Source organism: Lacerta agilis, chromosome 13 (assembly GCF_009819535.1).
Source record: "Lacerta agilis isolate rLacAgi1 chromosome 13, rLacAgi1.pri, whole genome shotgun sequence".
Lineage (NCBI taxonomy): Eukaryota > Metazoa > Chordata > Lepidosauria > Squamata > Lacertidae > Lacerta > Lacerta agilis.
Genome location: NC_046324.1, coordinates 30755095 through 30826618, shown reverse-complemented (window position 1 = coordinate 30826618; position 71524 = coordinate 30755095). Strand labels below are relative to the sequence as shown.

The 71524-nt window shown below is 44.1% G+C and overlaps 2 protein-coding genes across 6 annotated transcripts; one reads left to right on the top strand and one right to left on the bottom strand.

Moving 5' to 3' along the window:
* Positions 1–42966: 42966 nt before the first annotated feature.
* Positions 42967–52827, bottom strand: TMEM114 (transmembrane protein 114). Its single transcript, XM_033167305.1, has 4 exons — positions 52210–52827; positions 50892–50972; positions 44738–44875; positions 42967–43252 (listed from the first exon to the last, which is right to left on the bottom strand). The coding sequence occupies exons 1-4, from the start codon at positions 52391–52393 to the stop codon at positions 43020–43022; spliced, it is 636 nt and encodes a 211-aa protein (XP_033023196.1). The 5' UTR covers positions 52394–52827; the 3' UTR covers positions 42967–43019.
* Positions 52828–56785: 3958 nt separating this feature from the next.
* METTL22 (methyltransferase like 22) lies at positions 56786–70670 on the top strand. 5 transcript variants are annotated; one of them, XR_004427768.1, is made up of 12 exons: positions 56786–56865; positions 60264–60418; positions 61434–61799; positions 62874–62914; positions 62999–63143; positions 63360–63431; positions 64608–64661; positions 65560–65640; positions 66669–66771; positions 67723–67891; positions 69145–69310; positions 70460–70670. XR_004427768.1 is itself a non-coding variant. In XM_033167509.1 (11 exons), the coding sequence occupies exons 1-11, from the start codon at positions 56825–56827 to the stop codon at positions 69244–69246; spliced, it is 1329 nt and encodes a 442-aa protein (XP_033023400.1). In that variant the 5' UTR covers positions 56786–56824; the 3' UTR covers positions 69247–69566. The 5 variants fall into 5 exon arrangements, 3 of the variants coding, with proteins under 3 accessions (XP_033023400.1, XP_033023403.1, XP_033023402.1); XR_004427769.1 differs by lacking the exon at positions 70460–70670 and adding an exon at positions 70296–70432; XM_033167509.1 differs by lacking the exon at positions 70460–70670 and having other exon boundaries at positions 69145–69566.
* The last annotated feature ends 854 nt before the right edge of the window (positions 70671–71524 follow it).

Sequence of the window (71524 nt, the reverse complement as noted above, 5' to 3'; positions counted from 1 at the left end):
ATGCTCGGCTTTGAGAAATTAAAATAAATAACATTGTAAAATAAAATACACAACTTTGCACGTTAAAAAGGTGGTGCCAATAAAATGCAGCTAATCACCCTGGGAAAGGTTAATAAAATCACAGCTAATGATCATAATGATCACTTGCAATGACTATGGATCTTTTAGCATCATTCCTTCTTGCTAGCCATTACCCATTTCACACCACTCTTTCTTTCTTTCTTTCTTTCTTTCTTTGGCTAGCTGCAAAAGAGAGTCATAACACCTCTGTGGCAGCATAAAATGCTGGCAAGACTGGCATTCAATTCTGCTCCATTTTAGTTTCGTCTTACCATCTCATGAAACCCAAGAAGCTGCCTTGTACTGAGTCAGACCACTGGTCCATCTAGCTCAGTATTGTCTACACTGACTGACAGTGACTCTCTAAGGTTTCAGGCAAAATTCTCTCTCAGTGCTACCTGGAGATGCTGGCGATTGAACTTGGGGCCTTCTGCATGCAAAGCAGATGCTCTACCACTGAGCTATGGTCCTTAGCCCACTGGTGTGTGATGTACAAACTTTCAAGCTGTCTCTCTGTGTGTGTTATTTTCCCCCCAAAGGCAAAATACTGCTGTAACAGTGCCAGTGGTTCTGGGAAATGTAAGTGGCAGGATCCTGGGGCCAAGTAGCTGGACCCCAAGGAAACTGTCTAACAAAAGAACATAAGAAGAGCCCTACTGGATCAGGCCAGTGGCCCATCTAGTCCAGCATCCTGGTCTCACAGTGGCCAACCATATGCCTTTGGAAAACTTCAAACAGGACCAGAGCATCTCGCCTCCTGTGGTTTCCAGCAACTGATAATCAGAAGCATCACTGCCTCTAATCATGGAGGCAGAGCACAGCCATCGTGGCTAAGAGCCATCAGCTCTCTCCGCCATGAATTTGTTTAATCTTTTAAATCTATTCGAGCTGGGGGCCACCACCACCTCCCACATGAGAGAGTTCCACAGTTCAGCTATGTGCTATGTGAAGAAGTAATATGCTAAACCAGGTACAAGGAAGTCAACTACACAGATGTTACAAAAGCAGCTTCCAAGCAACATCTGGGCAGTGGGGGTAATTTTCCAATGACTGTCCTTGGGGTCTCACCACGGCATGCAGACCATGCCCAGCTACACACACACACACACACACACGCACACACACCTCTTATTGGTGCCAGGGGTTGGCTCCTCTTCTTCTAAGGATGTCCAGACATAATCCTAACAGGTCCTGAGAGAAAGGCACAAAGGAATGTTATGTTTTACCAGGGATGGTTATTAGGAGTCAGGCTTCACCTCTGCTGAATAAGACCAGAAGTTCCAACACCCATTTTTGAAGTTTAAGCTCCACATAGCGTGTGTGTGTGTGTGTGTGTGTGTGTGTGTGTGACTTCTGGAGTTTTCCAGGGTATGTGTTTTGTTTTGTTTTGTTTTGTTTTGTTTTGTTTCTTGTTCCTTCTTCTCTGACAGATTATGGTCTGCACAGTACGTGATGAAGCAAGAAATTCCTTTGCTTTCATTGTGTAGCTCATTGATTTTTAAGAGCCGGGGAGTTTGGAGTCTCCGGAAGCAGCTTGATGAGGAAGGCGAAAGCCTGTGAATCTTGCCAATTGCTGGAGAAAAGGTGAGAGAGGTGAAGCCGAAGTGGGGGGGAGAGACATTTCACGCTGTAGACTTTGGCTTGTTTCATGACACTGAGAAAACAACTTTTGCCAGCCGAAAGGAAGACTTGACCGGCCTTGAGCAGGAAAGGGATAGGGAGGTCAGGCATACAAGGCTGCCTGCATTCGCAGTGGGGCTGATCCAGGGGGCAAGGGGTGAAGCTTCTGCATGCATTGTCTCGTCCACTTTGAAAAGCAGCGCTCCAGCACAGACAGAAGTACGAAGTGCCAAGGAAGTAATCAGGGGCCTCCAGAGCCAAATGAGGAGGGAGAGGTGAAGGAGAGGAGGCCCATCACTTCAGTCGGAGGTAAATGGATGTCAACCCTTTGACATCAATAGGCCGACATCGATTTTTACACCTGCTGATGCTTTGGCACACCTTGTGAAGCTTTACAAGGGGAAAGAGCAAAGAGCCACACTTGAAAAGCCTGAAACAGTTAGATGTCCTTCATAGAGCATTTTCTGTTCAAAATATGCAAATCTTCGTTTGGTTACTTGTTTACAACCCTTATATAAGGGTCTCATAAAGCAACCCAGGGGAGGACACTCTAATAATAATATACGCATACACAGAATAATTTACAAGATAAAAACAAACATGCTTTTAAAAATATAAAATAGACATCCAAAAGGTAATGCAGGCTCAGTAATACATAAAAAGGCAAATTCTAAAAAGATACTGGGATGCTATCCAATGTTCATCATACTCAGAGCAGACACCCATTGAAATCACTGGAAAAGTTGCTTAATTCCAATGGGCTATATCCAATGCTAGTCCTACTCAGGGTAATAATGGCCACGATGATAGCTTAGCTGATTTACTTCTGTATGACTTAGTTCAGTTATAGGGAACCTTTGGCCCTCCAGATTTTGCTGAACTACAAATACCCATGACAGTCAATGTACAGGGATAATGGGAGTTGTAGTCCAAGAAGATCTGGTTCCTCACACCTGACTTAGCTGAATGTCACCCACTTTCTAGCAGAGGCAATGGGGACGGCAGATGGGTAGGCATGAAGGTAAGATCTCTCACCCTTTGTTTACTTCAGCATCTGATATTCAGAGGTGTTAGCAAAAGTAGCAGAATAAAGCAGCCTGAATCCAGGTAGTGAAGAGCTTGGCAAGCTTTTTTTTAATTTATTGAATCATTTTTTTGATACAAACATCAACCGCAAAGATACATACAACAAAAACCATAATAACAATAATAAGACAATTTGACAATTCAGATTAGAATACACTGATATACAGTACCTATGACCACACCTTTTTAAACAATATTTTCCCACCTCTCTCTCCTCCCCCCACTTCCCCCCACTATCCACCGTATCGCTTAAATATTCGTTCCAGATTTCTTCATATTTATCCATTCTTATTTTGTGTCCACATGCAATTCGTTCGTATGTAGCTAATCTGTCCATATTATCAATCCACGTGCTCAATGGAATCTTTTTGCAGCTCTTCCAATTCATAAAAACAAGCTTGGCAAACTTTACTGAGTTACAAACAGGTGGGCTGAACAAAACTGCAGCAGTGATACTTCTGTAAATAACAGCTTACAGACAATGTTCTCTTGGCCAAGTAGCTGGGGAGCAGAGCAAACCAGGCCAGGCCTTTAACAGACTGGAATTACAGATACACATACTGAACATTCCAGCAGCCTCTTTATATAGAAGAAACCTGCATTGAAGGAAACTTCTTTGGCGCCACCTAGATGCTAAACAATCCCCCCTATGGTTATAGCCAAATGGTTTTGACACAACATTGCCTGGGGTTGGACTAGATGGGTCGCTTCCAACTCTACAATTCTATGCTTCTATGAACACTTTGTGTGTGAGAGAGAGAGAGGGTGATGGAATGGGGTGTGCGGGTGAGAGTGAGAGTGAGAGTTATGGGGTGTGGTTTCTCTGAGACAGAGGTGTGGTGGTAGTGAGGAAGGAAGGAAGGAAGGAAGGAAGGAAGGAAGGAAGGAAGGAAGGAAGGAAGGAGTGGCACTGGCCCACCTCTAGCACATGGCTCCCATAATATCTCTGAGCGAATGCAGTCCTTGACCAAGCAAAGGTTACCCACTCCCAGTAAAAATGACAATAACAATTGGTTTCAACAAAATAGAAAATTCTTTCCAGTAGCACCTTAGAGACCAAGTGAGTTTGTTCTTGGTATGAGCTTTCGTGTGCATGCACACGAAAGCTCATACCAAGAACAAACTCACTTGGTCTCTAAGGTGCTACTGGAAAGAATTTTCTATTTTGTTTCGACTATGGCAGACCAACACGGCTACCCACCTGTAATTGGTTTCAAGTTGCTTCTGGAAACTTCACAAACCACGTCCGAAGGTCCTGACATCCATAGCTGTCAACTTTTCCCTTTTCTTGCAAGGAATCCTATTCGGAATAAGGGAATTTCCCTTTAAAAAAAGGAAAAAGTTGACAGCTATGCCTGACATTCCAAAGGAAGCTTTGCCCTCCTTCCTGGCTGCAGGCACCATGTGAATGTTCAACATGTGAGTTGGGAAATGCATAGTCAGGAGGAGCAACGCTTTCTTTGTCAGGCTCCAGCATATTCAAAGCAAAGGACACCGTTGGAAATCACGTACCGAACAGTGTGAGCCGTACCAAATTTAGCTCAGCCTTTTGGAAAGCCCCCAAACTGGAGGCCTTGCAGCAGGCTCCGTCTTCCCTTCTGCCCCATCAATCAAGCCAAGTTTGAAGTTTTATAGCTGCAGCTGTCTTTGGATTATGCAAATATAACTATCCAGCCACAACATATGGAGAACGTATATCTCTCCCCCTGCCCTCTCCCCCTCCTTTGCCACACACATAATTCAAAAGTGGCTAAATAAATTTGACCAGAATGTTCCAAAAATAACAAAAGAAAACCCACCAGCAGTTTTGGGCTTGGGCTGAGAATCGACAATGCAAAAATTTTGCCTGTTCAGAATTTGGGACACTTGGCACTCAGAGACATGGATGCGTAGAGTTCACCAGCTAGCAGCCTGTGGCTATGAAGCCCCTGTGATCATCTGTTGGGGTTCAGGGCAGATAAAAGAAAAGTACTTCTTCATGCAGCACATAGTTAAACTATAGTACTATTAAATAGTGGGTGGACATAGCAGACGACACAGTGATTCTCCAAGCAGCTCTGTTTATTCTCAGGCTGGAACAGAACTGAACTGAAGGGCTCAGCAGCCTGCTTATATAGAACTCAGCTACAAGCAACAGTAACAACTTTCTGTAGTTACCCAATCCCTGAACGTCACTTTCAATCCTTCATTTTCACGTGCGGACCTGAGTGAGAACTGCAGCAGAATGAACTATATACACACACCCTAGTGGTCTAGGGTGAGAACTTCAATACATAACAGGTACGCTCTCCCACAAGAAGCTGTAATGGCCAACAACTTGGATGGCTTTAAAAGGGGATGCGATGAATTCGAGGAGGAGGAGGAGGAGGAGGCTATCAATGGTTACTTGCCATGATGGCTCTGCTCTGCTTCCACAGTCAAAGGCAGCAATGCTCCTGAATACCAGTTGCTGGAATCCACAGGAGAGGAGAGAGTGTTCTTGTGCTCAGGTCCGTGGCTATGAGAGGGCATGGCTGTGACTATCATGAAAGGACCCTGCACTTCTGAATTTGCCACAACACTACTGCCTAGAACCTGGCATCCAAAAGTAGCCCCAAAGCTGATGACATTTATGCCTCAATCCAAAAAGTCAGAGAGTCCCCTCATCTGCAAGCAGCTCCCTTATGAAGGCTCCTAGGGATGATGCAAGATAGGTAGAAAAAGCCACCCAGTGATGGCAAACACAGAATCTCTTGCCCTACTGGACAAGGAGATTCTTGACTTTGGGAAGATTGTACCAATCCTCTTGCAAATTCTTTGCCAGGTATCAACTCAATTCACCTCCTGCTTAGCTTTCCCAGTTGAGTTTCCTGAAATATGACACACCCCGTTCCTAATTATCCCCCATTCCCCATTTCTACATCAGAGAATCACAGGTAGCCCAAAAGAGCAATGTCAGTCTTTCATTATATTGCAGGTGAATTCAACAGCTCCCTTCTGAGTATTTTTAGTGAAAGATTTATCCCGTTGTACCATTAAATGCCTGCTTGTGACTGAAAGAGCACCTCCAGTTGAATCCGTAGGGCTCTCAGCAAATTTTGCTGGGCCCTAATATCGTATCTCATGTTTTGTAGACATCCGTGGAGGACAGGGGAAGAGAAGGGATGGTGATGTCATTTTTTATGTCATCCTTGCCTTGATTTCTTGCTCCATTGCAAAGGAAGGAAGTTTGAAAGCTACTGTTCAAAAATTATCACCTTCATCGCTAAAGAGGGATGTCAGAGGATCCCAACAGAAATGGAAATGGGAACGGAAATTGCTGGTGTTCGCTTATTTGTCCCAAATCCGGATCAGAAATCAATACCTTGAATAAAACCAGTATTCACTGTTGTTGGTTTCCGTTTCAGCAAGCAATATGTAATTGATTATGCTTTTCCCCCATTTGCCTTGAATCTCCTTTGAACTGGAGTGCAAGGGAAGAGTAATGCAATGACAACATAATTTAGGTAATTTGCATGATCCATTATGTAAATTACATAAATTGCATAATTTTGCTACAGTGGACAGCAAGACAAATAACATTGTTTTTTTGGCAGAAGACAAACTGCAGCAGAACAGAAACAGCGCCTTCTTACATCCCTACCAACAAAGCAACCACTTGGAGCCCAGAAGAGGAAATCTTGCCCCACGTGCCTTTTTTTGGAGTTGGGAGAAAGGGGTTAGAGAGAGAATCATGTTGCCAATGAGCTGCTCCTGTTTAATGAACTGATTCAGTTTCTGTACAGTGGCAGATAAGAGCAAATTAAGTGTAGATAACAGATTAATGGTTGCAGCAAGAGCTGTAGCAGCTTATTATGATAAATATATATAAATACTCGCAGCAATGTTATTGGAGGCAGCTAAGCAGACGAAGAGCCTCTGTGTGGCAAATTATTCAAAGGAAAAGCTTCTGCTCTTTGTCAGCCTCATTAATTATCTCCCCGAACAAGTATCATCTGAAGTGTTGGCTGCATGAATTTATGGTATCATTTGCCAAAGGTTGCTTTGGGATGGTCTGTCAACCTGTGGCCTTTGAAACTACAAAACCACACCTGCGGTTCTATGGAGGAACTTGGGTGTTGATCATTACAACATCAGAAAGCAAATAACTATTGTGTTATTTGTTACTTTAAATGGCAAGGTTCTAGGCCTCATGGCAGCTGAGATGGTTCTGAGTGCTCTCATTTGCTTTGGTTTACTTTGGTTTACTTTTATTATTACTAAATGACAAGGTTATTATGACCCTAATGGGTGCTGAGTTGGTTCTTTCTGAGTTCTCTCATTATACTAATAAAAGCAAAAACTGGTACGTGGCAGGGTTCTAGTCCTCATGGCTTCTGAGATGGTCTGAGATGGTTCAGAAAGTATTGCTTTCTTTCTGAAGTGTTTAATTTCTTCCAGTGCTCTACTTGCTCCATTCCAAGTGGGTAACAAGTTATCGAAAAGGATGAATGCCGTGTCAAAACATTCTCCCACTTACTTTCCTTTATTTTTTACCATTTTTCTTCAATGAACTAGAAAAAGAAATTTTAACATTCTTTAAAAGAAGAGAAAAATTTGACAAAAATTTCATGGGTGGGCGTGGGCAGGGGTTTGTCACTTTTGAGGTAGACTTTATGGGTGTCCTTTCTTTTCTACAATTCATCTTTCCGGTGGTTTGCAGACTGCACCTCCCTGGGTGCTAACATTTTAGCTGAAGCCCAGGGGAAGACCTAATAAGGCACCTCCTCCCCAGGGGGGCTTTTGCAGATCAGGACCAGGAGGCTGCCCTGTGCTGAAGAAATGCTTACTGGGAAGAAAAGCATGCAAACAGATCACCCTTGGCCACTTTGCAATGGTAAGTTACTGGAAGTGCAACAGGCACACAGTGTTTTCTCTCTGCTGTCAGAGGCAATACACTTCTTAATACCACTTGTTGGGAGTTGAAAGTGAGGAGAGTGTTGTTGCATTCTAGTACTGCTTGCAGGCTTCCCACAAGCATCTGGTTGGACACTGTGAGATCAGAATGCTGGACTAGATGGACCACTGGCCTGATCCAGCAAGCCTCTTCTGATGTTGCTGTTGTTATTATTTGATTTATGAATTGCTTCCCATGAGGCGTGTGGGTGACATTATCTATTGGTTTCTACCAGATAAATATACTTGTTTCACCGAATGCTGCTGTCCTTCAACATCAGCTAAAATTGCCTTATTTAATGACAAAAATAAGGAAAGAAGGATAGAAAGCCCATGCCTGTTGAGGCATTTCTCCTAACTTCCCTCCAGTAATTTTGCCATTCGCTGATAAGATTTTCTCCCTCACACACCACTCAAAAAGGATTTCTTCCTGTTTTTTTATGGTGCGGTTGATGACTTGTCCACCAAGCCTTTCAGATCTAAACTACCCCATTAGGAAAACCGAGCGCTCCATATCCCAAACGGGCTGCTCAAATCCTTTTAGCTAATACCGTTTGGGTGACTTACTGCTAAATTATATTTTAGAAAAGATACGGTCTGCCCTTTACTTTTCACGAGGCCTACCTTTCAGTCAGTTCCAAAGCCATAATTTCCTCCCTCCTTCCCCTCCTTTACCCTGGGGTTGCCATGGAAACAGGCTACTGCATCACCGTTTGCCTCATGAACTTGGGAAGAGCAGTCATAGATCATGTTGGTGCTCCTTGGTCAAGACACAACATAACCATTTGGGGAGGCCCCTCCCACCTTCTGTACAACAGCATATGTGTCTCTAGAACTTTCTTGATCGAGTTAAGCCGTTTGACCTACATTTCCGTCTTTTTAAAAGGAGTAAATAACACCACCATTAATTTCCTGTCACCCTCACTCTTTGCACGGATATTGAAGGTGAATCCTCAGGCAAATGTACCCAAACAAAAAGAGGACAGCCGGAAAAAAAATGTTTCTGGAATGTAGCACCAGATTCAGACTATAGGGGGCATCATTACTGCTGCAGTGCAGAACTCAAACAATGTTTGTTTGTTTGTTTTTCATCAATTCCTTCATTCATTAAAAAAAACCACCCACTTACATAAAATATCAAGGCAGTCCACAACATAAAATATTGTAAAATGTTGATGGGAATTATTTTCCTCCCTCTTCTGTGGAGACCAGGCTGTGATATATGCAGGGGTGTGAGGCAGAGGTTGAGAAAAATATGTGAAGTTTGAGAAAAGATATAGAGAGAATTTTATCTCCCTCTCTTATAATACCAGAACCCACTGGGGCTGTCCAATGAAGCTGAATGTTTGAAGATTCAGGACAGACACAAATGATAGCAGTGATTACCTGCCAGCGTGGTGTAGTGGCTAAGAGCGGTAGACTCGTAATCTGGTGAACCAGGTTCGCATCTCCGCTCCTCCACATGCAGCTGCTGGGTGACCTTGGGCTAGTCACACTTCTCTGAAGTTTCTCAGCCTCACTCACCTCAAAGAGTGTTTGTTGTGGGGGAGGAAAGGAAAAGAGAATATTAGTTGCTTTGAGACTCCTTCGGGTAGTGATAAAGCGGGATATCAAATCCAAACTCTTCTTTTTCTTCAGGGGGTTAGACTGGATTACCCTTTGGGTGCCTTCCAACTCTATAATTCTACGAAGAGCTTTTCAACACAGTGCATAGTTAGACTATGGAACTCACTTCCACGGGAGATGGTGATGGCCAAATCTGGATGGCTTAGCCAAACATGGGAAAGGAGGAGGGGGCTCTCTATGGCTAGTTTTCTTACAATCTATAGCATGGCAAAAGCAAGGCAGAAAAATATACCTGGAATGTTGTATAAAGAGTGGCAGGATTTCAAAAGGATGCTAGGAGACAACTGTTGTTTGGAAATGAAGCAGTACACACACTGCTAATCTTTTGCGGGGGTGAATGGTATTTTAAGAAAGAAAGAAAGGAAGGAAGGAAGGAAGGAAGGAAACAGAATATATAATGTAGAACTTCTCCAGTGCTATTGTGAACACTAGTGATCGTAAAAACACAACAAAAAGAACATTGGAGGGGTGGCAGTTCACTATACACTTGTTTCATAAACTTTTCCCATCTGGGTTTTAAAACTGACCTAAAAACTGAGCTTTAAACTGAAGTGAGATCCACCTCAGGACTTAAAACCCACACGGAGCTCAGCTTGGAGGTTTAAGCTCGTCTTTTTGTTTATAAGCAGACTTTCTGTAAATTGCCCTTTAAAAACTCTTCAGCCAAAATCGGCCTGACTGGCCCTTTGCTTGCCTCACTTCCAATTACCTCTCCAGTTTTAAGTGATTAATTTGTAGCCACTGGCTAACATCCACAGTTGGCAGCCCATCATTCCGTCGCCATGACAAAAGCTATAAAAAGATCATTATTTTCATTAGCATAAATAACTGCATGTTGATAGAACTCTCCTTTTGCAAAACAGCTTACGGTCTGAACTGTCTTTATCCATTACCCAGATATAATTGAAAGTAGAATTATTGTATCAGAGAACAATATGCTCTGAGTGCCCAATATACATTGCAATAGACTTGAAATATGGTCATGATTGGTCTCTAATTATGAGCGCAACTATGGAGATGTGCATAAGTGGGTGAACTCATGGGCTCGCTGCTCACCAACAAATATTTGGGCCGGTCCACATTTTTGTGGCTTCTGTTTATGGATGGATTTCCTGCCCTTCAAGAAGAATTAATCAGAGCATCTGGCACAACTGCAATTAAAGTAGCATAATCAAATGCAGAAACTACAATAATAGAAACCACATACAGTGGTGGTGCCTCCACTGTTGCAGGCAGTATACCTGTGACTATCGATAGCTGAGAATTGCAGGCAAGGAGGATGCTGTTGCACTCAGGTCCTGCTTTCAGGTTTCCCTTTGAGGTATCTGGTTGGCTGCTGTGAGAACAGGATGCTAGGCTAGATCCTTTGGCTTGATCCAGCAGGAGAGCACTTCTTATGTTCTGAAAGTTCTGGCCTATGGAAGAGCCACATTGGCCAGTGGTGAAGGCAAGTGTGTGGCACACCTTAAACCCTGGCGATGGGTGTGTTCAGGGACCAGACAGAGGCCCCATGGTATTGAGCTGTGCAGAGAAAAGAGAATTAAAAATTCTTTCCAGTAGCACCTTAGAGACCAACTGAGTTTGTTCCTGGTATGAGCTTTCGTGTGCATGCACACTTCTTCAGATATCTTCAGAAAGAATTTTTGATTTTGTTTAGAGAAAAGAGAGTTTTGGAGTGGCAAAGCATCAGGACCCTGGACAGATCACTCAGGAGAGCTGAGTGCAAGGATCAGATCATAGCAAACTGGCTTGTTTGGAGTGTTGCTCCAGCACTGGTTGGAAATCCACCAAAAAAAATACTAATTCAGGGAGGTGTGTGGCCTTGATCCATACATTTAGCTTAAGAACATCTCACAATCAAAGGGTCTACTGCTGAGATATACATTGCAGTGGTGTTGGTAACTCTCCTGACATACTACCATCTCTGGGACTGGTATGGCAAGAAGGAGAGGTAAGTCAATAGCTGAGAGAGTTTCTAAAGAGGATGTTGACTGAGAGGCCTTTCAAGGGGTTGGCAGAAGAAGCACAGCCCCAGCACAGACAAGGATCTTCTGTCCCTCCTCCCTGGAAGTTCCCCATCAGCTGCATTCAGAGATGGTCATAATGATGCTTCTTTTAGCACCAAACACTCCACTGCACAACTTAAAGAGTACCGTTCTGCAGTCTGTGAAGTGTCTCCCAGCATCCACTTTTAATGTTCCTTTCACACTTCAGTTGCGTTACGGAACTGGCTTTTTAAAGGTTTTTTTGACATTTCATTTTACAATGCAAATAAAGCAGAAAGAACAATTATAACAACATGTGAAAATTAAAAGATGAAAAACGTAACCATAAAATAGGCATGTGGAATGATTAAAATTCTCCATGGATTAAAATAACAAAATCCAAGTAAAGACTATCACCACTATCAGGGTATCGGAACTGTGGGGTGTTTCGGTTGTTTGTTTGTTTGTTTTGTTTTGTTTTTTGACAGATATACAAGCATGGCATTGTCAGGGACTGGCTGGATGATAAGGGGTGGTGGGAAACTCTAGTTGGAGAGCAGCCATAGAGAGAAAGACTCAGAGCTCAGGGAATGGTGGTGGGACACTGAGGACAGGTCAGAGGATTAAAGGGAGGGTAGAATGGTTGGATGCAGAAGAGGCGAGAGAGAGAGGGGCCAGGTGCAGAAAGCAATCCTGGCTCAGAACATGAAGCATAGGAGGAAGGGACAGAGGCTGCAGAAGTTTCATGGGAGCTTTCCTGCCCTTCTGTATTAAGCTCTCCTCCTCCCTTATCTCCAAGGACACAGGGGGCTACGTGTGGCAGAACAAAGGGCCCCGCTGCCTGCCCCCACCCCCATGTAGTTTAAGGCTGCTTGGCAAACATCCAGCAGAGGGGTAGGAGACTTAGAATGGAGTAGGAAGCAAGGTTATCAGTCCTGGCAACTGCGTTACAGGGGCTGATCCTGCCTGGAGCTTGTATGCTGTTTTACTGAATAAAGAGTTGGCTTTTCTGCTTGTCTCTGCGTCTTCACTGCTGACCTGCATATGAACCAGCCCTGACAGTCCTGCTCAGATTTCATTCACACCAGTGGGCGTGCTGTGACACAACAACAAACAGCGTTGAGTGATGCAGCCACCTCCTGTAGGGGAAACCTATTGCAGGAGATAGGTCAATTGATTTGCACGACTATCTTCCTCCTTGCTTATTGGCATGTCCCCAAGGGTTACCCTTTGGGAGTCTCAAGGATTTGGGGTTTGCTTGCTCTTCATAAGGAAGAACAAAATATAAAATCAAAAAAATCCTTCCAGTAGCACCTTAGAGACCAACTAAGTTTGTTCTTGGGATCAGCTTTTGTGTGCATGCACACTTCTTCAGATACACACTGAAGAAGTATCTGAAGAAGTGTGCATGCTCACGAAAGCTTATACCAAGAACAAACTTAGTTGGTCTCTAAGGTGCTACTGGAGGGAATTTTTTGATTTTATATTTTGTTTTGACTATGGCAGACCAACACGGCTACCTATTCATAAGGAAGCTGTGCCTGGAGGAAGAACTGTGAGGGGAGAGACTCCATCAGGCAAGGCCTCTTTCCACCTGCCTTGTCCCAGCCTCCAGTCTCTGCTTCTCATTTTGTATTGTATTATGTTGTGCACAGTGGCTTGCTGTTGTTTTATTGATTGGAGTTTAGAAATTACTTATTGTAACTGTTAAGAGTGGGTTTCTGTTGACTCTTGAAATGCTGGTATTTAATATTATTCTATATTATTTTAATGAATGTTGAATGTTATTTTATTTGCATATTGTATATTGTATTATGCATATTGTCTTATTTATATGATGTTAGCCACTCTGAGCCCGGCTTTGGCTGGGGAGGGCGGGCTACAAATAAAATTATTATTATTATTATTATTATTATTATTATTATTATTATTATTATTATTTATTGTTTGTGCTCAAGGGATAAGTTTCAGCAGGGTGTGAGAAGATCCACTTGTGAGCCAGGTGAAGGCTGAGTGCCTTCCAGCTGCAGTGTAGCTGCAGGATTAATTAACTAATGATGATGATGATGATGATGATGATGATGATACCTTTATTTTTTTAATTTTTATTTACCTTTATATGCTGGCCGCTGTATATTGGCGGTAGAAATTTAGGTATTGGGCCAGCTCACATGCAGTCACTAAGGGACTAGAGTATATAATTTTATCAGATGAGGGTCTGACCTTTGAGCTTTGATGTTGGCCCTGGCTGGTCAGCTGCTGCATACTGGCCAGCTGGTGTCTCTCTGTTATCATTCCCTGGAGCTCCTGATAACAGAATAGAGAAGTATTTTACCTTGCTTATGCTTGTTCTTCTGCTTAAAGACTGTCCCACTAGTGTTGTTATTGCCACTGAATCCAAAAGAACTCTTGCATTTGGCAAAACACTCCCCCCCACACACCATTTCTGCACATGTCCTCCCGTGATTCCTCCATGAAAACTGCAGAAAAGAACTGTCTGCTGGTATACTGCCCCAGATTTCCTCACTTCACTTCCAGGATTTTTCAAGTTAAGAGGATTTGGTGAATGGTTTTTTTTTACTGGGGGTGGGGCGGGGCGTGGAGAATCAAATAACACAAAAATGAGCACTAAATATATGCTGGATTCCATTCGTTTTCTGGAAGAGGTTTTTACCACATGTGAAAGCTCAGATAAAATGCTGAAATTAGCAGGGAAACATTGGGGAAACTGAATAAAATACTGTGTGAATGCAGCCTAAGTCATATGTAAAATGGATCTACCATAATAATAATTATTTTACTTATTCATTCATTCCCCACCCATCTGGCTGGGTTTCCTCAGCTACTCTGGGCGGCTCCCAACAGAATATTAAAAACACGAAAAAACATCAAACATTAAATACTTCCCTAAACAGGGCTGCCTTCAGAAGTCTTCTAAAAGTCAGGTAGTTGTTTGTTTCCTTGACATCTAACAGGAGGGCGTTCCACAGGGCAGTCACCACAACCTAGAAAGCCCTCTGCCTGGTTCCCTGCAACCTCACTTCTTGCAGTGAGGGAACCACCAGAAGGCCCTCAGAGCTGGACCTAAATGTCCAGGCTGAACAATGGGGGTGGAGTGCAATTCAGCCACTTCTCTTTCCAGTCTATTTCTGAAATTTCTTGCAATTAATCACCAAACTTAAAACCATGGAGAAACCTGGTCTAAACAAAGACATTGGATTCTTATCTCATTATACATAACAAAGCTATCTTTAGCCATCTCACCCCTTGCCTTTCCCTGCAAGACTAATTGCAGCCGTTAAGAGTCGTCAACAGGTTTTCCACACCTATCAGCTGATCACCCATTCCCACCAACCTTCTGAGTAATACCCCTCCCCACTCCTTCACTATATTTAAGGATCTGGTGACTTCTGTTTCAGTGTATCTGAAGAAGTGTGCATGCACACGAAAGCTCATACCAAGAACAAACTCAGTTGGTCTCTAAGGTGCTACTGGAAAGAATTTTCTATTTTGTTTTGACTATGGCAGACCAACACGGCTACCCACCTGTAACTGTACCACATGGACACCCTGAACTGCATATGATGTGTGCTCTCTCTCCCTCTCCCTCTCCCTCTCCCTCTCTCTCTCCACACCAGAACCTCACCAGGACTCTGGAGACACACACACACACACACCTTATATGCCATATCTTAATTAGGGGACAATACCACCATAAAGCAATCTTAAGAATCGTCTCTCAGATTCTGGCCCATGTGGTCCTGGTATGTTGCTTTGAGCACATTGCACCCCCAAGTTGGCTTCCCAGATTACCTCCAAGCTACTGGCTGTAGCACAGCCTTTCTCAAATTGGTGCTCTCCATATCTTTTAGACTACAACTCCCATCAACCCCAGCCAGCATAACCAGGCTCAATGGGGCCTGGGACCAATGGGGATTATAGCCCAAAGCATCTGATGAGCATCATGTTGGATATGGCTGATGCATATCAAGTTTTCACATAACATTGGTCACATCCATGCCATACAGCTAAAGTGCATGGGTTCTGCATATGCAGGTAGAGGAATTCTGCTCTAACAGCTTATATACAGAAGAGGGAACATCCTTATAGGTTGTTTTCTGGAAGTGCACACATGCGCACACACTCGGATACCATCAGTCACCACTTTATATGTGATGAGAGAATAGTCCCATTTACAGAAATGAGCCTCATGCCTTCACATCACAGCTGGCTGTTAACTTAAGCTTAAGCTGCAAGATCCAGACATAGAAAAGACCTGCTGTTCTAAAGCAGAGAGGGCAGTATCGGTAACAAGAAGCTAAGGAACAAAGCCACAGAATGTGCAGGCTCATTGGCTGTGTGCATTTCCTCCTGCGAGTTCCTAAGCCAGCCAACCCCATAATCGATAAATATGTTATCAATAGTGCAACGAGGACAGACACTGAGAATTGTTACTAGACAACTCGGCTTGTACATTCAGCACCTTTGCACTACATATCGACAACTGGAATTCTTTGGGGAAGGAATCGTGTCTTGCATGCACGCTTGGAAAAGTTTGCAACTGCCGACACTGGGAAATATAATTTCCTAAAAGAAAGTTCGAGGTGCTTTTTGTGTGTGAGCACGACATCTGAACGGGTCTTTCTCTCTTCCCTTTGAAACCCTTCAGCAGTTCTGCTCGATGTAAATTTGCAACCAGTGAAATAGAGGGAAGTCTCCGTTCCGGCAACCTTTCTAAATTGTACATGCCGGCACACACAGGATGTGCTAATTTTGCCACTGCAATTGATGTGTGGTCCAATGCTCATAACCACTTGGAAAGACGATGACCGTTGCTGACAGCAGTGTGGGAGTCTCTGCCCTCAGGGGTCCAATGTTCAGAAGAGGAGTCGTAATGGTGCTCAGTGGTCCCGTCTGAGCCTATTAAAATCCCAGCTAGGGAACGAGGGAGAAAATCAATCTACTCACATTTTAATATGAAACTGCCTAATTCTTACATCATGAAACAATTCACAAATCCTCTGATGGGACACTTCTGGTGGTTTCCCACATCGCCCCTGAGGTTTGGTGGGCCTTCACTAGGGACTTTAGTTCAATAGGCTCTGCCCTCTGGAACTCCCTGCCACTGGAGGTTTGACAGGAACCGTCTCTGCCTTCTTTCAGACATCTTCTGAAAGCTGCATTGTTTAGACAGGCCATCACAGTATGACTTCTTGTTTAAAACAACCAAGATCTACTGATGTTTTAGTGATGCTTTTTAATTCTGTTTTATATATATTTCCAGACTGATTTTAGCACATTTTATATGTTGTAAGCTACCTTGTTATAAAACAGCAGGCTATAAAGTTTCAAATAAAATAAGTAAAAGGAAACACAGCTATACTTCAGAATTTGCACATCTCAAAATCTCTAACAAATTTTTTTTTCAGATATGTGTCTATTAGGGGGAAGTGTGTGCAAAAAAATACATATATGAATGGCAATTTAAAATGTATTTTATTAGAGGGAAATGCTTGCAAAAAAATGTGCCTATTGTGCAAAACTTGGGTAGCAAGTTTTAAAAGATATAAGATTGCATACTGGTGCAGAAAATAGATTGACTGAATTTAAGATTGGAAAAATGAAGAACAGGGACCAAGTGAATTTGACAGATTCATCGATCCTAATCCCAGCTCATGAATCCTAACTGAAGTTCAGGTCCAGATCTTAAGGGGATCGCCAAGAGAGGGAGATCCTGAGCACAGAAAGAAGAGGGGGATGTATTTCGAAGTGAAGCCAAGGCGTCAATCGATGCAAGAGATTAATATGTAAAACACAAGCGAAAATTAGGGCATCCCATTTGCCCTAATGGACAAGTATCCACTTGTCCCCAGGCCTACCTGAAGATGCTGGGGCTCGAACCTGGGACCTTCTGCATTCAAAGCAGCTGCTCAAGCACTGAGCCATGGGCCCCGTGTTTTATCCTGGCTCACTAGTATCCCAAATTCAAGCCAGCAGTCAATCGGACAACATTAACTCCTTTTCGGGGGGGGGGGGGAATGGATACTATTATATTAATCCACACCATTTATCTTCCTGCAGTGTATGCAGTGGAGTGAATTAAATGCATATTATATAGATATATGTACTGCACACAACTGCTACATATATACTGTTTGGATGCTGCTATATATAGAGCATGCAATGGATGTGTGTTCAGATTTGTCTCTCTAATATTCTGCCTTCCATTCTGCAATGATCTATTGCTGCAATACATCACCGGCATGATGACGTCCTGATAATGAATTACTATCATTTATTATTAGAATATCATCACTAGCATATTATTGCCATGCATCACCAGGGAGGCAGCCAGCAGGAACGGGGCTGGGAGAGATGGACGGGCTCTCACTTGGATTCATTTCCAGGTGGTAGTGTTGGTGGCTGGAAAAAAGAATTTGCATCCTTTGCAGAAATCTTTCCCAACCTGGTGCCCTCCAGATGTCTTGGGCTGCAGCTTCCATCATGCCCAGCCAACACAGCCACATTATGAACTACAGCTGCCATCCGTCTGTTCCTGGTGATGAAGATGAATTCCTAGGCTCAGAAATATGCTCAGAGGTATTCTTTCATTCTCAACAGTATGTCTTTTTGCACCTGACTCTGGGTGGTCGATCTTGGAATTCTAGTAAATAAAAAACATTTCTTTTATTTGTGTTTACTTATTACATTTATATTAATATTATGTTTGCATGAAGTCTACCCAGACCAGAAGTTTCCACCCTTTGCCTGTGGTACAGTAGGCCCAAATTTGTCCCCTTTCACTGCGTGGTGAGCTTTTTCTTTGAAGCAAATCATTGCAGAATGCCATCTTAACATTCCTGAAATTAATTTCCACTTTTGGACTCGTTCCAACTCCTCCTCTTGCAAGTCAAAAATGCAGGTGTCGGCAAGTGGAAAGGGGAAATATGAGGCTCGCCATCTCCACAATGTTTGTTAGCTCCCTCTTAATCCTTTGGAAGGTTATTTCCTGCTTCTCTAAACTCCTTTGCATTCACCTTGTGGGAGTTTTCCCCAGGATGGGGTGCGGGGGGAGGCATTGTGCATTATTTCTGGCAATCTGTGTAGCTAGATTAACTGGAGAGTTAAAGTTGACCTGCACAGACACTTTCATAAGCTTCAAGGGCAAGCCTTTCTTACTAACTCGAGGACTTGACGCTTTTCCCAAACTTTTGATAGCTGATATATATACTTCTTCTTTTTTAAAAAAAATACAAAAAAAAACCCTGAATCAAAATTGGAGTCATGGGGTTATAGCCAACTAAGTTCTACTCAAAATCAGGGCCGGTGCATCCATTTAGGCGAACTAGGCAATTGCCTAGGGCGCCAAAATGGAGGGGGCACTGGCCAGGCTTGGGCGGGGGTGCGGGACAGGCTAGCAGCAGCTTCTCCGCTGTAGCAGAGAGGTGCTGCTTGCCTCCTACACCACCACCACCCCGGCTCCTGCTAAAGCAGGCTTTGGCGGGGGGGCGAGCAGCGGCTTCTCTGCTACAGCGGAGAAACCGCTGCTTGCCTCTCCACACACCCCCACCTCCCGCTAAAGCAGGCCTTGGCAGGGGGGCGCCAGAAGATTGGACTCATCTAGGGCGCCAGAAGCCCTAGCACCGGTCCTGCTCAAAATACACCCACTGAAATGAATGTACCAAAGTTAGTTCTCTCCATCCATTTAAAAGGGTCTACCCTGAGTAGGACTGACATTCCTCCAGTTCTTTACTCCCTTGAAATTAAAAAAACTGCCTTCACATCAAGGCAGATCTTCGGTCCATCTAATTCAGCATTGTTTCCTTTGCATGCCAAGACACCCGAGCCACAAAGTTCCCAGGAGAACAATAAAACACACTGACACAGAGTATTTTGGTTTATGGGTTCAAATAGGCCACAACTTTATTGGTTACAGATGTGAGTGGCTTGGCTTAGACATTGGGGTGAAGCCAGGCTATATCTTGACTCCTGCGCATCTGCAGGGAGTCCACGGAAGGGTAAACCACCGATATAAATGGCCCGCGGCCCCACCCACCCTGGTAGCAGATTGACTGGGGCTGTCCCCAGCACAGATGACGTGGCCAGCCATGGTGGTGGGGGGAGGCAGCGTACCTCCCCCTGCGCCGGAAAACTGTTGAGGCTTGGCTGACCGGCTGCAACGCCGTACACCAGATAAAAGTTGAACGGACTTCTTCAGCCTGAGGGCCACATATTACATGGTCAATTTAGCATCACATATTGAGAGTCACATGTCGACCACATGGGGACAACATGCCAGCGGTAAGTGGGGCCAAAGGTAAATGCTATCAGAACCACAGGTGTCACATTTATCTCTGTGTAGGAAGCTTCATCCCAGCCACGCAGACGGCAGAGGTTTTCTATATGCCCATTTTTCCCTCTTGTATACAGGGGGGAGGGGTCATAGAATAAAGAACTTGTTTTTTGTTTTACTTTTTAAAAGTAACACCTATGTCATTTAAAAAATCAAAGATGAATGAATAAGGCTGCAATCCCATATGCACATATCGAGAAATAAGTTCCATTGAACTCAGTAGGGCTTGCTTCAGAGGAGATGCGTGTTAGACTGAGCTGCAAAATCCCCCCCAAAAACGCTTGGTTGCTCTTTTCTTTCACAAAGTAAAAGAACTGCAAAGCACGTCTCAAGGAGATCCGCGATCCTCCTGGGATCACTGTAACATTCCTCCCGCACCCCGGTAGCTTTTTAAATATACTCTCGAAAGGATAGAGAGGGATTTTTAAAAATGCAAATAAATAAATATCCCCATTTCAGATGGTTGGCAAAAAAGAAATTAAGAATGTAAGGAAACAGTAACTGAAGTCAACCCCCTCAACCAGGCTCTCACTGTCCTCAGCTTCGTGCCCAAGAGCCCTGGAAAGGGAGCCATTTCCAAACTCAAACCCCCAAGTAATATGCTTGAGGGATTAACCGTCCATCTCTCTCTCACACACACACACGAAAAAATAAAAATAAAATAAGACTCCAATTTAGTATTATTTTTCCACATCCAGAAACATAAATCCTAATTTGTTATTCATGAGCATTTTTGAAACAACAGCTACCTACGGAGCACAACTCTGGATTGCATGCAAAGAAAGGCACAGAGGCGTTTGCAGGGCATTTTACTTCTGAGGGCCAGATGAAAAAATGACAAGGAAAAGTAACAGAAAAGAGACCTCCACTATTCCATCAACACCTTGCTTCACAATGGACTTGTGCTTGATTCAGACCCAGCTCTGTATTGTCTAAACTGATGGGCAGCGGCTCTCCCAAATTTCAGATAGTCTTTCCCAGCCCTACCTGGAGAAGGTTCCAGGGATTGAACTGGGGACCTTCTGCATGCAAAGCAGATGCTCTGCCCCTGAGCCAGGCCCCTTCCCCCAGTTGATCCAACAAAGTTCTGCTTATGGTTGGAAGAGCTGGAGGCGAAGCTGCTAGAGTAAGTTTATACGTTTCCCATACAGGGAAGGGCCGTAGAGCATCTGCCTTGAATACGCAAGGTCCCAAATTCAATCCCTGGCATCTCTCGGCAGGGCTGGGAATATTCTCTGCCTGGAACCCTGGCAGCCAGTCAAACAAAGTGGTCTCTCTTGTATAAGATTCTCAATATTGTGTTTTAATAGTAATAATTGTCTGCTAGCAGGATAACTGGTGAAAGTTACAGTTACAGGTGGGTAGCCGTGTTGGTCTGCCATAGTCGAAACAAAATAGAAAATTCTTTCCAGTAGCACCTTAGAGACCAACTGAGTTTGTTCTTGGTATGAGCTTTCATGTGCATGCACACTTCTTCAGAAAGTTACTTTAAGTAATGTTGCGACGTCGTAACTCAACTGTGTAACTGGATGTAAAAAGGTAGCTAAAGGTAAAGGACCCCTAGATGGTTAAGTCCAGTCAAAGGTTACTATGGGGTTGCGGCATTCATCTCGCTTTCAGGCCAAGGGAGCTGGCATTTGTCCACAGACAGCTTTCCTGGTCATGTGGCCAGCATGACTAAACCCCTTCTGGTGCAACGGGACACCGTGACGGAAACCAGGGTGCACGTAAATGCCATTTACCTTCCCGCCACAGCAGTACCTATTTAGCTACTTGCATTGGCGTGCTTTTGAGCTGCAAGGTTGGCAGGAGCTGGGACAGAGCAACGGGAGCTCACTCGGTCATGGGGATTTGAACTGCCAACCTTCCAATCGGCAAGCCCAAGAGGCTCAGTGGTTTAGACCACAGCACCATCCACGTCCCTTGTAACTAGATGATACATGCTTAAAAAACAAAGTACGTTGTTAGTGATCACTGGACTTGGGACTAGTGCATGGCCTGGATCTGGATTTTGGTCTAGATCTAGAATGCGATCTTGACTGAGATTTGGATCTAACTGGTTCTTCTCCCCCCCCCCTTTTTTTCACATACCAAGCTACATGAACCAGTGGTCTGACTCAGTATAAGGCACCTTCCTATCTACTGCTAAAGGAGCAGATGAACTCTCCACTGATATGCCTGTCAGATCCCTATTGATGATAAGAAGTTCACGCAGGCCATATCCCCAATTGCTTTGGAATTTGTAGCAGACTCCACTGAGGTTTGGTTTATTTACCGTATTCCCACCCACCCACCCCCCTTCCCCCTTAGAGACTGCCGATTTCAGTTTCATCTCTCTCTCTCTCTCCTTTTGAAAAGTGACACGTGTTTTCAAAAGCTTCTTGAGCAGTGACAGGGAACTTCTAACAGATCCGAGTAATTGGCCGACGTTTGAGGCAGCGAGCAGTTGGAAATGACAGTATAAGCAAAGAGAAATTGGTGTGGGGTAGTGGGGAATATATGTGGAGGGACTTGGAGACTGAATGCAATTAACTTAAGGAGGACCATCGGGTGCCTTTCCCTTCCCAGTGACCCAAACAGATTTTAATCTGATCTGCTTTAAAAGAGTCAGAGACAGACAGAGCCAAGTTGCCAACCAATTCTAGTGCTACTCTCTGCCTTCCTCCTCCCTGCTGAGTTCTACAAAGAGGCTAAAGAGGAGGAAGCTGAAGGCAAGGTCAACCCCTGGACTGGCTGTAAGAAGCCAGGCAGGCAGGTGGGGACTAGTCAAGAGCAGACTAAGGCTGGTGGGCATGTTCTCAAATGGACCACCAGCCTTCACTGTACAGTGAAGGATGAGTAACACCCACCTGCAAACCTGACTCATTGTGGTCTCAAGAGGTGACGTGATAGAAGTTCATAAAATTATGCCGGGCATGGGGAAAGTGGATAGAGAAAAGTTTTTTTTTTCTCCCTGTCTTACAACACTAGAACTTGCGAGCATCCTATGAAGCCAAACGTTGGAAGATTCAGCACAGAATGAATGAAAAGAAATTCATTGGGACTTGTTCCCCCAGGTGTGGTGGCCACCAATTCACATGGTTTTAAAAGATGATTGAATGAGGACAAGGGTATCAATGGCTACGAGGCAGCCTGGCTATGCTCTGCCTCCCTAGTAATGTTTCTGAATACAGTGGTACCTTGGTTTTAGAACAGCTTGGTTTATGAACAACTTGGAAATAGAATGCTACAAACCTGGAAGTAGGTGTTCCGGTTTGTGGACTCTGCCTTGGAAGCGGAACATGTTCCGCTACCTGTTGGGTGTGTTCCGTTTGTAAATTGAGTCCCCCACTGCTAATCAGAGATTTCCTGTTGAGTCTGTCGGCTGTTGAGTCCCGAGCACCTACACAACAAAGAGGTGATATTTGGAGCTTTTATTTTTGCTATTAAAAAAAATGTGTTTTTGTTTGTGTGGCTTTTTCAGGGTTTTTTTTTTACTGTGACTTGTTCTTCATTTTATGGGAATGACTTGTGACTGTGGCTTGTGACTTTGCTTTTGTGACTTGTTTTTGTGACTGTATGAAACCCAGTTCAGCTACTGATTGATTGATTGATTGATTGATTGATTGTGTGGCTGCAGAAATGGATGAAAGCCCCCCCATCCAAACAATGACTATCATCAGTTCACATAAGAAAAAAAAAATTAATTTCTATCATCTACAATACTGTCTTATTTATTTTATAGAACAGTACATTGATTATTGCTTTCATTTTATGGATCAGTGGTCTCGTTAGATAGTAAAATTAATGTTAAATTGCTGTTTTAGGGGTTGTTTTTAAAAGTCTGGAACGGATTAATGCATTTTGCATGTACTCTGCTTGCAGGTTTCCCACAGGCATCTGGGTGGCCAATTTGAAAACAGAATGCAGGAGTGGATGGACCACTGGCCTGATCCAGCAGGCTCGTCTTCCTTTCTTATGTTCTCAAGCAGTGGTAGCCTCAGGGCAGGACTTGTAGAACTGCAGTGTCTTTTTGTAGTTTGGATGGAGTATTTTGTAGATTGGAAGAAGATGGTAGTTTGGTGGCTGAGAAGGAGATACTGGCATAATTGGGTTAGTGGTGTGTTTGTGCATATTGGTGGATTTGTGTGCGGTGTGGAAGTAGAATGAGATGAGTGATATTGGAGAAGTAGCAGAAGGTATTGAATGATCTGTGTACATGAATGTCAGGTTTAGCACTTCTCCCACACAAGACACGACACGCTGGCAGTTCGACTAGTTGAGGTTTATTTATCAACAACAGGCTTTCAGCAATCAAAGCTTCCCACAACTCATACCTCACTGTCGGGGTCAGTTGACTCGACTGGCTTCCAGCCCCTTCCAAGGCCAGATATACGCCAAGCCCACCCCCACTTCCTGCTGGTCTTCCTTTGTTTTAATCGCTTGCTCCACCTCCTACTTCTTGGAGACTCAGGTGCAGCCAATTCTTCCTCCTCTGGAGTTGAATCCAACCTCCTACTACCACCTGCATCCTGCTCCTTCATTTCTGTGCTGCTGTGAAAACTTACACGCAGCAATCCAGAGCAAGAAGGGTTTATCTCACTTTCGTGGCATGAATGAACCAAGTGCCTGTTTTCCTCTGCCTTTTCCTCCCCCTCTGCAGAGTCCTCTCTGCCGGCTGTGTCTCTGACAATGAAACACTGAATTTGGGTGTGATATAGATGGGTTAATGTTGTATATTGTGAGTCAGAATGTGTTTTGGCAAGAAGGAGAGTGAAGAGGGGAGGGATCCCTGAATCTTAAAATGTTTTCAAAATGTGATGCTATGTTTTTGCTTTTGGGGTGGCAGATTTTATTGTTTGATGTTTACACTAGCAGACTTGTGCCTGGCTTTGCTCAGGAATTCTAAGAAACAAACAACAACATAATCAGTGCAGTTTTGAAGTCAGTGGTTAAAATCAGTGCAGTCCAGTCTGCCATTTGATTCAAAATGCCATCCAACTGAATCTAAACATAGACAAAAACCTGCTCCTTGATCTCAGGAACCACCATGCAAAAATTTCGTTACAATATCTTAGGAGATGTCTAATTAGCAACCAAACACCTTTCCAATATAGAATAGATTGCATTGTCGTTTAATGCGATATACTGCTGTATTATATAAAGTTGGTTATTTTGCATATTACTTAGAGCAGGGGTAGGCAACCTAAGTCCCATTGGCCGGATGTGGCCCAATCACCTTCTCAATCCGGCCCACGGAGGGTCTGGGAATCAGCATGTTTTTACATGAGTAGAATGTGTGCTTTTATTTAAAATGCATCTCTGGGTTATTTGTGGGGCATAGGAATTTGTTCATTTTCCCCCCAAAATATAGTCCGGCCCACCACAAGGTCTGAGGGACGGTGGACCGGCCCACGGCTGAAAAAGGTTGCTGACCCCTGACTTAGAGACAGTGTTAAGCACTGTATAAAAATAAATAAATAACTTTTATTGAATAATGCGCCACATGCCCCCACACTTTTCCCTTTTATTCGTTGCTTTTTATTTCAGTTTTTAAAAGCACATAAATAACAATACAAACTTGGGAAAGTTTGCCAACATCTGATGATGATTTCAGTGAGGTTCAGATGGGCAGCACTTGCTGTTACTGTACTGATTTATCCATATTTGACATTGGACTTTTCCAGCACCTTGTTGCAAATGCATCAGCGATGCAGACGCTGGCATGGGAGGCTTCAACAGGCTGTCTGGCTTTCAGGAAAGGCCTCTCCTCCTTTGCTTTTCATCTCTTTTCAAGACGGAGACCTCACAAGATCCAACACGATAACAGCCACAGGGAAGGAGGCAGCCGAGAGTCCGCGCTGACTGTGCGAAGGCTGCCGAAGAGTGACACATCAAAACAGCAACCCAGCCAGTTCAGAAGCTACAAGCGTTCTTTGTTTGTTGTGGGACCCAGTCTGGGCACAACTTTATTTCATGTTACTAGACCTCAGGCGCTGGCTGCTGATAGGAAGAAGGAAGCTGCTGCAGAAGCTGACGCAGGCAGAACAAAAAAGTTCCATTGCACCTTTCTTCATTTGAAAACATCAGCCTGACACTCTCCTTCAGCAAACAAGCCACTCAGCACCCGTCTCTGGGATTTAAATAAAGCTTCAGACACAGCCAGATTCTGAGCCCCCATGTTGTATTTGGAGAGGGGGTTCTGGGGGCAATCTCACTTTGCCAATAACCTCCCACCCCACCCCACCCCAAAAAAACACCAAGTGTGGTCTTTAGGGATGGGCAATAAATTACATTCAGCTTGCATTTAAAGGGAAACTTATCTCACTCACACTTTTCATCACAATATGCAAACTGAAACAATAGCCACCCTTCGGAATTTGTGCTTCTCTGAATTTTGCAATGCACTTCTGCAGCCAAGTAATATGTATGAAAATGCACATACTAGGGTAAAGTTTGTATATATTTGTAAAGGCTCAGATAAAGACATGCATTATATTAGGGGAAATTGCTTTTCAATCATGTTTGTGTTGTAAGATCCCCTCTTATGCAGGGGTTTGGTTCCAAGGGTTCTGTGTATACATGAAAATTGCATATACCTGAACACCTTAGAGCCAACCCCATGGATAACAGGTGAAGAGGAGGGATAGAGAGAATCCTCTGTACTCCCAGAGCCTGTGACCAAGTGAGCCTTGCGAGGGGAGAGCTTCAACGCTCTTTTTGCACTGGGTAACCCAAGAAGATCAGGCACAAAAAGAGCTTTTATGCACTCTGCCTTGCTTGCTGGGCATGGCCTGGCCTGCTTGGTGCATGGGCTCTGAGAGGCTAGGGGTGCTCATGCAAGATGGCCCCACAATATATTCCAAGGGCATCCCAGAGCTGGTACACTGAGCAGGCCTTGGCCCAAGCAAAGCGAAGAGTTTAAAAGTCTCCCCAAGCAGATCTGGTGCAAAAAAAAGGGTATTAGGCGCTCCAGCTTGCTTGGATTTAACCTGTGCCATTTTGACCAGCGTGCCTTAGACCACACATCGATGAAATGGCACAAGTTAAATGCATGTAGGATGTGATTGTACTATATTGGGCATAATTGCATACAAACATGTGCCTATTAGGAGAAATTTGAGCTACGTGACTTTTAAAGATAACACAAATTGCAAACCGGTGTGGAAATATGGAGACCTGAACTGGGGGGAAATGATAAATGGTGAGAAACCAAAACTGACAGATTCATCCACCCTTTGTGGTCGCTGAAAAGTAAAACGTGTCATGAGGAGGAGATCACACCCAGGATGAACAGCAAAAGCAACTGCAATCCAACTTTTTGTCTCCTTTCAAGTAAGGCCTCCTTATCAGTAGATGCCCACCTGCCATTACGGATGGACCTGTGCTGCTCTGTCATTTCACAACATTCAACTTGCCACTTGCTGACATGACCTGGCTGCAAAGCTATTGAGTCATGATCATGTACAGGAAGAGTCTGGCTCATCTAGCCTAGCTTCCTGTTCACGCAGTGGCCAACCAGATGTCTGTGGGAAACATGCAAGCGGGACCTCAGCCCAAGAGAACTTTCCACTCCTGTGGTTTCCAGCAACTGGCATTCAGAAGCATGACAGCAAAGGCAGAACAGAGCCGTTGTGGCTAGTAGCAGAGGCAGTAGTGCGACCCGGTGTCATTGCATTGGGTGCTGCACTGCAGGGAGCACCAAAACAATGCTGTAGGACGGAGCGCGAGAGGCAGAAGGCTCCTGAATTTTAGTGCTGCACACAGGGCACCGCTGAAATGTGAGAGTCCAAAGCCACCCACTGCTAGTAGCCATTGACAGCCTTATCCATGATAGGTATTAATAGCAGGTTACCATTTGGTGACCATGCAAAAACAGGCCTTCTTGGTGGTAGCACCCACCCTTTACAATGCGATCCCCTGGGTACTTTATGAGACAAAGACAGTATAACTGGCTTTAAACATCCCTTCAAGACATTTATGTCTACCTCAGTTTTCCTGGACTCCAAGTAGCCTAATTTTAAAATTATTCTTTCATGCACTGCTCAGTTCTGCTTGAGCTATACAGTTTTATTTTGCTTTTGCTTAGTTGCTAGAAAGTCTCGTTGGAATGTTATTTTATTTTTACACAAATTGATATTGATCCTTTTTCTGCTTGCAATGTAAACCACGTAGATAATACGAACCCCCAGGGCCACCGTTCGGTGGTAGAGCATCTGCTTTTGATGCAGAAGGTCAAAAGTTCCATTCCAGCCATCCTCAGGTAGGGCTGGGAGGGACTCCTGTCTGAAACCCTGGAGAGCCACTGCCAGTCAGTGCAGACAAAACTGAGCTAGATGGACCAACAGCCTGACTCAGTGTGAGGCAGCTTCCAGTGTTTCTATGCCTGTGAGAAAGGGCGGCAGAGCATGTGTAAAGGTAGAGCCTGTGCTTTGCACGCAGAAGGTCCCAGGTTCGAACTCTGACATCTCCAGGTAGGGCTAAGGGAAATCACTGCCACTCAGTGTGGAAAGCATTGAGTTTGATTGACACACAATTACGGTAAGCTCATCTAAAAGCCAATATTTTGGCTGCATTTCTGACTGAGTACACTCAGTCACCAGTTTATTGCAAAACATGTAGGAAGACTCTCCTTCCCTTGTTGTAACACTGCATCCATCTGCCAAACCGGTGAGCGAAGCAGCATACGAGCAGAAGCAGGGAATGAGATAGTCCTTGGGAGAATGAAGAAAGCAGGGGTCACATCTGCCTGACTTGCCTGGGGTTTGGAGCAACTTCCCCACTGAATCATGAAAGGAGTGCGCCAAAGAGTGGGGTGCATTGGGGTTAGCAATCTTTCGTTTCATGCATCATTTAGAGCAGGCATGGCCAAACGTGGCCCTCCAGATGTTTTGGAACTACAGTTCCCATCATCCCTGACCACTGGTCCTGTTAGCTAGGGATGATGGGAGTTGTAGTCCTAAAACATCTGGAGGGCCATGTTTGGCCATGCCTGCTTTAGAGGAAGCATGGGTTCCAACATCACCCCGTTTCCCCTTTGTGTTCTGCCTCCATTTACCACAGATGAGTTTGAAAACTTGCATGCACTACTACAGAAATAAATCTATTATCCCTACCCACCCTTGTCATCAAACAACAGGGGTGGAATTTTAGCAGCCGGTTAATGCTGAAATAGTGAACTGCCTGGTCAGGAGAGTGAAGTGTGGCAACTAGCTTGTGATCTGCATTTGTGATTGAAGAGTGTGGAAACTGTGGCTAGCGAGGTGCAATGGTAAGAGTGTTAGATCTAGTACCCCAAAGACCAGGGTTCAAATCCCCATTTGGCCATGGATCTTACCTGGTGACTTTGGTCCAGTTGCTATTGCAGAGCCTAGCCTGCCTCACAGGTTGTTCTGAGGACAAAGTGTGTAGGTGTAGGTTGCTCCCAGAGCTGAGCAAGGACAAAACTCTGAGCAGATTCACAAATAGTTGTCTTAGGGGTGCATCTAAGACTTTTGTAAGAATATCATATGCCTAGGAAATGGACCCGAGTTTGGATTCAGTATCATGCAGGTCTGCGGATCTTTTTCAACGGCCTGGGATGATAAAATAAGGCAATCCTACCCAGATATGCAGAATGTTGAGGTGTGCTTCAATCTGTTCTTAGCTTATAAATTTTAATTATTTTTGGAATGTTTTAAATAGCCATTTTTACTATTAGTTTTATTCTTTTTGTAACCTGCTTTGTGGTTTTTTCTTTCTTTTTACAATCAAGTGGTATTGAAATTTTATGAAATAAATAAAATATCTCCCACCCACCCACAAGAGACTAAAGCCACAGAACCTTGCACCATGAGGTCCCCGTGAACCTATTACTAAGCTATGATTAATTCATAAGGAAAACAATGATAACCATCAATTTGCACTGTCTAACTCTTCTAGATGAGGTTTGGGGAGCCTTTGGGCCTCCAGGTGTTGCACAACTACAACTCCCATCCTCCCTGTTACCTGGGGCTGATGGGAGTTATAGTTCAGCAACACCTGCCAATATCATAATGCCATTGTATAGGTCTATGGTGTGACCACATTTTGAATACTGTGTTCAGTTCTGGTCACCTCACCTCAAAAAGGATATTGAACAATTCAAAAAGGGTCAGAAAAGGGCAACTACAAGGATCAATGGGATGGGGCAACTCCCCTATGAAGAAAGGTTGCAGCATTTTGGACTTCCTGGTTTAAAGAAAAGGTAAGAGGCGACATGATAGAAGTTTATAAACTTGTGCATGGCATGGAGAAAGTAGATATAGAAAAGTTTTTCTCCCTCATAACACTAGAACTCATGGGCATCCAGTGAAGCTGAAGGTTGGAAGATTCAGAATAAAGTACTTCTTTATCATTGAACTATGGAACTCCCTGCCACAAGAGGCAGTGATAGCCACCAACTTGACTGGCCCTAAAAGAGGATTAAGCAAATTCATGGAGGAAAAGTTTGTTGATAGTTCCTAGCCATGCTGGCTATGCTCTGCCACCACAGTTGGAACACAGTTGCAGCAATGCTTCTGAATAAAGGTAAAAGGTAAAGGACCCCTGGACGGTTAAGTCCAGTCAAAGGCAACTATGGGGTTGCGGCGCTCATCTTGCTTTCAGGCCGAGGGAGCTGGCATTTGTCCACAGACAGCTTTCCAGGTCACTTGGCCAGCATGACTAAACTGCTTCTGGCGCAATGGAAAGCTGTAATGGAAACCAGAGTGCACAGAAATGCTGTTTACCTTCCCGCCACAGCGGCACCTATTTAGCTACTTGCACTGGCGTGCTTTCGAGCTGCTAGGTTGGCAGGAGCTGGGACAGAGCAACAGGAGCTCACTCCGTCGCAGGGATTCGAACCGCCAACCTTCTGATCAGCAAGCCCAAGAGGCTCTGTGGTTTAGACCACAGCACCACCCAGTTGCTGGAAACGACAGGAGGGCTCTTCTGCTCAAATCCTGTTTGCCGGCTTCCCATAGGCTTCTGGTAAGCCACAGTGAGAACAGGATGCTGGACTAGATGGGCCACTGGCCTGATCCCATTCTTATATTCTTATCTGGAGGGCCAAAAGTTCTGCACACCTGTCATAGGTGACCTGGAGACACATGGAGCATCGGTCTGACTCGGCTGAAGTGCTTCTTGCTCTCTTGCCAGATGGTGGCATCATTTCCATGCAAGCAAACCTCCTCCTCCTCCTTCGCAGGAGCATAGAAGCATGCTGGTGAGCTTCAGCCCCATCACAGTGGCGACAGTCCGCGCGTCACACGCTCCATCCTCCCTGCCGGCTACTCCGCAGCGCTATAAACTGCCTCCCTCTTTATCTTCATCTATCTCCGCTCACTCAGATTTATGGTTAAAATTAAGGTTTTGGCAAGTCTCCGGCAGCCGGTGCCCCATTACTGCCAAACAATATAGTGTAATTAATGTTTTTATGTTTAAGGAAGAGACGGCACATATGTTCTGGAGCGGCAGAGGGGCAGATTTATAGGGAGCGCACCGGAGTCAATGCTCATGTTTATATGCTCGCCTGACAGATCACGTATCATTTTCTAAAGGATGCACGCTGGCGTCCCGCTTCCCTGGATCTCACTCGCAAGGAGTGGCACGGCGACACCATAGCGAGATGATGGATTTCAGGTGGCACCAGGGGGAGGAAACAGAACATCAGTAAATGTTTGGCGCATCTATCTCTTGGTAGGCAGATGGGCTTGCTGAACATGTGTCATGGGGCTGAGCCCAGGGGAGGTGCTCTCTTAGCAGGGAACTTCTCCAATACACCACCCTTTCTGAAAGGGCCAGGCTCCTGAGGTCTGCAGCACTACTGCAGTCATGCCACAAATGTTGCAGAAGTGACCCCGTTTCTGGCAATGGGCAGCTTCGTTCTCAAAATGCAGTTGTGATGTTTGAGACAGCTTTGCCTGGTAGGAACAACAACAGCCACTGAGGATCACACAGGCATACAAATTTCACTGGCTCAGACCATCCAAGTGTCTCTATTTTCCAGGGACAGTCCCGGATTTACAGAAGTCATCCCAGTTTCTGATTTGATCCCAAAATGTCCCGTTTTTCCTTAAGATGTCCCTGTTTTGATCAGGGAAATGTTGGAGAGTATGGAGTTATGTGACCCCCGAGCCAAGGAGATAAGGAACTGTACAACCTTTAGAAGGCAGCCCTGTGTAGGGAAGTTTTAAAATGTTTTATTATGTTTTTATATGTGTTGGAAGCTGCCCAGACTGGCTGGGGTACATATGAGTGGGGTATAAATAATAGTCCTAAGGAAACGGTCCTTATAGTTAAAGCTATGGTTTTCCCAGTAGTGATGTATGGAACTGAGAGCTGGACCATAAAGAAGGTTGATCGCCAAAGAATTGATGCTTTTGAATTATGGTGCTGGAGGAGACTCTTGAGAGTCCCATGGACTGCAAGAAGATCAAACCTGTCCATTCTGAAGGAAATCAGCCCTGAGTGCTCACTGGAAGGACAGATCCTGAAGCTGAGGCTCCAATACTTTGGACACCTCATGAGAAGAGAAGACTCCCTGGGAAAGACCCTGATGTTGGGAAAGATGGAGGGCACAAGGAAAAGGGGACGACAGAGGACGAGATGGTTGGACAGTGTTCTTGAAGCTACCAACATGAGTCTGACCAAACTGTGGGAGGCAGTGGAAGACAGGAGTGCCTGGCGTGCTCTGGTCCATGGGGGTCACGAAGAGTGGGACACGACTAAACAACTAAACAACAACAAAAGAAAAGCAGGACATTCCAGGATCAAATCAGAAACTGGGAAGGCAATCCGGGACTGTCCCGGGAAAACAGGGACACTTGGAGGTTCTAGGTTTAGTTAGATATAAAAAACGGCAACACCTTTAACTTGGCCTTAAAGCAAATATGCAGTCGGTGCAGATTTCTGAGCACTTGCAGAGACAAGGCTCACCACAAGGGGCAGCATTCAGCAATTCTTGACCCTAACCCTTAATTCCGAAATTGGCCACAATTGTTTTACAGGCATTCCTTGCTAGGGTGCTTTTTTAAGGATGAGGTACAACTTCCAGGGTCAGCACATTTTCACTTTAGGAACTGATCATCAGCTGACCATGGTGAGGGGGCAACAGCAGGTGGGGAAGGCGAGAGCATTTCTGTCCTGCTTCCCTTGTGCATAATTGTCAAAGCATTTTCCTTTTTCGAAGGGGGAAAAAAATGTAACAGAAAAGACTCCATTTCCTGAACTGATAGTCCCAGAGAGACCACTCCATTCTGTAAAGCGAAGTATTAAGCAGAGCTCTGTCGACTGAGTGGCAGGTCTGTTAAGGTTTCCCAAAGCAACACAATCAATTCCTGTCAGGAAATTCAGATTCATATTTGTGTCAGACATTGGGGTGCTTGTCAGCTTTGTTGGAGAGATCTTCCTCAGGGCTTGTCTTTTTCCAAAGCGATGAGCAGGACTTCTAGAAAAGAAAAGGGGAGAAGGGGGGGGAGAGACCGGAAGCCGCTTTGGGGAACAGCTGACTCTGAGCTTGTTAAAATAAATCCACTAGGAGAACTCTGGAATCCAGTGACAGGTGACTCCATTTATAAATCAAACCTAGGTTGTTGTTTTCTTTTTCTTTTTACTAGCAAGAATTGCCCAGCGTTGCCCAATACTTTTTAGAAATCAAAAAGCATTGTGTTTTATGCGTGGACAGTGCGATTTGTGAATTTTGACCCTTCATGCCCAAAACAGTCAAAGTCACACCAAAATCACATTTTGGTCTGCTGCCTTGATTCAAAATTGTGCCTGGCACCCAAACATCAACAAAGACCCCCACCCCTACCTCAGGAACCCTGAGGCGGACAAATCTGTGTCAAAAAAAAACATGCTAAAGTGACATTTCGGTCCACCATATAGTTTCAAAATGGCTGCCAGGGTCCAAATGGCAACAGAGCCTTATACCCCACCTTGGGAACCCTCATGCCAACTTTGGCGATAATATCTTGAGAGACAGCAACCAGAATATCTGGAAAGAAGCTATTTTAATTTGAGCGTGCATGTAAATTTTGTCTTTATTTTGAATTACATGTGGGGGAAGCATAATTTTTTAGAACCTTTAAATGTCATAATCCTGCCCTGTCTAGAGCTGTGCCCTGTCTCAAATCAACCCCTGGGCATCCCTCTAATTTTGATCCAGTCTACTGCCTGTGCTTCTCATCAAAGCTTTTCATTTTGCTACTTTTTAATTTTTTTATTTTCTTGGATGGGAAGAGTGCAAGAAAGATGTACGTTCTTTCTGGAGATATAGTGGGTGATTCTCAGCTTTTCCAAAAGTGCCCTCTAGTGCTACTCAAGTGGAATAGCATCTGAAGCCAACTGGGATGACTCTCCCACTTGCAAAAACACACACACACACACACACGTGTCTTTCAACAGCACTTGAACTTACTGAAATAACTCATTTAAATTAAACGGGGCTGCCAGTACATATTAATTAAATATCAATTTATTCTTGAAAGACTACTTATGGAAGGTTCTCAAGTTGGGACTGGGATAAACCCCAGCTGTCATGTAATTAATTTGGAACGACGCAAACACAGAACACACATTACATTCCCCCCCCCCACCCCAACACACACACACACACACAGAGAGAGAGAGAGAGAGAGAGAGAGAGAGAGAGAGACAGATCGATCACTTAACATATTAAAACTTGTAGGGCATGTTTACACATCCAATTAGCATTTAACAAGATAACCTTATAGTGCATTAATGAGATCAACTAATTTATTTATTTTTATGCCAAAATTAATATAGGCACTTTTCAAATGCTGCTGCATAAGAGGCAAAAGGATGGGCTGCAGGGAGGCCATTGTCGTTTCCCCATTGCTACTTAGAAGAGAGGGATAAAAGGTAAAGGGACTCCTGAACATTAGGTCCAGTCGTATCCGACTGGGGTTGCGGCGCTCATCTCACTCTATAGGCCAAGGGAGCCAGCGTTTGTCCACAGACAGCTTCCGGGTCATGTGGCCAGCATGACTAAGCCGCTTCTGGCGAACCAGAGCAGCGCACAGAAACGCCGTTTACCTTCCCGCCGGAGTGGTACCTATTTATCTACTTGCACTTTGACATGCTTTTGAACTGCTAGGTGGGCAGGAGCTGGGACCAAGCAACGGGAGCTCACCCCGTCGCAGGGATTCGAACCGCCGACCTTCTGATCGGCAAGCCCTAGGCTCTGTGGTTTAACCCACAGCGCCACCTGGGTCCCTAGAAGAGAGGGATAGGATGTGCTATTTGCCTACAGCGGGGAAAACTAATGCATTTCTCTCCACATGTTATTAGACTCCAGCCTCCATCAGCCCCAGCCAATGGAACCGATGGTGAGGGGTGAGAGAAGTCATAGTTCAGCAGCATCTGATGGGACAGGGGTGGGAGAGCCATTGGGTTCAGTTGACAACTTCATTCAACCCTACCGATTCACACTTCCCAAGGCAATTCACAAATTGAAACACAGCTTCTTTTATAATTTTGAGGGGTGGTGCCCCAGTCAAGAAATCTGTGCCATAGTGCAAAGCACATATTGGTGAAAGTATTTGGTACAATCACTTGTGTGTGTAAGAAGAAATAGGCACACTAAAATGCTGGTGAGTTTTCAAAAGACTGACCAATTATTCCATCCCTGTGCAGGCAGGAACCCCCGGAATCTGGATGAATCCCCAGTATAAGGCGGTTAGGAGATGATGTTCCAGGTTTTGCACTGCAGCCTTATTTCTCTTACCACTGTGCTTCCTTGCATATTTGCCTGCTCTTTTGCTTTGCCACGACAACATAATCTGCAGAGGGTTCCCCACCACCCTCTCTCCATCTCTAAAGCCAGAATCTTTGGTCGTGGGACAGTTGGTGTGACAGAGTAGTAGGTCAGCCTCCCACAAGGAGTTTGCTCCCCAGGTGTTTTGGACAGTAACTGCCATCAACCCCACCCAGAGGAAAACAAGCAGACCCAGCCAACAGGTTCATAGTGGCTAATAATAAGGCATATCCAAAGTTAATCATAATTGTAGTAGACCCACTGGGCATAGTGAAACTGCAGCACTCACTCCCACTGCAGGCATTGATGGCCATCAAATGGGCAGACTTTAAAAGAGGTTACAAATTCATGGAGGAGAGGGCTATTGGTGGCTCTGCCCTGCCTCCATGGTTGGAGGCAGCAATGCTTCTGGATACCAATTGCTGGGAAGCACAGGAGGGGAGAGAGTCCTCTTGTACTCAGGTCCTGCTTGCAGGTTTCCCAATGGGGCATCTGGTTGGCCCCTGTGAGAACAGGATGCTGGGCTAGATGGGCCATTGGCCTGATCCTGTGGGGCTTTCCCTATGTTCTTATATTCTGCAGAAATCAACGTTAAATCCGTTGATTTTAATGGGCCTACTCTAACTTACTTGGGTATCATGCTGTAAGAATTGCAGAAAGGGTAATTGGTGTTAGCTTGCCTTCAATAGAGACAATTTATGCTACCTGAGTTAGGAAGAGAGCAGAGAGAATTGTAGCAGATCCTTTACATCCCGGTCATCATCTGCTTGATTTACTTCCATCTGGACGTCGCTACAGGACTTCATATACAAAATTGGCCAGGCACAAGAATAGTTTTTTTCCCTTGTGCCATTAAATTGTTAAATTCATAGTTGTATAGCTTGAGGGGAGGTAAAATATGGGTGGGGTTTCTTTGCTTCTTTGTATTGTGAGAGGAACAGTGTCTGTATGTTTACATTGCAATGTAGCCGAAACAAATTCCAAGTATGTTGGAAAATGTACTTGGCCAATAATAAATTATTCCTATTCCTATTCCTATTCCTATCATCACCACCGTAGTATTTTAAAGCTTTGTAAGTGCCCAATTTATTTAAGGGCACACCCTATCCTAGCACTGCTCCCTTTGATTCCAGTGGGGTCTGAGCAGGAGGTTCCGGTGGGTTCTGTCCAGTTATCTAGTGATATTAAAATCTATGACTCCGGCCTTCGTAATGCGGTGGAGACCCAGTTAACTCCAGAGACCACAGTTCATTGTTATTTGTTGTACCGTCAGGTGCGCTTACAGAGGGATTTGAGGAGAACCAAGCCGAGACCCCACTCCCCGTTGGAGTAAGCGTGCCCTTCTGCAAACGCTTCGCTCCCTTGCAGCCTTGCCTGGAGCTCAAAGTGCTCTGGCATGCGCTTTATCGGGAACTGCTGACAAGTGTTATGCTGTAAGAAGATTTCCAGAGTCCCTGTCATTTCCTCCGCAGGCTGCCACCCTGCCTTGTCCTTGGGGCTCTGTCTCGCTTCATCACAGTTTTCTCCTTGATGTAAAGCAGAGGTGCAATGGCCAGTAGTTCCGAGAGGATGGGGGCAGGGGAGAGAATGACAGGAAGAGCACAGATTTCCGGATTGGCCGCCTCTGAGTTCCCTTCACATCATTCTCCCCTGAGGATGTGGAGGCAGGGAGGAGGGTTGAGCAGAGGTGTCCTGAACTTGACAACAGCACCTGGGGAGGATCTGCGGGAGGTAATGAGCCATCAAATCTACTAGAGCACCACTTTTTTGTGGAGGTAATGGCTTGTAGCCATGGTGGCTCTGCTCCACAATCACAGGAAGTTGTGCTTCTGAATGCCAGTGCGGCAAATCCAGGGAGGGGAAAGTTTGTCTTCTGCTCAGGTCCTGCTTGTGGGTTTCTGCTTGGCCACTGCAGGGGCCATCAGGCTCCGAAAGCCATAGCATTGTAGCGTTGGAAGGTACCCCAAGGGTCTTCTAGTCCAACCCCCTGCAATGCAGGAATCACAACTAAAGAATCCCTGAGAGATAGCCATCCAAACTCAGTTTAAGACCCCCCAGTGAAGTAGAGGCCACCACCTTCTGAGGTGATTTGTTATTCTGTCAAACAGCTCTTGCTGTCAAAAAGAATTTCCTGATGTTTAATCGGAATCTCTTTCCTTGTACTTTGAATCCATTGGTCTGCATTCTACCCCCCTGAGCAGCAGAAAACAAGCCTGGGCCATCTTCCATGTGTCAGCCCTTCAGATATTTCAAGTTGCCTCCTATTCCACTTCTCAGTCTTCTCTAACCTAAACATACCTTATGCTCTTATGTCCTTAAATGAAAATAAAAACTGTGAATGCATATTGCAGGGGGTAGGGGGGCATTCTCTGCCTAGAAAGCAAGCAGTCAATTGGCTACTTGGCTCAGTTGTCATGTACTCTGACTGAAAAGTTTAGCCTCGCTGGCATTTTAGGTGTCTCTTGCTTTGACTCCAAAAACTTTGGCCTTGTTATGTGTCTGTGCAAACCAATGACTTCTGCAGTCAGGCTGGCAGTCATAAGACTGATTCACTTTGCGATTAAAGGGGAATACCTAATTTGTGCTTTCTCCTTGCCGATTCACTCAGTTTGGAAAGATCCTCTTCCTGCTCCTTGAAATCCCTTTTATTCTTTCTTTCTTTCTTTCTTTCTTTCTTTTTCAAAAATCTACTTTTCTCTATCTCCCCTGTGTCAAAATCTAGATTGCATTCTCCCTGGAGCAGAGACCTGCCCTCTTGCATGCGCAGCTTGAAAAACTCAGCTTTTTCTGCCCCAGAATTGGTGTTCGCAGCTGGTGCATGGTACGTGAGCGTTTTTACTGTTTAGCACAGATTACGCAGCCCGGGTGTTGAGCATGCTTGTCAGGGGCCTTCCAAAGCTGGCTGCCTTTCTAGCCTTCCTCCAGGCAGGCCTAAATATTATTTTAATGCATTTCTCTTTTCATAATTAACTTTCATCTTCGTACAATGCCAGCCAAGCTGGCGATCATGGCAATAAAAGGATGATTATGCAAACGCTTCCCCACTGTGCTGGTGCAGCCAGTTCCAAAGTGCTGGAGGAAGACCTAGCTGCTGCGCAGTGCGGAGCCATTTATTTGCTCTGCACCCTGCGTGCGAACGAGACAATATTGCCTTTTAAATATTTGAGGAGGCCAGGTTGCCTGGGAAAAGGAAGGTAATTCTTCAGGAAGCAGATGTGGGTGTCCCAGGGTCCCTGTCGTCGGCAGAATTATGCTGAGCTTCAGGGGGCAGGTGGAGAGAGAGAGAGAGACACTACTGACACTGAAATATTGTTACAGGAAACCCAGCTTAGCTTCTCCCTCCCTCCCTCTTTCTCTGTCTCCTGTGCTTAAAGGAGGAGGAAGAAGATTTTGAAATAAAAATAACAAAGTACAACTGAATTTATTTAAAGAAATTAGAGTTTACACTTTAAAAAAAGCAAAAAGCACACACACATGGGTGGGGGGAAGCATGGAAATAGAAACCACAAATTTCCTTCGCTATCTGTGGAGGTCTTAGACTAAATAAGCAGTTGAAATGCACTTGGCTGCAGAATCTAGAACCCGTAGTTCTAGAGAGCCACAGGTTCCCCATCCCTGCACTGGAGCGATTGGGTTCCAGAGAGAAAAAGGACACAATCTGCATCTTCCTGGGGATTGAGAATGCCTCCAATCAATGACAGATTGAAAAAGTCACCAATCACAGGAGAGCATGCAAATATAAGGGTTCCTTCATCTGCCTTCCTGCCTCTCACCTTTCTGCTTCACCTGGGAATCTGAGCCCTTGGGTGTCTCAGTCTTAAGGCCTAAGAACTTAAGAAGAAGCTGGTCAATGGCCCATCTAGTCCAGAATCATGTTCTCACAGTGACCAGCCACATACACAATCTAGTCTGGAGTCTGCTACTTGTGACAGACTTTGATTTACAGTAGGAGCTGTTTGACAGTAGAACAGGGCTACTGGAAGGTGATGGATTCTCCTTCATTGGAGGTTTTTAAACAGAGGCTGTTGACTATCTATCAAGGATTCTTTCACTGTGGTTCCTGCACTACAGGGGGTTGCACCAGATGAGGCTTGGGGATCCCTCCAACTCTACAATTCTGTGATTCGACAAAGATGAACACACACATGCATCAAAACAAGGAGACACTCACAGACTGGTGATATTCCAGGCCTAATTGAATATAGAGTTGGCCCAACATACTTTGGAGAATCTAGCCAGATTTCTTACATCGTATTTTATTTATTTGCAGATTTAGAAACCACTTCACAAGCCAAAAGCCACCAAAGTGGTGTAGTACAAGATAAAATACAAAAGACTGCAGACTCAGTGAACTAAAAGAAATTAACACCATTGCTATAGTTGTACAAGTAATTTTCTGTAAAATGACCAGGTCACATTAAGGTAAAGCTTTCTTAAACAAACAAACAAAGTCTTCCATAACTGCCTAAATATCGAGATAACTGATTCCAGAGGGCTGATGCAGCAGCACTAAAAGCCTGCTCCCTTGTGCATACGAAACACACCTCTGGGACAATGTCCTTTCTGAAGAATGCAGTTGCTGAGCAGGGATATATGGGGTAAGGCAGTCCTCTAGATAATTGGGTCCCAAGTTGTTTAAAATGCGAAAAGAAAACCTTGAATCACGCCCAGTAGCATATTGGCAGGCAGTGTGCAACAAACTCAGCAGATGTGTTACATAGCATCAGTGGGATGTCCTAGGCAACCACCTAGCTGCTGTATTCTGCAGCTTCCAGACTAAGCCCAAGGGAAGCCTCACATTACTGCATTGCAGTAATCTAGTCTTGAGGTTGTGGTCCAGGAATGGCCTTAGCTGTCTTGCCAAGTGAAGCTGATAAATATGGCACCCTCTTTTTTTTCCTTCTCAGCTATTCAGTTTGTAACTCCTGCCACGAGATGTCAGCAAAGACCACAATTCTTCTTTCAGAGCTATTTCTGGTGTGGAAACCAACTGAAAGCATGTTGCCACCCCTTCTCTATAGTATTGGCAGGTGTCCTATGTGCAGCACGATTTCTTTGAAGGATACACAGGCAAGTACACACAAACTCATACATACATGTGGGGTCGGAAATGATTATTGATTCTGCTTTTGTATAAAATAGGCAGCTATATTCACTTCTGTATAAAATTGTGCTTGCTATCTCTGTTTCCCTGCTGGAGAACTTATCAAGTGTTATGCTAAAGAAAGTTAGTTTGCAGTCCATCAACCTGGTCTTTTGAAGTTGAATCTCTTCCTTATTTCTATTGATTCAAAATCGATGGTATCGATATGGGTTTTTATGTATAATTTACTTTTACTGTATGTTTTAGTGTAAACCCCTCTGAGTTGTCTCAGGTTTTTAAAATTTGTATGGATGATTGTGTTCTGACTGACGGTCGAATAAATTGTTATTGATTGATTGATTATTTGTTAGGGGCTCGTTAATTACCCCTTATCAGCTCTTGCTTGGAATCTGTTAAGGAGGCATTTTAATGCTCAAGGCCAGTATATAGCCAAGAGGTGCCTAAAAGTGAAAGATTTACAATCCAAGATAACAAAAAGAAATGGCAGGTGCTACTTTGGGGACTCTGCACATATTCTGGAGCCTATTAGGATCTCATGAATATTAGAAGACACACCCAGGCTAAGGCTAATCTAAATGCACGTGCGGTGAGTGTGCTCCCCTCCTTCACATGCCAAGGAGTAAGACATGAAATAGGTGTTCTGGGAAATCTATAAGCTGTAAGTCAGGGGTCAGCAAACTTTTTCAGCAGGTGGCTGGTTCACTGTCCCTCAGACCTTGTGGGGGGCTGGACTATATTTTGAAGGGGGGGGTGAACAAATTCCTATGCCCCACAAATAACCCAGAGATGCATTTTAAATAAAAGGACACATTCTACTCATGTAAAAACACCAGGCGGGCCACACAAATAACCCAGAGATGCATTTTAAATAAAAGGACACATTCTACTCATGTAAAAACACGCTGATTCCCGGACCGTCCGCAGGCTGGATTTAGAAGGCGATTGGTCCGGATCCAGCACCCAGGCCTTAGTTTGCCCACCCATGCGGTAAGTCTTAACCAATCGGAAAGCAGATGGAAGAAAGGAGGAGGGAGAAAGGGGGAGACAGGAGGAAATGAATGTTTTAAAAGCCTGACAGTTTGTGCACTTTATTCAATTGAATAAACAAAAGTATATTGGATCTCCTGTCTGCAGGCTCTTATTGGCATTAGCAGTGCCTGGGACAGTAAAAAGGTCTGATTAGCAGACCCAACATACACCTCTCTTTGAAGAGAAGCAGCACCTCTGCCAAAGCAGATATCTTGCACGCAGCAGTATTTCTTTGTACGATATAACCAGTGCTCAGTTCCATCAAGATTATACAGACCTTTGCCCTTTGAAGGTAGAATGTTTGTGAGCATTCTTTGATCTCACAAGGACTTGAGAGGCACCTGCAGATGTTGGGCAGTATAGATGTACAAAGGGGGGCTTGCAACTAAATGTTGCAGTTCATCTCCTTTCGCAAAGGAGTGCTCACATTCAGTTGTTCCAACAAACTAAGCATCCCGCCTCGGCCTCCCATTCTATTTTCTTCTTTTCTTTTCAAACTGTCACTCTAAATTCTGAGGTCGTTCAACATGTTCTACTCTCGCTGCATTGTTGTTGTTTTCCAGTGGGTTTCCCCCCAATATTTTTGTTTGTATTTCTGCAACTCTCAAAGTTCCATCAAGCATGTGGGTCATTTCTGCTTGTTCCCTTGTGGTCCCATTTTTGCTACGCTCCTGCCAGTGCTCACCATCTGACTTTGCTGTTAGAAGCAATTTTCTATACTTTTATTTATATCTACTTCTGATCTATTGGTGGAAACCATTCTGCCCGCAGGAATTGCTTCTGCTTGTGGAATTTAGAGACATTTAATACACAGATATATAACCTAGTGGTGGGAAGGAACCTGTTCTGTAGGACTACAGATTTCTGATCATCTCAAACCCAAACTAGGTTATTCCCCCTTACGTTGGGAGGAAGGATATCAAGTCCTTTGTTCATCCTCAGTGTACCAGAGAAGCTCAATATGTCAAGAGGTCTGAGCTGGTTGATCCAAGCTCAGACCGCATGGCTCTTACAAGCCTTTTTGTGCTGGAGGGAGAGGGGACTATTTTGGAACTTGAAAGGGCATGTTTTAAAGGTCTAACAACCTATATTTCCACACTTCATTTTGCTGCATGCTTTGTGGTTTTAAATTTCTGCGGGGATTCTCTCACCAAAAACTACTTGCCCCAAACTTGGATCTTGGCATCCAGGAATTTTCCCTTTTCATATATCATGTTTTATTTCCTTGCCACCGATAGAAGGAGTCTAGATCTGCACAAGACCCTCTTTCCAGAAGACCACTCATCTGCTAGCCAAAATTATAAGCACATTGAAGCTATGGAGGAAAAAAGGCCCAGGGGAGAGCAAGACAAGTCTTCCTGTGACTTAAAAATCACTCACTTTTAAGTGACAGCAGGTGGCTCTTAGAAAGAGAAAGTAGGGAGAAATGGAAACCTGGTGGTGTCAAAACCAACTGACCCAGATGGGCTGCGGTGTTTGGTAACCTCATAAGGTGCAATCCTGCCTTTGCTTCAAATCCACCATCCTGGCCATCAGGAGGAAAGCTAGCCCAGTGAGGATCTCGGCAGCCAAGGAAAGCCAGGCAAAGGCCAGAGACCAGCCAAACTGGATGTTGATAATGTCCAGAAGGTTCTTCTTTCCCATGAGGAATATGGCTTCCCTGAAGCCTGCGGGAAAGAAGGCGATGCAGATGCTGATCCCGGCCAGTGTGATGAGAGCTGAAAGAGAGACAAGCTGTGAAGGAGTCTGAAGAAGGGAACTTTTCAGGGGCAACTTTCTAAGGGTGGGTGGGGCTAGAAGCAAAAGTGGGTGGGGCAATGAAAGCAGCTTTTACATTTATACAGTTAATAATAATAATAATAATAATAATAATAATAATAATAATAATAATTTATTTATACCCCGTCCATCTGGCTGGGTTTCCCCAGCCACTCTGTGTGACTCCCAACAAAATATTAAAAACACGATAAAACATCAAACATTAAAAACTTCCCTAAACAGGGCTGCCTTCAGATGTCTTCTAAAAGTCTGATAGTTGTTTATTTCCTTCACATCTGATGGGAGGGCATTCCGTGGGCGGGTGCCACTACTGAGAAGGCCCTCTGCCTGGTTCCCTGCAATCCCACTTCTCACTGTGAGGGAACCACCAGAAGGCCCTCGGAGCTGGACCTCAGGGTCCCAGTTGAATGATGGAGGTGGAGACGCTCCTTCAGGTATTCTGGACCAAGGCCATTTAGGGCTTTAAAGATCAGCACCAGGGCCGTCTTAAGCATATCAGGCGCCCTGGCGCAGCCAGCGAACTCGCGCTCATGCGCTCCCACGCTCTGCTGGGCAGCCAGAGGGTGCGGCGCGGCCAGCCGGCTCGCTCTCCCGTGCTCTGCCGGGCAGCCAGAGGGCATGGTGCGCTCCCGCGCTCCACCGGGCAACCGGAGGGCATGGTGCGGCTGGGCAGCTCGCGCTCCGCCGGGCAGCAGGAGGGCATGGTGCGGCCAGCTTGCGCTCCCGCTCACACCAGGCAGCCGGAGGGCACGGCGCGGCCGGCCAGCTCACGCTCCCGTGCTCTGCCGGGCAGCCGGAGGGCATGGTGCGCTCCCGCGCTCCGCCGGGCAACCGGAGGGCATGGTGCGGCTGGGCAGCTCGCGCTCCGCCGGGCAGCAGGAGGGCATGGTGCGGCCAGCTTGCGCTCCCGCTCACACCAGGCAGCCGGAGGGCACGGCGCGGCCGGCCAGCTCGCGCTCCCGTGCTCTGCCGGGCAGCCGGAGGGCATGGTGCAGCATGGCCGGCCCGCTCCCGCGCTCAGCCGGGCAGCCGGAGGGCGCTGCCAGCGGGGGGCTGGAGGGCGGAGGTGCCCTCCAGGCCGTTGCGCCAGTAGGCTCAATGGTTAAGACGGCCCTGGTCAGCACCAACGACGGCCCTGGTCAGCACCAACACTTTGAATTGTGCTTGGAAACGTACTGGGAGCCAATCTAGGTCTTTCAGGACCGGTGCCGAGATTGGAGATAAAAGAGCAGACAGAGAGCTTTATCACCTGATCAGATCAAGAGATAAAATTTGGGGGCTGGCAAGTCTGTGACTTGTCAGGCCATATTCAGTCTGCAGGCCATGGTGCATAGGGAAGGTTACATTGCCTTCGGTTTCTGTGAAATTAAGGACAGTCTAAAAGTGCAAGGAGTTGTGTCCCCCCCCCCAGCTCCGTGGTGTACCTCCAAAGAGAAAGAGGAGGCCAGTGAACACGAGGAGGAAGTAAGCCTGTGCAAGGATACTGATGAAGCCCGTCATTGCTCCAAAGATGAACAAGATGAGGCTGAGAGGTAGCAGGATCAAAACTGCCCCATGCATATCTGGAGGAAAACAAAATCCATCGGTCACATTTGCCAAGTACTGTTCTTACACATATGGCTATTGCCACTTTTTGCAAGGATCTCAAAGGACCTAATTTAACAGCGTGGTATTAAAGTTTTTGTCATGTAGCCCTTGAAGAGAAATTTGCATGTAAACTAAGAAAAGCAAGAGGAAATAGTTGCAGAGACAAATTTGCTGAAGACAGTAATCCTGATTGCTTATTATACAAATGCTTCAAATAACAAAATGAAAGTCCCTTTGGTGTACTCCAACATAAGGATGTGTTAATTGTTTGTTTTCTCTTTTTCTTACTTTAAATACTGTATCTCTGCATTTATTTATTTTTTTAAATCTGAGGGATCTGCACTTAGAAGCTTCTTGGCATTTTCTTTTCTGACTTGGTTCACTTGGTTACGGTCTGATTTTGTAATGCCCTTTTCTCCATTGTTCTCATTTCAATGTGAAACCACCTAATTTGCAGTTTGGGAGCCTATACGCGAACCAAAGGGCAACTCTCCTTCCAAATTCATGCTTCTCCAATTTTGCAATACCAAAAAAAAAAAATGTATTAGTTGGTCCAAACACCAAGAGAAATCTGTTTATTAGGAGAAATTTGAAGTAAAACGATAAAGAATTTTCATGAATTTTCCTCCTTTAGCAAAGTTGCTGTGGAAATATGGAGAAATGAATTTAAGATGGGGAAAATGAGAAACTGAAACTGACATATTTGTCAATCCCTGGTGGTAAGAGAACAATTTGTAAAGAAAAGACAAAATCCATCAGGGCTGGAGCTCCTCTATCCACACAGACGCCAGGCCGCAATCCATCTGTCCATCTTTAAAGGTGTCATAAGATGCCTGGTTTTCATAAATATCATGGTGGCTGCAATCTGAAGTCCCACTGAGCTGCACTTCCTTCTGAATAAACATGTTTTGGATGAGGGACTGGGTACCTTGTCTCCCAGCTGTGCTTGTTTGTGATTTGTTCTTTGCTATAAGTGACCCTTCCTGCACTTGCCTGTTTTCTCTTTTCCTGTCTTTTTTGTCTTTTTCGTGTGCAGTGCGCTAATGGATAACTGGAAATTCTTCAGAGCCCTCTGGTGCATCCTAGGAGCTACTGCTCGGTTGTTTGCTTTCTTCCTGTGCAATCAGCTTTCTGTGCTTCTCTGATGACCTTTCCTGCCAGCTATCTTGCCACCAGCTGAATAAACAGAGAGGTGTCTGAGTACTTTCCTGGGCCTTTCTAATTCCCTCTTTTGTCTTCTGCCCTGGGTGGCCTGAGCCTGGGCCTCAAGTAAGCATGGGAGAGACAATCAAATCGAAACAAAATAAAAAATAAAAAAGATTCCTTCCAGTAGCACCTTAGAGACCAACTGAGTTTGTTCTTGGTATGAGCTTTTGTGTGCATGCACACTTCTTCAGATACACTGAAACAGAAGTCACCAAACCCTTATACAGGTGAAACTCGAAAAATTAGAATATTGTGGAAAAGTCCATTTATGTAAGCAATTGTTTTCATTAGCTACTGGAGTTTAATATATGAGATAGACTCATGACATGCAAAGCGAGATATGTCAAGGCTTTATTTGTTATAATTGTGATGATTATGTTCTCATCAGCTGTACGCCATAATCATCACAATTATAACAAATAAAGGCTTGACATATCTCGCTTTGCGTGTCATGAGTCTATCTCATATATTAGTTTCACCTCTTAAGTTGAATTACTGAAAGAAATGAACCTTTCCAGGTTATTCTAATTTTTCGAATTTCACCTGTATATAGTGAGAGGGTGGGGATGGGTATTACTCAGAAGGGTGGTGGGAATGGGTGATTGGCTGATAGGTGTAGAAAACCTGTTGATGGCTCCCGCTCTCTCACTATATATAAGGGTCTGGTGACTTCTGTTTCAGTGTATCTGAAGAAGTGTGCATGCACACGAAAGCTCATACCAAGAACAAACTCAGTTGGTCTCTAAAGTGCTACTGGAAGGATTTTTTTTTTAAATTGTTTTGACTATGGCAGACCAACACAGCTACCTACCTGTAACAATCAAATCAGTTTGTGTTTAAAGGTGGATCTACGTTGGGTTGTAGCCAACTCAGACCCCACTTGCAGCAGTACATCTAAAGCTTCTCCCTTTCCCTGGCCAGGAGATGGAAGGAGCAATGAATGAAAAAGTGGAGAAAGATTTGAGGTATTTTGAGGGGAGGGGGAGGTAAGGCTTGCAGCTGGGAATTCAGGACTCTGCATGGTAAAGTGAGAAGCTGTGGGGGCTTAAGGGTTTTTGTGAAGGTCCCAGGCATTTTCGTTGCAACTGGAGACTATGGTTATCACCCTAAAATGTTGGCAATGAACGTGTTGGGTTTCAATTAAGAAGACTAGAGTCTGCCTTGCTGTTTGAAAAAGAGAAGAGTAGAAGATTGGATTTTCATCCTTGTAAGTGTGTGGCTGGATTCCAAGTTCCACTTTGTTCTCCTTCAGTACCAATTGCCCATGCACTGAAAACCAGGCTTCCCTCTTAGTCTTTTAAAGCTACTATGGAAACCAATAAATAATAGAAACTCAAGAGTTGATAATGAATGCTATTATACTAATTCACAGAACTGTTAGAGGTGCTTGCCTTAGTACATTGGTGCAACTGGCCAAAACAAGAGGTTCTGCTGTGATTTCCTCCCACCTATCGCTGTTTCCAGCTCTTCTGCAGGGGATGGTGAAAAATGTGGCTTCCCATAGCAATGGATAAATGATGCAAGAAAGAGAGACTGCAGTGGGAAGCTTACTCATGAACACATTTCATCTTATTGCAAGAGGCCCAGCTTAGGCATGAGGAGATTTTTGACTATCATATTAGAACTGTGAACCTAGAGACCACAGCTGACTTACAAACCTCATTTCCACATCATTATAGGAAGAACTTGCAGCAATTACCATAAGCTGCAACTTACCGGTAGTTCTTATATAGTTAAATTACGGAATTCGCTCCCACAAAAGGTCAAGGTGGCCACCAACTTGGACAGCTTTAAAAAAAGGGTTAGATGAATTTGGCAACTAGGCTTTAAGGATATGTTCTATCTACTCTGTCAGAGGCAGTAGGCCTCTCAGTGCCAGTTTCTGGGGAGCACAAGTAGGGAAAGCGCTGTTGTACTCAAATTCTGCTTGGGGGCTTTATCTAGTGCGCTGCGTTTGGTGGGCCCTTGACTTGATCCAACAGGGGTCCTCTTATGTTCCTGTTCTCCACTAGCCGATAGGTTGACCCACTCCAAGGCAGCCATCTTGCTTGCTAGCAGAGTGACCATATACAGATGAAACTCGAAAAATTAGAATATTGTGGAAAAGTCCATTTATGTAAGCAATTGTTTTCATTAGCTACTGGAGTTTAATATATGAGATAGACTCGTGACATGCAAAGCGAGATATGTCAAGGCTTTATTTGTTATAATTGTGATGATTATGGCGTACAGCTGATGAAAACCACAAAGTTGAAATTGTTAATTTGGGGTTCTCATCAGCTGTACGCCATAATCATCACAATTATAACAAATAAAGGCTTGACATATCTTGCTTTGTGTGTCATGAGTCTATCTCATATATTAGTTTCACCTCTTAAGTTGAATTACTGAAAGAAATGAACCTTTCCACGATATTCTAATTTTTTGAGTTTCACCTGTAGATATATAGCCGGAAAGATTGGCTACAGCTAAATGGGTAGGTGAGCTCACAGTTGCTTGCCTTTGCATTTTCACATTTATTCTTGATTCTGGTAAGCATGTTAGTTATAGTCTTTTATATACTAATCTTTAATGCTCTTCCACATCCGTTTAATGCTCCTAACCCTTCTTTTAGTTTCTTTTAGATTCTTATAGTCCTTTAGCTATACCTTCTTTTTAGCTTTCAAAATGTTTTACAGATTCTAAATGATTGTACCCCAACCCTACTTGTCCTGGTCTATGACTGTAATAAAGATTTGATTGATTGATTGATTGATTGATTGATTGATTGACTGGTAAGCATGCTGACTTTTGCTCCTTGGTTCTAGAGATAGGCCTGAGTCCAAACAGACCCTGAATGTTGTGAGCCCCATTCCTGGATGGTAAAATTAGGTGGAATATTTTGCTCATAAGAGCATAGGAAAAGCTCTGCAGCAATGTTAGGCCAAAGGCTCTTGTAGTCCAGCATCATGTTTTCACGATGGCAAACAGATGCCCATGGGAAGCAGGATCTCAGTGCAATGGCATCACTCTCCCTACTTGTGATTCCCAGAAACTGGCATTTAGGTGCACAATGTCTTTGGCAGTGAAGGTAGAACACAGCCATCATGGCTAGCAACCACAGATAGCCATAACATAACATTGTCTAATCTCTGGTTAAAGCCTCACTGCCTCATCTTGTATGAGAAAATTCCATAGTACATACACTATGTGAAGAAGCGTTTTCTTTTGTTTGTCTTGAATCTTAATTTTGGGGTGGGAGGGAATGCGTACCATTTTTTCCCCTCTCCAAATGTCCCAGAGAGAACACCATTCTGGGACATTATAAGTAAGGGGGATGGCAGCCCCCATAACTGGAAAGGGGTGGGTCCAGTCTGTCAATATTGCATGTGTACATTTGTAAGTGGGTGTGTGGGGTGTTAGGGGAAAGGTAGTACCTCTGGTGGGGAATACGTCATGCTCCTTCTGGGATAGTTTGTCCACCCTTGGTCTCCACCTTGCACTCAGTCCTCACCAGTGGCTCCTAGAAGCTGTCAGCACGCAACAGCAGTAACACCACATGAAGTGCCTTTGACTGGCCGGCTAAACCAGGTGAGGGTAGCCAATGGGTCTCAAACCCTCGGTGAGCTAGAGGCTTCCCTTGCATGCAAAGACAGGCTCTGGTGGATTGAGCAGACAAGACCGATTGTGGGTCCAATGGTCAATAAGGTGTTTTCTGCACGTGCCGTAGAGAGAAGTGAGGGGCAGATGGGGCTCATCAACCTGGGAAGGTGGCCCATCTAGGAGAAGAAAAACTCTGATCCTAAACCTCTGCTGCCTTGTAGGATATCTTTGGGAGAAAAAAGGGCTAAGGAATAAACCCTACACAAATCTGGAGTGGAGTCCCTAAGGCAATTGGGATAGTGCCTTGTACACCTCCTTCCAGAAACTCCTGCAGCCAAGCTGGTACCAAACATAATGCTCTGCTTTCCTTTGGACCACGTCAGCGAGACCAAGTGTCAGGGACTGGCCGGAGGAGGAATGGTGGAGACCGCCTCCCCATGCTGACCCTTCCAGGGAGGAGGAAGAGGAAAACGGAAAAATTTACAACAGGGGTTTGAGAGAGGTCACAGCTCAGAGGAAGATGAGGAGAAAAGCTGGGTAATAATGGGAGAGCCAGAACAACACCCAGCTGACTCATCATTAGAAAGCATTCCTGACCCTTTATCTCCCAGAACCTGGCAAGCCTTAAAAGTAGAACAAAGAACTCAAAGACATAGGCATGTAGCAGCACCTGTAGAGGAGGTGATGAGAATGACAAATGAGAAAGTGGGAGAGACGGGGAGGTGGAGATTCACTCGGGACAACACCATTATCCAAGAGGCTGGGTTCTCTAGCCTCTCTCTGTAAAGATTGAAATAAAAAAGGACTGTAAGAAACTTTTCCTTGTCTTTATACTTTCCTAGGCAACCAGCCAGGAGCCGCTGACAGCATCCTGACATCTGGGTAGCCCAGGACCTCCATACACACTGCCCAGCTTGAGCCCCAAAGAGGTCAATTTGGTGCTGCTAAAACAGCAGTTTGACTTCACCCCAGAGGCGCACTCCATTGTCTGTTGAGGCAGATGGATGCCAACAACAAAAACATTTGTAAATCCATTTAATCCTATTTTCACATTAATCTATTATTTTTAGATACTATTTTTTATTTAAAGACATATTCAGATATCACATGTATATAAATACTTGTTTTATATCAACATATGCATTTCTGAACACCCTTTATCCTGAAATATGAATTTTGGTACATTTTTTTTTTACCACTTACTTAAGAGTTGCTTGTGTGATGTGGTGATATTTGATATGTCATGCTTAAAGGGGTTTGCCAAATGGAAACAGTCACTATTAACTGGAAGAGAAAGAAAATAAAGGGGGGAAACCATGAAACATCTATTCAGAATTCAAATGGATCATTTCTTACTACAAATTATCCATTTCACCACCATTGATTAATCAACCTGAAGGATCAAGTTGATTAATCTGGTTGCTAAACCAAGTAGAACATGCAGCTCCACTTCTTCTTGACACAACATCCCAGCACAGGACAGTTCTATGAGACTGGTCTTTACCAATTGTTTGACTGCAACAGTCAAATTTCAACATGGATTTCAACATGGATAGCATTTATGTGTTTCAAAACTCCGCCCTGGGGGCTTAGACCCTTAATCCTAATCACCACTAACTAATTTGCCAGCACTCATTCTTTATTTACCAATGAAGAAGAAGAAGAGGAAGAAGAAGAAGAGGAAGAAGAAGAGGAGTTTGGATTTGATATTCTGCTTTATCACTACCCGAAGGAGTCTCAAAGTGGCTAACATTCTCCTTTCCCTTCCTCCCTGAGAGACTTCAAAGAAATGTGACTAGCCCAATGCCACCCAGCAGCTGCATGTGGAGGAGCGGATGTAGTGATCTGCAACCAGCAAGTGTAGAATAAGGACTCCTTCTGGGAACGTCCTGTCTCCCCAATACTTGTTTCCTTTCCTTTCACCTATAAAGAGTGTCAAGGTAGGGAAGTGGTTTGAGTTCTGGACTGGGACCTGGGAGGCCAGAATTCAAATCTCCACCCAGCCATGCAGCTCACTGGGTGATCTTGGGCCAGTCACTATCACTTAGCTCACAGGGGTGTTGTGAGGAAGAAACAGAGTGGGGAGATCTATATACACCACTTGAGCTCCTTGAGGGAAAGGTAGGATATGAATAAAGCGTGGTTGGAAAATAAAATAAGCCCATCCACCAGCCATGTGGTGGGATACCTTGTGAAACAGTTGGTGGGATGGGGTCTGCCCAGCCAGCCAATTAAAGGAAGTGAGTATTTCCCTTTACACGAAGAGTCTTTTCCCAAAGAGCCCAACTTATGTCAATGGGCCATGGTTCAGAGGTAGATTGCCTGCTTTGCAGAACATCCCATGCTCAATCCCTGGCGTCTCCAGGTAGACTCCATGCCTGAAACCCTGGAGAGCCACTGCCAGTCAGTGTAAACAATACTGAGCTCTAGGTGGACCAATGGTCTGACTCGGTCTAAGGCACTTTCCTGTGCTCCTAACCATTTCCCACCAAAGCTCAAGAGGAAACCAAGGGTTACTTACCTGGGCATGCCCTCCAGAGCCCTAAGTGGGAGTTCAGGCTGTCTGTGTGGTTCATGAGCTCCTGCAGCTTAGAAGCATCAATAAGGTACCAAAAGTCAGTGCTGATAGCCACCACCAGGAAGCTGAAACTGACCACGCCAGCAAAGGCTGCCAAGAGGGAGATGGCGTTCAGTGTGACTTTCATGGCAATGTTCTTCTGGCTGCCACCTGCTGCCTTGGTCCTAAGACTGAAAGAACTGAACCACTGTTTTCATCCCTTGATCACAAGCTGGTCCTCTGGATATGATTCTCTGGGTGCCCAACAGATGAATTGCAGTCCAAACGGCGGTAATAACAGCCTGGTGGTCAGGAAAATCCATACGTAATTAATTAAACCCTGCCTCCAATCTGTCCTTCTCTCCCTTTATTTACTCTGTCTTTTCCTCCCAGCATGGAAAGTCATAGCCAGTTGGTTCCCGCTTTTGAATAAGAGATACTTATGATAGTCGTTGCCCTCCCCCTCTTTGCACTTCACCCAATCACCCTCCAAATGAGTAAACATGCACAGCGCATGGTTGAAGGAGCCCACTCTAGCCCATCAAAGTACCAAACGGCTTCTTGTTCAGGCAATAATTATCCAACAGCTTTTTTTCTACTGAATACAAGAAAGGAGGAGGAGGACGTCAGAAATCAGCACCACAGACAGTGCCCAGGGAGCAATGCGTAAATCCAGCTCTTTTAAGCTGCAGGGAGGTTGCAAGAAGGAATAGGGTGACCTGCAAATAGATGGTCAGGGCATATCCACACATGATATCCAAAGGACTCTCCTTTGCATTTCTTGGGTGTATAATTAGATGTTAGAGCCTGGAAAGATCAATTTGTACTTTTCATTCAAAAAAAGTCTCTCTTTCTCTCTGATGCTTCCCATCCCATCTTAATGGCATTCCAAAATGTGCACATTATTATATTATGTCAGATACTTAAAGGCATCTTCAGTGCCATGTGTGAAAAGTCATTCTGTGTACTTTGCTGTTCTTCAGGTCTACAGCTTAGATATTATTGCTTGTACCCCTAATAATGTATGGGTTGTAACTCCGTGATAGTGCACAGATTGTTTCAGTGCAGGAGGTTCCATGTCAACTTACATCTCCACTGAGAAGTGCCTTGCATGGCCATGGTGTGAGAGCCTGGAAAGGCACAACCAGCTCAACCAGAATAAACTGGTCAGGAGACTGAGGTAGATGTATTAATGGGCTGGTTCAATATGAGGAAGTTGTATATAAGTTCACTTGATGGGAGCAACACACATGAAACCATACAGGTGTCGTAATAAGGTAGTCACAGTTTTGTCCAAAGTCCGAAACAACTTAGCCCCAAACAGACTAGAGCAGGCTGTTACAAAGCAGCTCTGAGCCATCCTGGCTGCTGTTTTGAACCCGAGGTTCAGGGCAATCCTGGCTGCCTGTTTGGATAGGTTGCCGCTGCATTTAAGGCATAAACTGGCTCCTCTTGGACTGTGAATGCTGTACACCCCTCCATCCTACACTCAGGCTGTATATATGTGTGAATAAAACCATATGTCATAAAGACACTATAGTTTCTGCTGTGCCTCATTCAAAAAGCAACACAAACTCTGGTTAAGTGCAAAGACCATGGGATCTCACACCACTCAGAGATTGGGGCAGCCTGTAACAATAGGTTACCACCCTTTTTCTCAAAAGAACTCAAAGCATTATTGTTGTTGTTTTCAATCACTTGCTTATTCAAAAAACTGAAGCACTTGTCGTGAGAGAAGATGGTACCAAATAGCTAATTTCAATTTCTGTACCATCACTGGCACTCAGAACCAGCCCTATCATTGGGCAAAGTGAGGCAACTGCCTTAGGCAGTGGATGCTGGGAGGCAGCAGTGGCTGGACCCTTTTCTTGTAGGCAGTGGTTGCTGGTGCCCACTGGGACACATGGGGTAGAAGGCAGGGAGCTCAAGAATAGGATTCGCAGCTGGGGATAGTGCCTCTGACAGTGCAGGTAAGACATGGGGTTCACAGCCATGAGCTGGCTGAGGCTTGACCATTGTGTGCTTCAACACAAGCAGACTACAATGGCTGCTACTGAGATCAATTGGCTTGCCATCCAAGTTCTCTGACTCAGCTGAGTGGTGAGTCAGTTGCTTGATGGTACTTCTAATCAGCTTCTAAGACATTTAAGATGTCTTCAGCAGGGACTGTTTCAACCTGTGCTTGTGAAACAGAAGTCAGAGCAAGATCTGAAGTCAGAACAGGATTTGCTGCACATATGTCTTCTCTGATAACCAGACGCCCCTACAGATCCCTCATGGCCAGAGAGTTAAGGGCAGTGAACAGAGCTTCAGGATGAAACCACATCTTACATTATGCTTCTTAACATGGGATATCACATATGATTCTGCCTAATGATGTGAGGGCAGCAGCAAAAGCATCTGAGGTGCTATATTTATTCATTTGGAACTGTAGGTCAGTGGTAGAGCATCTGCTTTGCATGCAGAAAGTCCCAGGTTTAATCCTTGGCATCCTCAGATACGGCTGGGAGAGACTTCCTGTCTGAAACCCTGGGGAGCTGCTGCCGGTCAGTGTGGACAATACTGAGCAAGATGAACCGATCATAGCTGTCAACCCTCCCTGCTGTTCCCCACTGCTATATACATAGCTGTCAACCCTCCCTGCTGTTTCCCAATGCTATAATAAGGGAATTTCCTGCAAAAAAGGGAAAGGTTGACAGCTATGGAACCGATGGTCTGACTCAGTATAAGGCAGCTTCCTATGTTCCTGTAATTACATTTCTACCTTTTTTTCCCAATGAGCTCAAGGTGGCAAAAAATATTGAAAGGACCAGTGAAAACAGTTAAGAACAAAAATATTTAAAACTGGTGCTGGAAAGGGTACAGCAAAGGCACTTGCCTGATGTAAACAGGTGGGGAGTTCCAAAGAGCAGGTGCTGCCACACTAAAATAGTTTTCATAACTAAGATTGATTTCTCACGTGCTCAGACTAACAAAAGATTTCTCCAGCAGCAAAATGTCTTGGGCTGGCTCTGTCATTTGGTGCACACCTTGCACATAAAATATATGAGGGAGAGCAAGCTTGAGCCATATTGCATTTGCCCATCACGTATCCGTCAATGTTTCACCGATGAGCACAGGAATGTAGAAAGCGGCCTTATCAGACCATGGGGTCTGCTGCAATGGGCAGGAAAGTTTTGGACAGTAAGCTTTATTTTCATCTTAGAATAAGAGTGATGGCGGAAGATACTGTTCCTGGCAATCTTGACATTTTTAGCTGTCAGATTATGTGATTGTTTTACATGCTTTTAACTGTTTTAAAATTTATTTTTAATTGTATTGCTTTTTTACTGATGTATTCACTGTCTTGGAAGGGTGGGATATAAATTTAATTAATAGTAAATAAAATAGTGTAGACCCATCAAAATCAATTGTGACTAATTTATGTCAATTGATTTCAATGGGTCTGTTCTGGGTATGTCTTAGTTGGACGAAAGCTCATACCAAGAACAAACTTAGTTGGTCTCTAAGTGCTACTGGAAGGATTTTTTTTTTTTATTTTTTTTTTTGTCTATGGCAGACCAACATAGCTACCTACCTGTAACTGGGTGTGACTGTATGGCTGCTGTTCTTGGGTGACTATGTAGATGAACACTGTTAGTATATTTGTTTCATTTTAATGGCTTTTATTGCATTTTACATGTTATTTTCACAGAAAATTATGTCATGATTCCGCAAAGCAATAAATAAATTGAATTGTAATCCTACCAGATTAGTTATGGTATCTGGCCAGAATTCAGTACTCTGAGAATATCAGTTTTTATTTTATTACAAATATGTATCCCTGTGCAATCTTTTACATGTGTATTCACAAGCAAGACCCACGGTACTTAATAGGAGTCCCACTGAATTCAACTGACTTATTTCAATTGGGTTTTTTCAGTAGGCAGGTGAAAAATTGCACAGGGACTAATATCTTTTTTTTAATAAAAATTTATATTCTAGGAGCACCAATTTCTCTTCCAGGTACCAGATCTTTTTACTTGCACGGTACAAACAGAAGTACAATGATGAATTTGATATTATTGTCTCATTGCAACTATTTTAACTTGAAAAGCTGCCTTGGAAGGAGTTGTATACTGTACTTAAAGACAGGATAGGCCTACAGATAATCTAAACAAATAAATTATCAGAAAGTAACTCCACGTTTTAATAAGGAGCAGCAGTTTTTTGTGGTTTTTGAACTGGGAAAAAAGTGGTGTGGCGGGGCTGGGGGCTGATGATTCAAAAGGGAAGAGATCTGCCATATTGGTCCAGCAGGGCTAACATCTGGGATATTTTCCCCATCCTCTCTGCCCCGGCCCGGTCTGAAAGGAGTTTGGAGATTGGAGACGGAGACCGTTGCCATAGTAACTTTGGAGCGCGGGAGGGGTGAAAGCAGTAAATCAAGCAGGGGCTCGTTGCCACGGCAACAGAGCGAAGCAGGAGTCGGTTGGGCTGACAACGCATCAGTTCAGCTAGGTGGGCCGGCCGCTGCTACTGGAAACAGCGCGCCGGAAGTCGGGGAGAAGGGCGGAAGTGGCTGAGGGCAAAATGGAAAATGGCAGCAGCGGCGTCAACGAGGCTGCCGCGAGAAGCGAGGTGAGAGTCGCCATTACACCCACCTTGGGGAAGAGAGAGCCCTCGCTCCGTAAGGCGCAGCCCTCTGTTGCCTATTGCACCCTGTAACAGTCTCCCAACCCCTTGAAACGGCTGCCGTTTGTTGCCTACATGGAGCCTTAGCTTGTTTTAACAACTGGCAGCATGTGGAGAAGTAGATGCGAGTGCTTCTGTGCATGTGCAGAGTGGAATGCTTCCCGCTTGCCTTCTGTGCATACATGTTTTAAACTTAGAAGGGAAGGGGCATTATAATGGGGGTTCTGGGCGTAGCATTTAAAACTTAACTTTATGGACTAAAACAAATAAAAGTCATTTTGGCTGTGTGAAAAAGACTATTTTTTTAACTTCATGCTGCACTTCAAACAAATTAGGGCGCAATTAATCACTAAAATCATATTAACAGTTACTAACAGAGATTAAATCTTTACAGGAAAACGTGTTGGCTTCTGGCTGAGGAAGGCAGAAGCTGAAAGAGCTTGCTTTAAAGAATTGGGCTGCAAGCCTAACTGCATACCTGAGAGCAAACCCCATTGAATTCAGTAGGACTTACTTCTGGGTTGACATGATTAAGAGTGTGCAGTTTTTACTCTAAATTTAAATGAAAGATTTTTTTAAAAAAAATAACATCCAGTGAAAGACAGCATATGAGTTTAACATAAACAGAAAAAATTCAAAGATAGGTCGTGTGTTCCTTTCATTTGTAATTACAGGTGGGTAGCCGTGTTGGTCTGCCATAGTCAAAACAAAATAAAAAATTCTTTCCAGTAGCACCTTAGAGACCAACTAAGTTTGTTCTTGGTATGAGCTTTAGTGTGCATGCACACTTCTTGCACATGAAAGCTCATACCAAGAACAAACTTAGTTGGTCTCTAAGGTGCTACTGGAAAGAATTTTTTATTTTGTTTTCATTTGTAAGTTTACTTTAAACTTGGTGCAATCCTGGGTGAAGTTCTGTTGTTTTAGGTGAAAAGAGAGGCTACTAGTTTTATTTTCAGAATTTCAGATACCTTATATATACATGGGGAGGGGGGAGTTTCATGTTTTCAGCAGCAGTTCCTGAACTTCTGGTTTTCCCCCTTTCAGTCTACTGCTTGCCACTAAGAATTGTGACTTAGCCTTGAGCACGTACAGAAGAATGGCATACATTCTTACTGAAAAGTAAACTAATATTCAGCACCTCATCTCAATAATTTTGGATGTAGAAGGTTGCCAGACTATTTTATTTATCAGTGGCCTGACACAGTAATTTAGTTACTGAGGCATTTCTCACCACTGACCTCCTTGTTGCTAACAGCTTCACCTGCTTCTGTATATCAGGCAGCAGTTGAAGATAAGGGAACTGGGCCAGGAAAGAGCAATGTTAACCTTAGTCAGATGTGACCATCTCCCCACAAACCACTACATATTGATGCAGATTGTATGTACTATTTCATAGAAGCATAGAATTGTACATTTGGAAGGGACCATGAGGATCATCTCTAGACCATGTCTAGACCCTGGGTAGGCAAACTAAGGCTTGGGGGCCAGATCCGACCCAATCACTTTCTACATCCGGCCCACGGACAGTCCTGGAATCAGCCTGTTTTTACATGAGTAGAATGTGTCCTTTTATTTAAAATAATAATAATAATTATTATTATTATTATTTGTACCCCGCCCATCTGGCTGGGTTTCCCCAGCCACTCTGGGCGGCTTCCAACAGAAATCAAATACAAAAATATCACACATTAAAAACTTCCCTAAAAAGGGCTGCCTACAGGTATTTTCTGAATGTCAGGTAGTTGTTTATTTCCTTGACCTGTGATGGGAGGGCGTTCCACAGGGCGGGCGCCACTACCGAGAAGGCCCTCTGCCTGGTTCCCTGTAGCTTTGCTTCTCACAGTGAGGGAACCGACAGAAGGCCCTCGGCGCTGGATCTCAGTGTCCGGGCTGAATGATGGAGGTGGAGACGCTCCTTCAGGTATACAGGACCGCATCTCTGGGTTAGGCCTATTTGTGGGGCATAGGAATCCGTTCATACTTTTTTTTCAAAATATAGTCCGGCCCCCCACAAGGTCTGAGGGACAGTGGACCGCCCCCCTGCTGAAAAAGTTTGCTGACCCCTGATCTAGACCAACCCCCTGCAATACAGTAATATTTTGCCCAATGTGGGGCTTTAATCCATGACCTTCAGATTAAGAGTCCCGTGCTCTACCAACTGAGCTATCCACAGCACTGCATCAGAAATGAATATTGAACTCTGAGAATGTAATAAGAGCCTGCTGGATCAGGCCAGTGGCCCATTGAGTCCGGCATCCTGTTGTCACCCTGTGGGAAACCCTGAAGCACTCCCCACTCCTGTAGTTTCCAGTTGCTGATATTCAGAATCATTATAGCCATAATGGCTAGTAGCCACTGATAGCCTCATAGCAAGTTCCATAGTTTAACTGTGTGCTGTGTGAAGAAGGCTGGCTTTTGCTAGCCTTCCTTTCCACACTGGTTTTAACTGCTGTGGTGTGATGAAATTTCCATAAACATTCCAATTGCTGTGAGGTAAGAATGAGTTGCAGAATATCAGCAGTGGTGGTGCTGAGGGGGAATTGAAAGGCTAGTTTGGCAGAGCTGCGGGAGCGTTGCTGAAGATCTATATGTTGGGATGGAGTGGGACTGGGGGGCAAGAGGCTGTGGGGGAATGAAATCCAAGAGGCAGAGAAGCTTGGAAGCAGAATAAGCATTGAGCTGAGAATCTGGGTGCAGAGCACATCCTGTAAGAGAGGCATAGGCTGGCCACTTCTTTTTGGAAAGTTCCCCTTTACCTACCAGCATTCAGCAGGAGTAACTTTATCTATTGCTGCAACTCTGCCATTGAGAGATTCATCCAGTTTGTCTGGCATGGAGCTGTTGAAGGCAAAAGAACCCTACCACTAAAAAAACAGAAAATAGTAGTTGGCATTCATAACGTGGAGGAGGCACAGGAGGTTGAGATTGCATTTTGCTCTAAGTGTGATACCAAAGCTTTCTGTGGCTGTTGTTGGCAGGATGGTAGTGGTTTGTTTACTTGTTGAGAATCATGTGTTTGTGTGAACGCCTCAATAGTATTATATATTTTTATTAAATTATGTTCTTAGATATGCTGTAAGTCACCTGGGGACCTACCAGTATGTGTAACAAATGGCTAATGTAGAAGAAGAAGAGGAGGAGGAAGAGGAGGAGGAGGAGGAGGAGGAGGAGGAGGAGGAGGAGGAGGTGGAGGAAAGGAAGGAAGGGGGGGGAGCAGTGGCTGAGGAGGTGTGCCGAAATATAGTGAATAGTAATACCAAGCTGGCAGGAGGTGCTAGGTTTTGTATACAATTCTGTAACTATTTATTATTAACATACTAATAGAGCTTTATGTCTTATAGATGCTCCCTTCAGCAGTGCACCATACAAGGTGCAGGGGAGAGAGAGGTGATGGATGACATTGTCTTCCGAAGCGACACTGTCCTATCTGATGTCCACCTACACACCCCAAGCAAAAGGCATTTAATGGTCAGGCTGAATGCTGTCGGACAGCCAGGTAATGTGCCGCTGGTGGTTGTTATTGTTACTTGCACACAATTATCATAATCCCCACTGAGAGCTTTCTTCAACAGTTGCGTGTGTGTGTTTTAAAGAAGTTACTACATTAAAAGTGTTAGCTCATCAATTGCAAACAGCTTATGGCCTCTTTGATGCAACTGGTCTCACCACCATCCTCTTTGGTGGAATCTCTCCATTTACATTGAGGCTCTTTGGTTGTTAACATTGCAACTAAGCATATCGTATGTTTAGCAGGAATATCTGTCCTTTGCAGTAGACAGTGCCATACGTAGGGGGTGGAGCTTGCAAGATGTAGCGGTACCTACTTCCTGGGTTGTGGAAAGGAAAAGGGGAGGGAAGGTTTCCAGAGCAAGTTATTTGACCCTAATGAAGGCTGAACCTGTGTGTGCCAAGTGCTGTACAGATTGTGGAGATGCCACAATCGTTTCCCATTGGGCTCATATCGGGATTGACAACTGAGGGCTCCAGGGCCAACTCTGGCACATGCAGATGCTAGTAAAGGGTGTGGAAGAAGCATTAACTGTGGCGATAGGACTTTCTGGCAGCCTCATTGGGGACTTGCTGCTTTGGGGCAAATGCCCACCACTCTTCCTCCATCCCATAAATCTTGGCTGAGCATGTTTTTTGAGAAGACAAGCTGGGGAACTAAGACATTACTAAGTACAACAGGCACTTGGCAGTGGAAGTGCATGCAATGTGAGGTTAGGATACTACAAGAAAGTTTATCAAGTTCAGTAACAACAGGAAGAGGAGTAATCATAGCAATGGAGGAAAGAGTTGAAACCAACAGTCATAATACAAAATTCAGACACACCTGGAAGGACTCGGCCAAAACATGAGATCATATGTGTGACTTACGAATGGGCAAATGTTGGGGAAATCTATTTAGAAAGTAAGGAAAACTATGGTGATATTCCTGCATTATTTGTTATGGTTTTGAAGATTGACCAGGCTTTGATCACAGTGTTTGACTTCAGATTGTTGCCTCTTAGTGTTTCTCTCACAGTTCAAATTCCTTTTGGACAAAAGCAATCAGAAAACTGAGAGGGAAGTGAGTGGCTTTGAAAAAGAAAACCTTAAACACCAGGACAAACGTGGAGAGGGATTAGATGTGGAGGATCCTGCTGATGACCACGTTACTCTGAAAACCACTAACAAGGAAGAGAACTCTTTGAAAGGAATTCAAGCTTTGTTAGACGAAGATGGGGATTTGGAGGTTGTCCGGAATCCTCCATTACTTGATGCAGAAGCTGAAGACATTTCAAGGGACAAAGTGTGCCCCATCATTTTGATGAAAGGTGGAGAAATCTTGGAAGAACAAGAGCAAGAAAACAATTGCTATGATATTATTAAAATAGGTCAGTAATGTAGTATATGGATGTGGCATAAAATAATTCGCATTTCATAACATGATCCAGAAGTACTCATTGAGATGGGAGCATAGAGAGCCAATTTGTTACTCTTTATTCCTCCCTCTACATCTGCACATAAAACCTTTTACCGGTACACCTTTTGGGTTGAAATTGATAGGAAATGATATGCACTAACTGGAAGCCAGGCAGTCTCAGGAATTTTCCCATGCCAGCTAGTTCAGTGAGCTGGTTAGACTGTAGAGCTAGAACTGGGGAGAGATCAGGCACAAACCCAGACTTTCTTATAAAGCTGACTTGGCAACTTTGGGCCAGCCATTTTCTTTCAGCGTAATCTAACTCACAGTGTTGTTGTGAGGATAAAGGAGTGGCATGTGCACTGCTTTGAGGTCCTGGGAGGAAAAGTGGGATATGCTTATATTCATATTCATAAGTGACCCTTCACAAATGTGCCCTAAGGGCAACAGGGAGAAGAAGAGTTTGGATTTGATATCCCACTTTATCACTACCCGAAGGAGTCTCAAAGCGGCTCACATTCTCCTTTCCCTTCCTCCCCCACAACAAACACTCTGTGAGGTGAGTGGGGCTGAGAGACTTCAGAGAAGTGTGACTAGCCCAAGGTCACCCAGCAGCTGCATGTGGAGGAGCGGAGATGCGAACCCGGTTCACCAGATTACGAGTCTACCACTCTTAACCACTACACCACACAGGCTATATTTTGTCCTTTTCTGCTTTCTGCCAAACATGTCTGCAATGTGTTTAATGGAAAAGTTTAAGGGCAAATGTAACAACATAGAAGAGCCTGCTGAATCAGCCCATTGGACCATCTAGTCTAGCATCCTATTCTCAGTGGCCAGCCAGAAGCCTGTGGGAAACCCAAGGACAAGAGCACTCTCCTCACTTGCAGTATCCCAGCAACTAGCGTTCAGGGGCATGCTTCCTCTGACAGTTGAGATAGAATATAGTCATTGTTGAATATAGAATACATTAGAATATAGTAGCCATTGATTGCCTTATTCTCCATAAATTTACTGTAACATGCTCATGTTCTTCATTTTTCAGAGCACGCCATGGCAACCCCTTTGGAAGATGTTGGCAAACAGGTGGGTAGCTACATTGCTAGCCCTTCTCTTCTCCCTTGACCCACATGTACCAGACTGTGCTACCTTATGCCTCTTGTCTTGAAGGTCTGGCGAGGAGCCTTCTTACTTGCAGACTTCATCCTCTCCAAGCAAGATTTGTTTAAGGACTGCACAGTGCTGGAGCTTGGGGGCGGCACCGGGATTGTCAGTATCATCATGGCAAAGGCAGCCAAGGCCATTTATTGTACAGGTATCTATTTAGGACAGCTATCTTTGGTGTTCGTGATGTTGCTTTTGTTTTTATCAGAAAGCTTGAAAGAGCAGCAAGTCGAGCTGGGTTGTTAAATGCAGATGATGTTTGAGAGAAGAGACGTAACTGCCCTGTTTTTTCTATGCTTGTTTCCCCCCACCTTTTTTTATTTCTTCTCAAATTATTACTAACATTTGTTTCTCAAATATTTTAAAGATATTGGTGAAGATCTCCTGGAAATGTGTGAACGAAATATTGCATTAAACAAGCACCTTACTGAGCCAGCAGGTAAAAAAGACTGCTTGTATATTATTATTCTTTAATGGATTTCTAGTTGGATAAAATATCATTCAAATCCAAAATACTGTCCAGGTGGCCACATGAAATATTTACATGTCAAAAAGTGGCTTCTGTTCTGAACATTTCCTTCGGCCATTTCTGCCCTACAAACCTATGCCTGCAATCCTAAACACACTTATCTAAAGAGTAAGTTCCATTGAGCATAGTGGAGTAAAAAATACCGGGTAGACCAATTCCAAGTCTGCTTATAAAAGATCCCTCTAAATTTAAGGAATAATATTTTAATTGTTATTAGAATTATTTAATACAGTGCTTTTGGCTTCTTTATACATTGTAATGATTTCTGTTCTGTACATTGCCTTAGGGTGCTGCTTCTAGAAAGGTGGCTAAGAGCACAGTTCCAAAGGGTTTGGGGGACAGTGAGGACAATCCACCACTTTCCAGGCCCAGCCTTGGTGGGAAGTGTGGACTTACCTTGTTTTCTGCTCCAATTGGTCCCAGTGGGGAGGAGGAAGAGCTACACCAGCTCTAGCCTTGCGTGGATATGGGTTCCCATCCTTGGGTCTCACTGATGAATGAAGGGGCTGGATCTAGGCTGCCTCTGTGTGTGTGTGTGTGTGTGTGTGTGTGTGCGCGCGCGCGCGCATGCCTGCCTTCCTCCCTGTAACCGCCAGTGAATCTATGCCTGCAGAGCTTTCTGAGGGCCTCCACAGTGGATATACCCCCATCAGCAGAGCAAGCCTTTGCATAGTCCTAACACTCTCTAGAAGAAGTGTGCATGCACACGAAAGCTCATACCAAGAACAAACTCAGTTGGTCTCTAAGGTGCTACTGGAAAGAATTTTTGATTTTGTTTTGACTATGGCAGACCAACTCGGCTACCCACCTGTAACTGGAACTCTCTAGCCAGCAAATGCAGAGGTTAATATTGCTCTGAATTACATTTTATAAATACATCACGGGAAGGAACAGGGAATCATTAGCAAGTCTAACTGGGGGGAAGGCGGGTAGAGTGAGGTGGGGGCATAAGCATCTGCTTGTTCACTATTATCAATTATAGCTATTTACAATATTCCTCTTTTTATGACACTTTAATGGCTTTAACCTGTCTTCTAAAGAGTATTTGCCACCCACTTATTTTCTTATCATCTTACTGACTTTCAGGAACTAAGATTAAGGTCAGAGTGCTGGACTGGCTTAAAGATGAGTTCTGTATTGGTAAGTAGATGCATCAACTTCTTAAAAGCTTGATTTGATGTTCTCTCTCTAATCTGTTGAGCTACTGTTTTCACTTACAGACAAATCACAATTTAAACCCATGGCTTAGCTTTGAAATATGTGAGTAAATGAGTTTGCTTCTGAGTATGTGCAAAGTACATTTCCCACGCCACTGAGTAATTCCAATTCTTTCTCTAACAATAAGAAGTTAGAGAAGTGGAGAGCCAGACTTCAGAGGGTCAAGTGGTTAACCCTTTAAAAGAGACCACCCACAGAGCTATTCTTGTTTTACATGTTATATTCAGCCAAGGGTTTCCTTTTCATCAAGTCTGAGAATTGCTTGCATTATCAGGGGTTCCTAACCCACAGTTTGGGAGCCTGATCCAGTTTTCCAAGCAATTTTTGGAGCAGTGGCAAAAAGGGAGAAAAAAATATACACAGGACTTGGGTTGCTGGGTTTGTTACGTACTGTAAAGCCCTATAAAATTTGGAACAAGAATACCTGAAAATTGTCTCACCCCTAGTTGATCATTGTGCTCTGCAGCTGAAGTCGTCTGCAAGTACCATCTTATCAGGGTATCCGTTCCACACAATATGGGAATCGAGCCTTTAGTGTTGTGTTATCTCCCCTTTGGAATTTCCTCCCTTTAAATACTAGGCATGCACAATCTCTGTTGTCTTTTCAGTACCTACTGAAGACTGTCCCCTTCCAGCATATCTCTCCTAGTCTGCAGCTGTATCGGAATTTTTTTCAACATGCTTTTATTGTTTTGTTGCTTGTTGTTTGCCACTGTGGGTTCCTTTGGGAAGACCTGCTTCCTTCTTTAAACTTTCTGTACAGTGCCTAGAAAATTATAGTCTCCTTTATAATCAAATCAGTTTGCACATTTTGCTGTAGATCCTGATCATTCCTTCAGCTGGTCTGAAGAAGAGATTGCAGAGCTTCACGATTTCACCACTGTGATCCTAGCTGCTGATGGTAAGCAAACAGAACTGGAGAGCCAAGGATTCATAGTGCTCGTTAAAGCCCCTGTTTTGTATGTATTGTGTGCTTTCAGCAAATCTTTTCTGATCATTGTTTCAAGAGTCCAGTAAGACACATTATGGCCATAGACATTGAATGAGGAAACTGACTCGGCTCATCTAGCCCATTGTAAAATATGCACATCTGCTGCATCTGGAGAAACATTTCTTGATGTGGCAATTAAAGTGGGGGCAGGAAGGAACATTATACTGAATTTAACATGGTAAACTTGACACAAGGCCTAGAAAAATCACATCACAGTTCAGAGGATTTGTATTTTTCTTTAATGGAAATTGCTTTTAATCGGCATGGGGCACCACTGGCTTTCCCTGAACATGCCCCCTTGAAATAAGTAGGAGTTGTGGATGAACTTACGCCTTTCCTTGTATTAAATTGGGGGGGGGGGTCGTACATAATAGGGGAAGGGCTGTGCCTTAGTGGTAGAGCATCTGCTTTGCATCTACTTTACATCCCGGGTTCAATCCACCCTCTACAGATAAGGCTGAGAACATCCCCTTATCTAAAACCCCAGAAACCTGCTTTCAGTCAGTGTAGACAGTACTGAGCTACATGGACCAATGGTCTGAATCCATAGCTTCCTATGTTCCTAACTTCTTATGTGCCTATAGGACCCCAGTGAATGATAGGATACTTCAGAATATTATAATATTTGCAGATGGAAGCTATGCCAGGTACAATAGTGTCATATACCAATTTTAGAGGACCAGAAGATTTAGCCGTTTCATCCCCAAGTGCCCTCACAATTGCAAGATTCCATGTCCTGGCTATTTCCCTTCCTGATGGATGTTAACAAAACAAAGCAAAACACTGCTGGGCCCATAGTAATTAAGACTATAGCCATTCTTTTCTGAAGGCTTAGGATGGATAACAAAATCTTTTTCAAAATCAACTTTTAAGACAGAAGTGAATGTCTTGTATGTGTAGTCAAAATCCAGATGATGCTAATCCTTTTTTCATTGCAGTATTTTATGACGATGATCTAACAGATGCCTTTTTCAAAACGCTGTATCGAATCACTGGCAACTTGAAAAACCCCTCCACCATCTACTTGTCAATAGAAAAGAGGTGACATGCTTTTAACTCTTAATTGGAAAATACTCCACAATATGATTAATTTGTTTTGATTGTTGCTAATGCTAGAAATGTTTTTCAGCTTGGAAGTGGGCAGTCTTTTGTTTCTCAAAAAAAGGTTTCCAGCATGAAGTTATGTAGATATTTTTTAATAGTTATATAGATGACTGCATTCATAAGAGGAAACTGTTCTTAAGAGGATGCAGCAGACAGTCATGGTCACCAAATAGGCATTTAAGTGTCTGTCAGGTAGTTTGGATCTCCTTCAGTTAGTTCCTCTGTGGCGGAAATTACAGCACATCTACAAGGCTGCAGAATATTGAAGATCTGTTAAAAACCACTTGCGAGATACTGAGAACCTTCCTAGATAGACAGGCGTCGCTTTTGTGCTTACCTTTGGGAGTCTATTCTTGACCTACCAAAGCAGACACTCATGCTGTTGGTTAGTGATTGGTGGATGAACAGCCCTAAGCTGATCCTAAGTGAATCCACTTTCAGTTACAGCCTAAGAGAACCTATAGCTTTGTTGGGTACCATTGCCTATCTTCTGTTGAAAGATCTCTGGGAGTGGGAAGAATGCGGTGAGAGAGAACTCTGCTGGAGAGGCAGCGGTGGTTAGGATTGCCTAAACTTGAACTACAATAGCTACACTGAGGAGGCATATCTGATTAAAGCAGGGACCTTGGAGAGCTGAAGCTGATCATACTTGGCATTTGTATTGTACTACCAGTCTTGTACCTAGTACTGTTTGGGGAATTTGAGAAACCAAAACATCAATGCAACCTTGAAAGGTTCAGCCCACCATCTTGATTCAAAGTGGCATCTGTTTATATCCAAATGTGGATGAAAGCCTGCACCTTGATTTCAGGAAGCATGATGCAAAAGTTAGTTAAAATCTGTGCAGTTTTTAAAAGTTCAGTCTTTAATGGGTGTATCTTTTTGCAGGCTCAACTTCACCTTAAGACACATGGACGTTGTATGTGAAGCATACAATTACTTTCGAAGCACCTTGAATGATCTAGAAAGTATCAGAGATGGCAAAATGAGATATACTGTTCAGCCTGTCCAACTCTCTTTTCCTCAACGTATTATTTATGAGCGGGTTGAGCAGTTGGTGGGTACCCTTTGTCTGACACACGATCTAAAACTTTGAGCAGTTTTCAGTTTAATTGTATTAGTGAGACACAGTCAAAAAGAATTGACATTATCTTGTGGTTCTCTGACTGAACTTAGAAAAGTAAGCAGCAGTAAGTTGTACACACCACTTTATTTTCCGAGGCCGCTAGTTTTCTTTGCAAACAGATGAGGAATGGATGATGAGTGGTGAAAACAGGCATGGAGTTTTAAGATATGAATTCAGTTGTTTTATTGTTTCCTGTAAAATGCCTTGGGAACATAATTGAATGAATGCATTAAAAATATATGTAACAAAGAAGCAGAATCACATTAGATTCTTCACTCTTGCGTTAGTCCAAATTTGCAGGTTTCAAAGGGCACAATCATTTATTTGTACATATATGCATTAATCTATTACCTTGCTGGAAAAGATGTGTGGTGGTACTTTTAAGGTTGCCACAAGCACTAGCCAGTAGGTCATCTTTTCCCTGTTCAAACTGAACCACTCTAAAAACCTGCAAGAGCTGTTGTTTCGAGAGCTCACTCTTGGAGAGAAGAGTATGTGTTTTCCGAGCAGGAGAGCTGCTGTCATCCTACCTCTGACACTTTTAAAATGTCACCTGTGTCTTCACTCAGATAAAGATGTTAGAGTGATTTACTTTGTTAGAGGCAATATGCTTCTGAATGCCAGTTTCTGGGGATTATGAGTAAGAGAGTGTTGTTCCTCTCTTGACCTACTTGTGGACTACCTGTAGGCATCTGGATAGCCACCGTAATAACAGGGCATAGAACTAAAATGGCCTTCTTAGGTGCACAAACTATGACTGAGCCTGCGTGGCTGATCTAGTCCCAGTCCTTTATTTTACCTGCTAAGCTAGATGAGAAATTAGACATTTATTTTTTTATTTTGCGTCTACTGAGTTATATCTTCTTTGAAAGAGCAAAGAATGTGTATCAGTGGGAAATACAGCTGTGGCTGTACTGAGCATCTAAACTTCATCTTGTAGCATTAGGTAAATTAAGCTCTTCCTGCTTTAACTCAAAATGCATAATGCCCTTAAGGTAACTCCTAATTTAATGGTAGCTTCTCTGTTAAGACAGTTGATGCGTTAGTAATGCAGTCCCGAGTTATAAGTGTAAAGAAGGAATACTCACTGTTACTTTAGAATTTAAAATTTAAATGCTCTGTTTTGTTTACCATACTGCCCATGGCAGTTCATCGATTTTCAATATCTCTTCTCTGCTTAACAGGAGTTATGGAAGATTACAGCTGACATGACCACTGAAAGAAGCACACACACTCCTCTCCCTGAGAGATTGAAAACTGGACATGGGGACTTCAGTACAGAATAATTTCCCTGTAGGGTTCTGTCTGAAATAATTATCTGAATGGAGCCAGGTCCCAAACAGATCCTGGGTATGTGTTTAGAAAAGCATATTAAATGTGTCCATAGCACCAGTTAATAGTCTGGGTGTGATTTATGAACAGTATCACCCTCTGTGATATGTTTGGTTTGTGTTCCAGCAACACCAGAAGACCAGCAGTTTGGATACGGGATAGGAAAATTGCATACCAGGTCTGATTCAGATTCAGATTCTTATCTGAATCAGATAAGTGCTGGAGATGCAAAGAGATTGAGAGAACATTTTTTCATATGTGGTGGACCTGTAAAAGGGTAAAAGAGTTTTGGGAAATAATCCATAATGAATCGGAAAAAAAATGTTTTAAAATACTTTCCCCCAAAAAAACCCGAGTCCTTTTCATTGGGGGTAATTCAGACGGAAATTCCCAGGTATCAAAAAAGGTTATTTATGTATGGCACTACTGCGGCCCGTGTTTTGTTGTCCCCAAAATTGAAAACGAGTGAGGTTAAGCAGATGGAATATGTGCAGCTTGCAGACTTAACATATAGAATAAGAGAACAAGAAGAACAGACGTTTAAAGAAGATTGGAAAATGTTTATTGAATATATGGGGGGAATTGTGTACACTTGAAAACGTTGGCAGCATTAAGATAAATTCAACAGTGTAAATAAATTTTGATCAATGTAATAATGGAATACTGAATGGTTTAGTCTATGTAAAATATGCAGGGATTTATGGTATGTAAAATGAACCATAGAAAGAGAAGGAGGGAAGTCATTGATATTTTAAGGATGTTTTTATGAGTATTCAAAATTGTAAAACAGAATATATATACAGTAAATGATACAGTAAATTATACAGTAAATTTTATGCTTTCTTTCCATACAACTCCCCCAATTTTTGTGTGTGGGGGAGGGCAGAGTTGTAGTCCGAAACTTTTGGAGGGCATCACATTGGTAAAGGTGCTTTTAGGTGCTACACACAAGACAAGCAGATTTACCCTCCTGGAAGTAATTTATGGTATTTTTTGTCCTCAGTCTGCGGCTGTGTCTGCTCTTCAGCGTTACAATTCAAAATCCCAGGCCAAAGTAACCTCCGTTCTGTAGTAAGGATATGAAAGCTGAATGTTACCACCGCCTACACGCCTTAAGCAAAATCATGCTATTGGCTCATCTGTGTAATTTATCTTGTTTCTGCTCAGCATGGAGAAGTCCAAGAAGTTCCAATTCCTAGGTACTGGTCAACCTGCTCATCTCATTTCTGAGAATTTGCTGCTCATTACCTACCTTTGAAGACAGTCAGCATACTGATTTCTATGTCCGGGAACAAATTCCTGTGCAGTGAAGCAGCCCTCCCTGGGCAGACAGATCACAGGGACTCTCCTTCACAGGAATCCTGCTTCAAAGAAATGGGGCTGTAAGTGAGCAGTACACTGTGGAGAATCAAGAGGCTCCATCTACCTTAGAGCCTGCCAGAAGAGTTGAAGACAAAAAACTGGTGAAGCAGCCTCAAGGGTTGGGAAATCAGGAACCGGTATGAACAACGCTAGACTTTTAATGGTAGTGGAGCAGAAACCAGGTTCCAATTCAAATTGAGTCATGAAACTTGGACCAGTCACTATCTCTCAGACTAACCTACCTCACAGGGTGGTTGTGAAGACAGTGTTGGGTGTGTGTGGGAGAGAGAACAATGTACAATGCCTTGAACTTTTAGCAAAGAACAATGTAACGTATATAGTACAAATGCAAACAATGGACGAGGTTTGGTCTATCATTGGCTCCTAGCCACAGTGTTTACGCTCTGCCTCTCTGGTCGGAAGCAGTAATGCTTCTGAATGCCAGTTGCTGGACACCACGGGAGAAGAGAGTACCCTTGTGCTTGGGTCCTGCTTGAAGGTTTCCCATAGGCATCTGGTTGGCCACTGTGTGAACAGGATGCTAGGCGAGATGGGTCATTTGCCTGATCCAGAAGGCTGTTCTTATGTTAATAACCATAGCAACAGCCAATGAGCAATCCCTAGGGACAAATAAAATTAACTCTGTATGAAGATAGGTGCATCTTCATACTATCACTGTATATTTGCTAGGCCAGCCTCCTGGAAGCCCAAAGCAGCACCCCTGGCCTAGGAGGAAGCAAGAAATGACTGACCTCCAAGATTATGCAGCAGAATCATAGAATACGCAAAACCGGGTTGCTTGCTTCATTTTGACTAAAGAATGACACAAGTCAGTGTGAGGAGCATATCAAGGCAATGTGCATTTCAGAC

Bases quoted from the DNA above. Each gene is read 5' to 3' on its own strand.
- TMEM114 (XM_033167305.1), bottom strand. From the start codon at position 52,393: ATGAAAGTCACACTGAACGCCATCTCCCTCTTGGCAGCCTTTGCTGGC. The intron at 44,876-50,891 runs GTAAGTGGTAAA...GTTTTCCTCCAG, and splicing joins ATCACACAAGCAACTCTTAA to ATATGCATGGGGCAGTTTTG. The intron at 43,253-44,737 runs GTACACCACGGA...TCTCTCTTTCAG, and splicing joins CCTCCTCTTTCTCTTTGGAG to CTCTCATCACACTGGCCGGG.
- METTL22 (XM_033167509.1), top strand. From the start codon at position 56,825: ATGGCAGCAGCGGCGTCAACGAGGCTGCCGCGAGAAGCGAG. The intron at 66,772-67,722 runs GTGACATGCTTT...ATCTTTTTGCAG, and splicing joins TACTTGTCAATAGAAAAGAG to GCTCAACTTCACCTTAAGAC. The intron at 67,892-69,144 runs GTGGGTACCCTT...TCTGCTTAACAG, and splicing joins ATGAGCGGGTTGAGCAGTTG to GAGTTATGGAAGATTACAGC.